General features: G+C 44.2%; 1 protein-coding gene across 1 annotated transcript; it reads left to right on the top strand.

Moving 5' to 3' along the window:
• Positions 1–34,326: 34,326 nt before the first annotated feature.
• On the top strand, positions 34,327–56,417 carry LOC130128670 (adhesion G protein-coupled receptor B1-like). The gene is made up of 31 exons (XM_056298348.1): positions 34,327–35,032; positions 36,319–36,468; positions 36,568–36,666; positions 37,069–37,233; positions 37,666–37,830; positions 39,141–39,305; positions 39,896–40,060; positions 40,180–40,281; positions 40,959–41,065; positions 41,189–41,383; positions 41,551–41,619; positions 43,012–43,120; positions 43,616–43,759; positions 44,537–44,606; positions 45,165–45,267; positions 45,843–45,886; positions 48,287–48,413; positions 52,338–52,441; positions 52,640–52,742; positions 52,868–53,018; positions 53,164–53,233; positions 53,351–53,417; positions 53,565–53,650; positions 53,867–54,038; positions 54,180–54,268; positions 54,392–54,438; positions 54,635–55,254; positions 55,391–55,426; positions 55,537–55,641; positions 55,901–55,951; positions 56,220–56,417. The coding sequence occupies exons 1-31, from the start codon at positions 34,327–34,329 to the stop codon at positions 56,415–56,417; spliced, it is 4,584 nt and encodes a 1,527-aa protein (XP_056154323.1).
• Positions 56,418–72,089: the final 15,672 nt, after the last annotated feature.

Raw genomic sequence — 72,089 nt, 5'->3', positions numbered from 1 at the left:
TGTCTAATTGTGCCAGGGATGTACAAGAGAAGTGCTGTTTCATTTTCTGTGATAAAAAATAAAACCTGTGAAAAGCAAATCTTGCGCCCCCACTTCCTGTTGAAAATGTCCAGAGTTTGCTCTGCTGGAATAAAAGGAAAGGTATAAACGCTGAGTTTCCTGTGTGGAAAATAACAGATTTATCCAGTGTTACTGAACACTGTGCTTTGTAATGTCTGCTCTGTCGTGTTTGTGAATGTGACTGCTTGTCCATGGGGTCTGTCATATTATTGTGCTTTTTTATTATTACCTTTTAACTTAAAGGTTCCCCATAGTCAATACTGCTCCAATTACACTTACTGCTGTAATGAGTTTTGTCCAAATTTGCAAATTTGCTGTGTTTTGGCATATTGGTCATGGAGCACAACCAAACACAACTGCTCCATATCACATGAGACTAACGACACAATACCCCGAGGACGTGTACTTGTGTGTGTTCGTGTGTGTGTGTGCGCGTGTGTGTGTGTGGGGGGGGGGCTCTCAGCCTGTTAGTACAGTCAGGAGGGTGGAGGGTGGAGGATGGAGCACCTCCTCGTTTGTGTGTGTGTGTGTGTGTGTGTGTGTGTGTGTTAAAATTTCTTCTCTCACAATAAACTTCAGTATGTCAACATTTTCCTACCGGCCACCATCAGCCCAACAATCAGTGATTGCCAGTAGCCCCCCCCCCCCCCGCATCGCCCATTTCAGTGAATGCAATCATGGAAGAGCTCGTTATGAAAAATAACACAAAGTGCTCTATGTGGGATTATTTTTGGTTCACTTCATGTAGGGCCTTCGGCATTAAACCGAAGGCCCTAAATGAAGTGATTGCCGTGTTTGCAAACAAGTTGTGCTAGCAAAACATTCCTACACTACCAATTTGCACGAGCATTAATGTGAAAATATAATTGTACCAAAATATTACATCCTGTAGGCTACTGGTCTTCAACCAAACAAAATAAATCACCTTGAGATCTTTGCTAAGCAATAAACTGTAAAGACAGGCTGAACAGCTGAATAACATAATTTGAAGGGGGAAAAAAAGTCCAATGGCGTCAGATGAAGCACGCCTCCACTTGCAGCCTCCACATAAACAAACAGATGGAGATAACATAACTATGCTATTAAATGAGCAGGGTGCACAACTGCACATACAGTTTTTGGTCTATTTCTCAAATATTGCTCAAATATTGCTTCCCAAATATTGCATTCAAGTTGATGTTGCTTTTCAGCACAAATCAATCGGACAGCAACCACTAAAGACGGTCTTAGTGGTCATTTAGTCACTGCTCTGCGTTGTAACACTCGCAGGAAATCAGAGCGACAAGCACGTGCATATGGCCCAACGCCACCTGCCAGTTCCTGTTCGCGCGCGCTTTGAATTGTGCTTTTCAGATTAATTATTTACCGAGTCGAATTCGCGAGCAGGCAGACCATTAAATTAGCAAATAAACGGACAAATATCATTCAAGAAAAGCCGCCCAATCCTAATATATACTGAGGAATTCAAACAAAATAGACACAAATCCAAATTATTACCAACACCCACCACATTTAGACAGTAAGCTAAATAATCTCTGCCATAGCAGAGGGCGATATGTCATAATAATAAATAATAACAAACTTTATTCATACCGCACCTTTCTAAATGTTACAAGGTGCCTGGTTTGGTGCTTTGGGTAACATCCACCTTAATCCTCTCAACCAAATCATCAGAATGAGCAGCAACATTGTTGGACAAGACCTAGAACCACTAAGCATCATGTACAGCAGACAGTCCAAAAGGAAAGGACTACAAATAGCCTCGGACACCACAACCAATACAGCCACCTGCCTGCAGGCCGCAGATACAGGTCACCCCCATTCAAGACCAAGTGTTGTTGCTACTTCCATTAGACTTGTGGCTTGACCTCATTTATTGATTTATTATTATTCATCTATGGACATTTTTAATCATACCTAACATATTAGTGGACATCTTAAATTGTTTTCAAGCTGCTCTTGTATGTTGTCTACTCTGTGTTTGTCGTCTGTCCGGCTATGTGTTGTCTATGCACTGACGCTTTTACACAAATGAAGTTCCTAACGGGGCGGCACGGCGGCACAGTGGTTAGAGTGGTCACCTCACAGCAAGAAGGTTCTGGGTCGATGCAAGACACGGTAGTCCAACCTTTGGGTCGTCCGGGGTCGTCCTCTGTGTGGAGTTTGTATGTCCTCCCTGTGTCTGTGTGGGTTTCCTGCGGGAGCTCTGGTTTCCTCCCACAGTCCAAAGACATGTAGGTCAGGTGAATCGGCCATACTAAATTGTACCTAGATGTGTGTGTGTGTGTGTGTGTGTGTGTGTGTGTGTGTGTGTGTGTGTGTGTGTGTGTATGCCGGCCCTGTGTGATGGCCTGGCAGCCTGTCCAGGGTGTCCTCCTGCCTGCCGCCCAATGACTGCTGGGATAGGCTCCAGCATCCCCACAACCCTGAGAGCAGGATAAGCGGTTCGGATAATGGATGGAATGGATGGAAGTTCCTAACGAATGAATAAAGTTGTTTGGACTTACGACTTGACTTGTACTTGCTCCAGCTAAATAGCATTTTGCATCATGACCTTAACCATACCAAACCCATACCTAAGCTTAGCCATCTGTAACACAGTACCTAAAAATAATAATTTCTAACCTTATACGTAAACTTAACCATCTCTAATCTAATAGTAATAAAGCGGATGATCTGAGCGGATGTCTTCAACAATAATCCTCATTCATCGACACATTGAAGATGGCGGCGTGAATTCACGTTTGCAGTGGCCTCACCCAGTACCGTCCATGCACTGTCTTTGTCCACGTCTGCATCTTAAGTTTTGTCTTCATTTGATAGCTGAGAGAGCTGGCACTGGATCGTATGGGAGAGCTTGGTCTGCTGCATCCTGTGGGCCCAGGAACCACGGCCCTGCCCGAACCTGCGCCCAAAGAGGTAACACCGAGGGTGGTCTGACTAGACAGGGAAGCAGGGCAGGCTATGCTAACTGCTAGCCCATGCAGACCGGCAGTTCTGATAACATCGAGGGCGGTCAGGCAGCAGCCTCGCCTAGCCTCGAGTGTGTTTTTAGAGTCGTCGTGTGGAGTGTGGGGAGGTGTGTCGAAGGTGTCTGGCTAGGAGAGCTAGCGTTAGATCGGCTGAGGGAGCCCAGTCTGCTGGGTCCGATGAGCCCAAGGACCACGGAGCTGCGCCCGAAGAGGAAGCAGCGAGGGCGGTCTGACTGGCTGTGGAATCGGGGCAGGCTAAGCTAACTGCTAGCCCATGCAGACCGGCAGTTCCGACAGTCATCCTGGCTGGCGTTTTTTCTCCTGGACAATGATTTTTCTGTTTAGTTTGGCTATATGTGTTGGTTTGGATATATGTGTTCTTGTAGTTCTTGTAGTTTTTGGATGTGTTTTTGTCTTTGTGTTGCACTGCTGTGGGATGGGGGGGAAATGTTTCATTTCATTTCGTGTGTGCAAGTATATGAAGTGAAATGACAAATAAACTGTTCCTGATTCCTGAAATGCATCATGTGCATGTCACAGAACGTGATGTCATGTAGTCAAGACATGCAAAGAAGTTGCATACAAATGTTTTGTCTGTAACAGTGTTGCTCCGCTCCGTTCAGGTTGTGCCAATTTGGCAGATTTCAGTTGAAAGCAACTTGGAGCACCTGCTATTTTTGGACTACTGATGGACAGAACGCAGTGTCATTTATTATATGCTTCTTTGGATGGGTAGCGGTTCCCAAACATGTTTTTTCAGACTTCATTTCACAATAGAAAAATTCAGCCCCCCACCAAACACCAAGTCCTCCATCAGTGACTTTCACATATCATATTTGATATGTGGACATTAAAGCTACGGTATATTTGTCACCAGATGCTTAAGTGGGTCAGTACTCACTGTTCACTGTACTGGCAGTCTTTGGTCTCAGGAATAATCAGGACTTCTTCTTGTGTATCGTCGCATCTCCTAACGCACAGTGCCGATGCCCCCTTCAATTTCTCTTGCAATTCACTCTCTCCAGCAAAAGTCATTGGATGTGTTCAAAATGGTGCACTAAATTGCAAAATGGGGAGCCATTTCAGACGCACCCAATGTGTTCTGTTGCGGTCCAAGCATTGGGTTTTAAATTTAGCTTTGTCTGTAATTTCAAGATTCAAGATTACTTCATTTGTCCTGAGGGAAATTTATCTTGGACATTAAGGCTGCCGCATAGAAATGCATACATTATAGTGCAGCAACAGAAATAAAGAGCATAGCACAGACAAGTGCAAACATAAAATGCATTCAAATACGTGCAGCACAGCCCCTTATTTCACACCCTTCTTATGTCCTGAGTTTAGGAGATTCGCTGATAGAGGGATAAAAACACGATTTATACAGCAGCACAGTTGACCTGGTCGCCTACAGAGCAGCACCATCGGAAGTGATCAACCATTTCCACGTATTACATGTTGATTAGTTGCTTTGTTGTTAAATTTTTCTTCCATTCTGATTGTTTTTCTCAATTGTCATCCACCACCCCTGTTATATGTCAGCGACCCCTTAGGAGGCACGACCCACACTTTGAGTGTCACTGATCTGTTGTGTGAAAAAACGGGTCTGTTTTTCTCCTTTTTCTCCTCAACACTTGCGCACTCAGTAGGCCAGAAGACCATTATGTCCCAGACCAGGTGGCATACCTGAGTCAAATGGATGAGCTGCTCGATGAGGCACATCTGGGCCTAATTCCCCTCTGTTTTTGTATAAGCCTCTCTTGGTCCGTGTGGCAGGGAAAGGAGACTGCTAATTCAGCAAGATGGTTTTCTGATGGCTGTCTAGAAATTATCTGCAAAGTGCAAACTGCATCTTAGTCTTCATCTTAATCCAGTTTTCAAAAGCTCATTGCAGTGCATTCAAAAGACAAAAATACAGAGAAATTTAAAAAAAAACATGGATAGTGTGGCGGTCTATTCCATTGCATACCAAGACGGGGATCGCCGGTTCGAATCACCGTGGGTGTGTGTCCTGGTCGCTGCACTAGCGCCTCCTCTGGTTGGTCGGGAAGCGTGTTCGGGAGAGGGGTAATAGCATGATCCTCCCACATACTACGTCCCCCCTGGTGAAACTCCTCACTGTCAGGTGAAAAGAAGCAGCTGGCGACTCCACATGTATCGGAGGAGACATGTGGCAGTCTGCAGCCCTCCCCGGATCAGCAGATGGGGTGGAGCAGTGACCGGGACAGCTCTGAAAGTAGGATAATTGGCCAAGTACAATTAGGGAGAAAAGTGGGGGGGGGTCCAAAAAAAAGCAGATTTTTGATATTTTTTTTTAATTAAGCTGCCAAGTTAAAAAAAATTGACAAAAAAGATTTAAGGATTGTGTCAGTGATTTAAGTAAGCTCTCCATCCTCCACATACATGACTGTCCCATTATCAGAACAGACAGTTTTGTGTCTCCCCGCTGGACTTCATCCCAGTAGTAAACATTGTAAGCAGTTGCAGGACATAGACTATTAAAGTGGTCTGGGGCCATTTAATTTGCCTGGTCTGGCCAAGTGCGATCAAGTAGTTAAATTGGGATAATAAGCACTTGTTTGTTTTCTTCACCATTTCCATCCCGACGCTCTGTTGTTTTGATGCTGTAACTGTCATTTTGGCCTTGGCATGTTGTCGTTTGTCATGTCATGCTAATATTAGTATCGGACAGAACACATTCTCTGAAATGTTTTTGCAAAAATAAGGCTATGTTGGTTTCAAAAATAATGTACAGACAAGTTAAATTGACTCCTCTTTGCAGGCAAATTCTGTTTTGCCTCCGGGAAAAGCAAGCATAATGACAAGGGGAACATTAAGGAGAGTAGCAGGCACTTGGTAACCAGAGGTTTTCTAGTCAGACAAGTCAAATGACTATAGCCTTAAACTTGCATCTCGACCATATTCTTCAATCTATGTTTCCCAAAGTGCTTAATAGGTTCAGGATGACTTTATTTCCACGGGTTAAAACATTGAAAAGAAAGAAGAAAAGAATCAAACTTGGCAATATGGACGAAAATCGTCACAAGTTGGATTAACCTCTTGTGTAATAGGAAGCAGCTTTATCTTCCTTTTCCATTGTCTAACCTCTGCACATTTGAAGGTCAGTAGTAATGTAGTGATTAATTAGCATTCATTTATTTACATATGTGGAATGTATTAAAAACAAATGTTAACCAAACTCAACATGTAGGAAAATGGTAGAGCAAATTGCATAAATGAAGAGAAACATAACTGAAAGTATTGAAAGTTGCATAAGTACTAGTACTCAGTGGCATTGGTTACATATATTGTGCTTGTTATTCATTTACTACATCCTGGAGAACCTGCAGGATGTGTGAAAATATCTTCCTTTCGTCACTCACGATACCCGACCAAAAAACCCAAAGCTGTTATATGGTACCCATCTAGTATTATCCATTTGCAACCTCCGGTTTGAAAGACGTAATTGGTTGACGTGATCAATTATCCTTTCAGCATATTAATGCTTATGATATAGCAAGTTTAATCCTCCAATGCACTGTGATGTGCCTTTGACTGATTGATGACTTCGCAGTTACATCCTTTGAAAAACATGAACAGCTTTCGTTTTGGTGAGTAGGGCAGCATCTATGCTCAAAACACTCTTGGAAAATTATGTTAACAGCACTTTGACCTCAATGTCTCTTATCAAACCATGTATTTAAGATAAGATGTACTTTTTTAGTCCCCTTAGGAAAATTCATCTTCTGCAACTCATCCCAACACAGACTGTATCTAGGAGCAGCGGGCAGCTGCAGCACCTGGGGACCAACTCCAGTTCTTCTTTCCATTGCCTTGGTCAGGGGCACAGACAGGAGTATTGACCCTAACATGCATGTCTTTCTTGATGGTGGGAGGAAACCCACGCAGACACGGGGAGGACATGCATACTCCACACAGAAAGGACCTGGGACAGCCTGGGGTTCAAACCCAGGACCTTCATGTTGTGAAGCAACAGTGCTAACCACTGGGCCACCATACTGCCAGTGCTTTCCATCCATCCATCCGTTATCCAAACCGATTGTCCTGCTCTCAGGGTTGCGGGGACGCTGGAGCCTATCTCAGCAGTCATCGGGCGGCAGGCGGGGAGACACCCTGCACAAGCCACCATGTCATGGTGGGGTTGTTTTGCTTTTGCCAACCTGCAAGCCATTTATTGTTCCTCGTTGTGACATATTAAATTAAAAGTACCTATATACATTCAAATAGGAATCTTTAAAAATGCCTTCAATGAGCCACAATTGAGTTTTCTCAGCTTTTTAAATCCAGTCATTTTTTACAAGCAACATAGTTACTCCTTTCAGCTGGGCATGTATGAAGCTTGAATGAGATCAGGTGGGGGGTTTTTTGGATCTCATGGGTGAACAGGAAGTGTAGGTTTATTGGGATATGGGAAGACAAGCCATTCTAAGTACAGGGGAATAAACTGGAAGAATGTCCCCAAGTAATGTGTCTATCTTTTTATTTCAGATGGGAAAAAAAAGTTTACACATGCTGTTCTTGAAAAGACAACACTGTATTTTCATATCATGGTACATTATCGTATATATATCCTTTAGAGAGGACAAGTTTTGAATTACAGTGCTTGCTTCTCTTTAAATATGATGGTTTTCTTTAAATATGATGGTTCTCTTTAAATATGATGCCTGTACAATGGAAGAGAAGGTGAGATAATTTATTGCCATTACATAGAACAGCATTTCCCAACAACCGGGCCATGGACTGGCACTGGGCCACAAAACATTTGCTACCAGAACACGAGGAAATGATAAGATTCTGCAAAAATAACTAAATAAAATAAAATAACCTGAATTATAAACATATAAACATATAATATTATAGGCTATTTGTGTGGTAACCCAGTCACCGAAGATGCACAAGCCAGTGCATTCTTACTGCCGGTCCTAAGCCTGGATACATGGCGGGGGGGGGGGGGGGGCGTTCTGTCAGGAAGGGCATCCGACGTAAAACCTTTGTCAAATCAAATATGCAGATCGTAAATCAGATTTCCATACTGGATTGGTCGGGGCCCAGGTTACCAATGACCGCCACCAGTACTGTTGGCCAGCAGGGTGCCGGTGGAAACTATCCTACTGTTGGGCGAAGAAGAAAGAGAGGGGAGAGGCATGTCCAGAGGCAGTGGGAGAGGAGGAAGGGTAGGAATGTGGAGGTGAGAGTCAGAACTTTGAATGTTGCCAGTATGACTGGTAAAGGGAGAGAACTGGCTGATATGATGGAGAGAAGGGAGGTAGATATACTGTGTGTGCAAGAGACCAGGTGGAAAGGGAGTTAGGTCAGGAACATCAGAGGTGGGTTCAATCTCTTCTACCATGGTGCAGATAGGAGGCAGAATGGGGTAGGGGTTCTTCTGAAGGAAGAACATGTCAAGAATGTGTTGGAGGTGAAGAGAGTGTCGGACAGAGTGATGAATATGAAGCTCGAAATCGAAGGTGTGATGATGAATGTTATCAGCACATATGCCCCGCAAGTTGGGTGTGAGATGAAAGAGAAAGACGAATTCTGGAGTGAGTTGGATGAAGTGGTAGAGAGGGTACCCAAGGAGAACAGAGTGGTGATTGGCGCTGACTTCAATGGGCATGTTGGTGAAGGGAATAGAAGTGATGAGGAGGTGATGAACAGGTATGGTGTCAAGGAGAGGAATTTGGAAGGACAGATGGTGGTGGATTTTGTGAAAAGGATGGCAATGGCTGTGGTGAATACATATTTCAAGAAGAGCGAGCAACACAGAGTGATGTATAAGAGTGGAGGAAAGTGCACACAGGTGGACTATATACAGTGCTGCTTGAAAGTATGTGAACCCCTTGAGCAGTTTAGATTTTTCTGTTGTTTTACCATGATTTTCTTATTCTATCATCACCAGTTTTTATGTATGAAATGTCAGATATATGTTTATCAGTTGCATGTACTTGTTTAGCGGGACTTGTTTAAGTAGCCTAAAAACTACATGAAACATGGAATTAGTGTATGTGCAAAAGTAAGTGAACCCCCAGCTGCATTGGTTAAGTCAAGCAGGTAACAGACTCGGGTGAAACACATTTGGGTGCTTAATTAATCATTTAAGCAGACCAATGAAATGAGACATCCTTGGGAAAAGGTTTGGCCTTCACTAATTAAAAGAGAGAGGAAACCAACCAAACCACTGTGGTCCCATACAAATCAACAATGCCGAGAGCAAAGGAGATATCCGAGGACATGAAGAAGAGGGTAGTGATAGCCCATCAGTCTGGGGAGGGATATAAGACCATCTCCAAAAGATTCCAGCTCCATCCATCCACTGTAAGACAAATAATTTACAAATGGACGGCCGTCAACATGACAGCAACTCTGCCTAGAAGTGGACGCCCATCAAAACTATCACCCCAGCTCGTCAGATCCGACTATGGCCGGACTCGATGAAGCAGCGATCATTGGCAACGCTGTCTTCGGGAGGGGGGCGGAGTCGGCTTGTGTTCGTCACGTGAATGCGTCTCTGTGTGTGTCGGAAAAACAGTGGTTCGGCTTGGATTCGCCTTGTCACGAAAGTGGGGAGGCGCTTTCCTTCGAGACTGCCGGCCGGAGAGACGCAGTTGGCGAACGCATGCAATACGAGGGTGGGTGTTTGAATTAAAATAGGGATCAATTGGCCACTGAATTGGGAGAAAAAAAGGGAAAAATCAGAAATAAATTTATTTTTAAAAAAAAACTATCACCCAGAAGCACCAGAAAAATAATAAATCAGGTAAAGGCCAACCCACACATCACCTCTAGAGAGTTGCAGACCTCTCTGATAGCATCTGGGACAAATGTGCATGCATCTACAATCAGACGGAAATTGAATAGCCATGACATTCATGGGAGGGTTGCTAGAAGGAAGCCTCTGCTCTCAAAAAAGAACAAAGCTGCCCATTTCAACTATGCCAGAGAGCACTTGGACAAACCAGAGACCTTCTGGAAGTCCATTCTCTGAACAGACGAGTCCAAAATAGAATTATTTGGTCACAATCAAAACCAACATGTTTGGAGAAAAGCCAACACTGCCTATAAAGAAAAGAACCTCCTCCCAACAGTGAAGCATGGTGGTGGAAATGTGAAGGTCTGGGGCTGCTTTCCTGCTTCTGGACCTGGACGACTCCATATTATCCAAGGAACCATGAATTCTCCGGCATATCAACAAATTCTTGACCAGAATCTCCTGCCATCAGTCAGGAAGTTGAAGCTGGGACGAAAATGGATCATGCAACAAGACAATTACCCAAAGCATTCCAGCAAAACTACAAAGGAATGGCTTCAGAGAAAGAGGATTCGTACTCTGGATTGGCCCAGTCAAAGTCCGGACCTTAATCCATTTGAAATGTTGTGGCGAGACCTGAAGAAGTTGGTACATACCAGATGTCCCTCCAACCTCTCTCAACTGGCTGAGTTCTGCAAGGAGGAGTGGGCAAAAATCCCCATAAGCAGATGCGAGAGACTGGTTAGTGGTTACAGAAGACGTTTGGTTGAAGTAATGGCTGCAAAAGGAGGAGCCACAAGCTACTAATACAAGGGTTCACATACTTTTGCACATGTTAAATTTTCAGTTTTTGTGAAATAAACCACCTTTGTTGAATTAAATAATGAAAATATATCTCTTTTTGTGTGTGTGTCCATTATTTGGAAGGTGTGCTTTACAAATAGGGATTTGGATGTATGTGTGATAAGCTTATTTTAATGTTTTTTACAAAAACAGTGACCATGTCTGGAGGGTTCACAAACTTTCAAGCAGCACTGTATCTTATGCAGGAAGCGTGACCTGAAAGAGATTGGAGACTGCAAGGTGGTCACAGGGGAGAATGTAGCTAGATAGCATCGGGTGGTGGTCTCTAGGATGGCTTTGGCGATCAAGAAGAGGGAGAGAGTGAAGGCAGTGCCAAGGATCAATTGGTGGAATTTGAAGAAGGAAGACTGTTGTGTGGAATTCAGGGCGGAGTTAAGACGGGCACTGGGAGGTAGTGAAACGTTGCCAGATGGCTGGGCAGCCACTGCAGAAATAGCAAGGGAGACAGCTAGGAAAGTACTTGTGGTGTCATCCGGAGAGAGGAAGGAAGACAATGAGACTTGGTGGTGAAATAAGGAAGTACGGGAAATTATAGAGGAAGAGGTTTGCAAAGAAGAAGTGGGATAGTCAGAGAGATGAGGAGAGTAGACAGGAGTACAAAGAGATGTGGCTTAAAGCAAAGAGGGAGGTGGTGAAAGCAAAGAAAAAGACGTATGGTGAGTTGTATGAGAGGTTGGACACTAAGGAAGGAGAAAAGGACTTGTACCAATTGGCTAGACAGAGAGAGTGAGCTGGGAAGGATCTGCAGCAGGTTAGGGCGAAGAAGGACAGAGATGGAAATGTGTTGACAAGCAAGGACAGTGTGTTGAGAAGGTGGAAGGAGTACTTTGAGGGGCTGATGAATGAAGATAATGAGAGAAGATTGGATGATGTGGGAATAGTGAATCAGGAAGTGCAGTGGATTGGCAAGAAGGTAGTGAGGGCAGCTATGAAGAGTGGAAAGGTGGTTGGTCCAGATGCCATACCTGTGGAGGCATGGAGGTGTTTAAGATAGATGGCAGTGGAGTTTTTAACTAGGTTGTTTAACACAATCTTGGAAAGTGAGAGGATGCCTGAGGAGTAGAGGTAAAGCATACTGGTACCGATTTTCAAGAATACGGGTGATGTGCAGAACTGTAGCAACTACAGAGGTATAAAGTTGATCAGCCACAGCATGAAGATATGGGAAAGAGTAGTGGAAGCAAGGTTAAGAGGAGAGGTGATGATTAGCAAGCAGCAGTATGGTTTCATACTACGAAAGAGCACTACAGACGCGATGTTTTCTTTGAGAATGTTGATGGAGAAGTGACAAAGGGAGTGACAAAGAAGGACAGGATTAAGAACGATTATATTAGAGGGACCGCTCAGGTTGGACGATTTGGAGACGAAGCGAGAGACAAGATTGAGAAGGCTTTGACATGTGTGGAGGAGAGATGCTGGGTTTATTGGGAGAAGGACGCTGAAGATGGAGCTGCCAGGGAAGAGGAAAAGAGGAAGGCCAAAGAGGAGGTTTATGGATGTGGTGAGAGAGGACATGCAGGTGGCTGGTGTGACAGAGGAAGATCCAGAGAACAGGAAGTGATGGAAACGGATGATCCGCTGAGGCAACCCCTAACAGAAGCAGCCAAAATTAGTAGTAGTAGCAGCAGCAGCAGCAGCAGCAGCAGTAGTAGTAGTAGCAGTAGTAGTAGCAGTAGCAGTAGTAGTAGTAGGCTATTTGTGCAGTAATTACATTGAACTTGGCAGGGTCTGTCTGTGTTGCGCCTTTCCCCACATTCCCTGTCACGCCCACAACAGGATGAGGATACTGACGTTGAACTTGAGTAACGTAACGCATGCGAGGTGATCAGTCCGTCATCACCCACTTACCCACATAATGTGCGTATTGCAGCTAGCAAACTAGCTAGCTACCATGAGTAAAAGACAAACGTCGCTTGAGAGTTTCTTCGAGAGAGGCAGTGGAGATAATAGGTCTAACGACAACGATAACGCAGAGACAGCAGAGTCCGAGACTGCAAAAAAGAAAGCTTCCTTCGAAAGGAAATACGACATGTAATACTTACGGTATGGCTTTATCGCGAGCGAGGACTCCCATCACATGACCATCTTGTTGCAGGGAAACAAGCCCGGGGCTCTCACTGAGTCAGTGATACTGGCGAGTTGCGGTGTTTTTAAAATGTTCATGCGAGGAAAATATGCGCTGTGTGCTGACATCCAAATTTTACTTAAATGCTATTGACTTATAAACTAACCTATATTCTGGTCGTGATCACACACACACACACACACACACACACACACACACACACACACACACACACACACACAAAGTCCACAAGAATATTGTCAATGTTAAATCGGCCCGCTGGGGACTCCTGATGTAGAATGTTGACTGCAACCTTGATGTGAAGACTTTGCCTGCCATCGCATTACCTGAAAATGCCATTATTGTGTGTGTGTGTGTGTGTGTGTGTGTGTGTGTGTGTGTGTATCTGTATATGTGTGAGTGTGAATGCCCAGTGGATACAATTAAACGGTACATTATGCAGCATCTAAAAGCTGTATACCAAATGTTATCCTCTTTGAAATCGGACCAATCTGCGCCATGCTACTTGTAATATTCATTAGATGGTGAGCCGAGAGTATAAAATGACCTTTGCCCTAGCCTGCATCTAAAAGCAAAGGCTTGTCGTATAAACTGATGCCAATCCCTGGATGCACATTAAATATGCATACTCGCACACCCACTCGCAGGCATACAAATTTGAAGTGTTTTTCTTCCTCTGATGAAGCTGAATGAACCGAATATTATCTGGACTGGCCTCCCCTCAAACACAGCATCTTAAATTTTTATCACCTTGCCATATTTTAAAATTAATTCCTCAAATGCAATGAAAAGGGAAACATTGACAATATTGATTTCCTGTTGCTTTTCCTGTTCACCTGCCTAATGATTAGAGTGATTCTGATTATTTGTTTGTGTGTGCGTGTGTGTTTGTTTGAGATATGTAAGCCCGAATCCATGTGAAGAAAATTCCAAAAGGCCACCCGTACACCTCACATCTCACAGAAATGCCCTTGGAAATGCCCTTGTGAAAACACCTGATAATGTACTTGTGACAATAAAAAACAATTAATGAGAATTGAACCCTTGAAGCAAACAAAAAAAGAAAGAAAGAACAGTTGCACTGAAAAATAGTACGGAAGAAAAGAAAAAGTGGGAAAGTGCTTTACTGCGTATATCTTGCAGTCCAATACAACACAGGCTCAGAAAAATGGATTTCCGGGCAGCCCAAATATGGGCAGTCGCTGATGAGGTGTGCAAGAGATGAGTCATCCATTGGACTCCCACACTCTCCAGCCTCACGTGTTCAAGAGACAGAGAGGGAGAGGAAAAAAAGAGAGATGGCAGAAGAATAAAGGAATAGATGCTTTGCACAAAAAAAAACGGGGGGGGGTGCTTTGCCAACCTGCAAACCAGCACACTGTGTGCTGTAAATGACAACCGGAGAGTGAATGCATAGACTGCAAATGGTGCAAAACAGCAGCACTGTCTGGTTCTTATGCGCCGGATTCTATGAGTGGAAGCCCTGCTTTTCTGCCGAGACCTCTGCACCTTGTGCCTACACTTATGAACCGCGCTGTCGTTGTTCTGCACATTCATATGAAAGCTGCCCACGCTGACTGACTCTTCTGTTTGGTATTCGTGTGTCAAACGTTTCGTTGCATTTGTTTGGAGAAATATTTGCACACAACTTCTTCGCCTGACTGCACATTTTCGCTTTTCTGAAATGGAGCAGCGACCACTCTCCGCAGCACTGACAATACTTTATGACAAAGCTCGTTCAAGGGCAAACCATACATGTATGATATGTGATTCTTGCAAGCTTGTTGCTTACTTATGTGACGCAAGCTTTCAGAGGTGTGTCTTCTGCTTAGGTGTTGTCAGAGCTGGAGGAAAACGAACTTGGAGGTTTGAGTGTGAGGTTTTGGTTTGCTGAATGCAACAGAATACAATACTTTATGTTTTATTACACAATTGTTACGTGGTGGTCATCGCGCAACACTTCATAAATACAACTACATGTATTTGCTCAAATGTTTCTGTTTGGATGCAAAGATCATAGGGTAACCTGTCACATCAATAATGATAATAATCATAATGATAATAATAATAATAATAAAGATAAATCGTTTTTGAGTTTTATTCTCATTCCAGCACTTTTATGGGGTGGGTGTCAAACTTTTCATGAGGTGGACTTCTGAATTTGAAGCCAAAGCATTGTACTGTAATTGGAGAAATGTAAAGCCTCTTTAAGCCAGAACAGTCCATGCAGTCCATTTCACAGCTCTGTCGCAGTGGACAGCTTGACGTACCAGCCCTCTCCTTGGACACTACTCTCCTGTCCCTTTTCTGACACTTTCTCTGGTGCTCATTGTCAGATATGAAGAGGCTGGCTTCCCTAATTAAAATCTTAAGTAAAGCTGCACATAAAGGCAGGCTATGGGGGGGGGGGCAATACTATTAACTATTAAGTGTCTTTATGCATGTCCAGTGATCCAGGTAAGGAAATCACAGAAAAATTGAATCAGTTCATCTGGACACAACGTTTCGGGATAAACGTTTCATCACTCATCTAAGTGACTTCTTCAGTCCCAACCAGTGGCGGATCTAGAGATTTTTTCCTGGGGTGGCAAAGGGGTGGCATGACGTTCAAGGAGGGGGGCAATGGACATTATTCTAAACGTATTATTTTTCAAAACTCGGATTTCATCGAATGTATTGTAACGTGCATGGATAAGTAGACACGCTGGCCGCTGGCTGGTGGATCTGACCCTTTAGTTGAGCGGTTAGCGATGTCTCCTGCGGTGCGGGCGATACGGGCTCGCTTACCAGCCGCAGCAGTTCCTGTGGTTGCGTTGTCCCCCGAATTCGCTACAGTATTTTGTTCTCTACTGTTTGAAATTAGTTTGGTGCGGGTCTCATGCATGTACATAAAATATACTTTAAAAACATATTATCTGATTTATAAATGGGGTGGCAACAGGGGTGGCAAGACTGTGTCCCAGAGGTGGCAGCTGCCACCCCTTGCCACCCCGTAGATCCGCGCCTGGTCCCAACTGACGGCAGGTATCAGCACCCTCATAAACAATACAGTGGCATAACGACTTGTACATCAGGGAAACTAAACAGACGCTGGCCGAGAGGATGGCACAGCACAGGAAAGCTAACACGTCAGGCCAGGACTCCGCAGTCTACACCCATCTACAGGCCAGTGGCCGCTCTTTCAAGGATGAGGATGTGCACATCCTTGATAGGCAGGAACTTTGGTTTGAACGGGGAGTCAAAGAGGCCATCTATGTGATGAGGGAACGACCATCCCTCATTGGGGGGGGGGGGGCTAAGAGTACATCTGCCACCATCTTACAATGCTGTGATTGCAACTATTCCCCAATCCTCTGTGAATAATAAACATGACCATTGTAACTCTAATTAATGATCACGGCAATATGCATATGAAACTCATCGTTGGCTTTGGTCATTTTGCAACTGTATCTTTATTTATTTATTTTTTATAAATTTATTTCTGATTTTTCCCTTTTTCTCCCAATTTAGTGGCCAATCGATCCCTATTTTAGTTGAAACTCCCACCCTCGTACCGCATGCGTTGGCCAACTGCATCTCTCCGGCCGGCCGTCTCGAAGCAGACGCGTCGCCAACAAGGCGAATCCAGGCCGAAGCACTGCTTTTTCCGACACACACAGAGACGCATTCATGTGACGAACACAAGCCGACTCCGCCCCCCTCCCGAAGACAGCGTTGCCAATTATTACTGCTTCACCGAGTCCGGCCATAGTCGGATCTGACGAGACCGGGGCGCGAACCCCGGTCCCCAGTGGGCAACTGCATCGACACAAAGCCGATGCTTAGACCGCTACACCACCGCGGACGCCGGCAACTGTATTGTTTATAAGGGTGGGGATACCTGCAGTCAGCTGAGACTGAAGAGGTCACTTAGATGAGTGATGAAACGTTTGTCTCAATAAACGTTGTATCAAGATGAACTGCTTTCTGCAATACTAGTAAGGTATACAATTATAACATGTTTTTATGCCGTCAACAATAGTAAGAATTCATAACATTGTAATGTTGCTATCAACTTTTGGCAGCAATCCTAACATGTTAGCTGCACTCTTCAGGTACCCAGATGGCTCGTGAGTCTTCCTGAAAAATACTAGTTTCAATATCTTATGTCATGTAGATGCTGCGCTAATGTCAACGAAATTAGGAATCAAAAGCAACTCATAATCTCAATATTCTGTTACATAACACCTTATAGTTGAGAGTTAAAGCTCCATCAACTTGGAGAAATATTGTGCATTGTTTGTTTAATTATCTTTTTTTAATTTCCACGAATTCATGTTACTTTAGCATTAATTTCTCTTGTGTAGATTGGACACGGGAAGTAGTTCCACCCCAGTTCCTCCTCCTCCTCAAACAGGCACCCCCGACCGACCAGAGGAGGCGCTAGTGCAGTGACCAGGACACATATACCCACATCCGGCTTCCCACCCGCAGACACGGCCAACTGTGTCTGTGGGGATGCCCGACCAAGCCGGAGGTAACACGGGGATTCGAACCGGCGATCCTCGTGTTGGTAGGTAACGGAATAGACTGCAACGCTACCTGGATGCCCAGTACTCTTTAGTTTAAGACCATCTTGTACTCTGTTCGCTTTACTCCTCACTGACACTAAAATTGTTCACTTTATCTTCTCATCTGTTTCCTAACATGGAAGGAAAACATTTCTTCCTTGCATCAATCAAAACTTATACAAGAATCTTTGTCACTTGCAATTTCTCTTCAAGTCAGCCGGGTTTTGTATCAGTGTCTAGATACTGACAAGTGCACCAGATTCATAATACCACTGATTCTGCAGGTATCACAAGATACATGTTCCCACCAGCTGTACCATTTGTCTCTGCAGGAAACCCATTGTGGAGAGGACTTTCTCTGGCATTTGTAATCTAATAAACCCCTGTGATTCATCACAGTGCAGGTCTTTACCTCTTTTTAGCTGTTATTAAATTCACGCTATCCACCCCTTCCACTTTTAATGAAGTTTGTCACTTTCACAGACATGAGGATGACCAAGGACTTTCTAGTATATGCTATGTTCTCGCAGCATGTTATTATTGTTAGTGGTGTTAATGAACAGCAGGGACATTTCCACTGGATTATGAAGGTTTTATATGTTTGGCAGCACCCTCAGCTTCCTGTTATGTAGCATACCGACACAAACACAATGTAGCATTGAGGCAGATTTTACAGAAAATAGTACATTGGATTTTATGGATTTACTTGAAACACTTAAGAAGAAAGTTTTTTGGGCCTGCGCCACTGATGTGAAAATGTTATTTCTTAAAAGGCATAAATGGCAAGTACATTTATTTCTTCTCTGAAGAAACAGTCAGGGGTTTCAAGTGGGAGCTGCTGGATACTGCATTAAAGAAAGCCAAATTTCTTACCTCAGCCTGAATGGGTGCATCTCAGGCCTTTATCAGAGGCTATTCTATAGTCTGAGGGCAACCCAGGCAGAAAAAAAAACATCTTGCTTTTTTCCTATTTCTACTCCTATTTTTATTCCTATTATTATTATTATTATTATTATTAACTTCGTTAAAAGCAGTGCTCGAATTGAGTGACCAGTTATGGGGGGTCCCCTATTTGCGGTTGGGGGGGGGTTGTTAAAACGCTAAAATTATGCTCTCTTTTGAAAGGTCTTTTGACTCAATGCAACCATTTTGTAAGTCTGGGAGGAGAGGTGAATGAATATCAGTGTATTTACTCTTCGATGTAAGACAGCAAAGAATTATGGACTTTTGAGTCACCTGCGACACACGAAAACCTCTCTCCTCGCTGTTGCGTCTAAATTGTCAGAACTCTCGGCACCATGGTTTTCCAACCTGTTTCTTTCACAATTAGAAGATTGCGCTGAATAAACCTAAGAAACACGGAAAATAATTCACTGCCATTGTAGAGAACAGTTGAATCGGAATGTTTATCAAAATGTAATAGCATTAAGTCAAAGAATATGCATGATAACACTATCATTGCATTTTATGCCTGTCTATATTGAACGGGAAAAAAGCGGGAACATGACGTTTTTTACAGCATAGTCGGAATAGTCTAGTAAGCATGTATAAATTACAGGAATATCCTTCTTTCATGGAGCATGTAAACAGATTATTCAAAATATGGCCTTATGCGAGAATAATAGACATTAATCAGAATATGGTGTGCATGTAGCCGTGGTCAGTAATATTGTCTAGCTAGTAGCTACCTGGCTAGTTAACTAGCTAGCTAATAACGTTATCGATAGATACCTCTAGTTTCTGATCACACAAATGCACAGCCAGCTGCAATAGATAATTAGTTTCTCGATTATTTCTTGTATCGTTAAATAGAATGTCTATGATAATGTTGGGCACACATGACACTAGCAGCATTAGCTAGCTAGCTAATGCGGTGCTGGAAGTTTCTGAACATTCTCTGACAATTAACGTTAGCATAATGTTATAGCCAACGTCAAAACAGCATCAGCTAGCTAGATAACGTTAAGTAGCTAGTTTAGAGCAACAACAAAAAAACACTGAGTAAGATCACAACTCTGTTCATTCGTAGTTAACATTGCAGCAATATCGGGGAGAAATAATTATTTTTACAATATGTGATACCAATACTTCCTTAAACTATTTACCATGACTTCTTTCACAATTCACATGTTTTGTTAGCTTACTTTAGTCGTTACCTGTAATTGTGGAGCGGGAGACAGAGCAGACGACTGTATCTGTAACCGCTCGTGACGTGACTGTGCTGCCTAGAAGGATTCTGATTGGTCAGCATTTGCGGTCCAAAGAGCCCGATCTGACTGTGACCACGCAGGCAGAACAGAGGTACGGGTGCAACATAAAGACAGGCATGGTTAACAGATTCACTGCTACATGCCAAATAAGAACCGCTACAATATGCCCCAAAAATAATCGATATTTATTGTCATTATTCTTATTACAACCATAATACTATGGGGGACCCCCAGAAGCTTAATTTTTCCTTTCTTATGGGAGGTCCTTTGTTCGTTATGGGAGGTCCAGATGCCCCCCCCCCCAATTCGAGCCCTGGTTAAAAGAAACACTCAACAGTAGGAAAAGTGCTCAACAAATAAGGAGCAAAATAATCCAGTGATTGCTTGTACTGTCTCATAAAGAATTTGCTTGAATCACTGGGTTATTATTATTATCATTATTATTATTTTCTTCCTATTATTATTTATACATTTTAATATTCTTCCTTGGCAGGATTACTATTTCTCAGTTAATCAATTAAATAGACAAATGTTTCCCAAACCTATTAAGACTACATTATATAGTAATTAAGCTCTGCTGAAGTCTCATGTATAGGCCTATTTACATTTGTGGGTAATTTAAGCAAGCCAACCAATAGACACCTTTTCGGGCAAAATAACTTTATATTAACCATTGGTAAGAGTACCAATGATTAATTTGATGTTATTTTGGCTTTTCTATCGAGAAGATTTGGATAACTGTTTGAAAAACATTCTGGCTTGCTTGCAAACTATTCAGTAACACTTTCTTTGAAGGGGTGTGCATACTGACATGACACCATCATAACCATGACATGACACCTGTCATGAACATGAAGGAGTTTTTATGAATGTTCATTGCTGTTGTCATTAATGACATTCGGTCAATTAGGTCATTTTTTATGCAAAATTGGCATTGTTTGAGATGTCTGTTTTCGAGCTACAAATGCGTGAAATATATCAAATTGAGTGTCTCGGTCCCACTCGAGTTGCTACAACAAAGACATCTCAAATAATGTCAACTTTGCATCAAAATGACATAACTTACTGAAGGACACTTCATGACAACAGTCACACATTCATAAAGACTCCTTCAATTTCATGACAGGTGTCATGTCATTGTTACGACAGCATCATGCCAGTCTTATGCACACCCCTTCAAATAAAGTGTGATCAGCTATTCTATTAATGTTAGCGTCCACGCTACTTAGCTAACTTTGGGCTACATTAATATTCATATAAAAGGAGCTCTCCTAGTTAACTTTTGGGCTTATGCTGTCAGCATCCTTCACATTAATCTTCATGCCCTGGTGCACACTTACCACTGTCTTTTTTTTCCAACCTTTTTGCTTTTTCCGCTACCAGACTACTCGTCTTCATTCTGATTTTGCACGTATAGAGAGGCTTCAAAACAAACTTCTGCGGGGCCCCTTTAGCGGAATTTGAGGACAGAGTTCGTTGCAATTTTGGGCCGTTGCTGTCATTGCTGTGGAGTCAAGTCAGTCAGCCTGTGGGGGGGCCCTAGAGTCTTGGGGGGCCCAAGCAATTACCTGCCCTGCCTGTCCGTACATATGTACGTTCTTCCTCTGGCCTTTATACGCTCTTCCATCTCACCCAAGGGCATCCGGGTGGCGTGGCAGTCTATTCCGTTGTCTGCCAACACGGGGTCGCCGGTTCGAAAACCCCGTGTTACCTCCAGCTTGGTCGGACGTCCCTACAGACACAATAGGCCGCGTCTGCAGGTGGGAAGCCGGATGTGGATATGTGTCCTGGTCGTTGCACTAGCGCCTCCTCTGGTCGGTCAGGGGCGCCTGTTCGAGGGGGAGGGGGAGCGGAATAGCATGATCCTCCCACATGCTACGCCCCCCTGGCGAAACTCCTCACTGTCAGGTGAAAAGAAGCGGCTGGCGACTCCACATGTATCGGAGGAGGCATGTGGTAGTCTGGAGCCCTCCCCGGATCGGCAGAGGGGGTGGAGCAGCGACCGGGACGGCTCGGAAGAGTGGGGTAATTGGCTGGATACAATTGGGGAGAAAAGGGGCGAGGGGAGGGGAGCACATTGATCACCCAAACAATTGCCCAACCACCTAGAATAGTGGACAGATAGTGTTTATGACTTGCTGACAAGCCCCTGTGGGCATTGATCAGAAGAACGAGACCCCTTCTCTATGTCTGTCCCGCTGATGGACTCATCGGACCTTTCGAGTCCATGTAACCCTTAAAACCAATATAGGTTAATGTGTTATTAACCTATGTAACTGTGGTATGTGGTAAGTGTGGTTACCACAGTAAGGCTTCAGTCAAGTTTACAGAAGCCATCTCAAATAAAACAAGACTATTAGCAGCAGTCACAACATTATGTTTACAGTTTGGGAAAAGCTGGACATGGTTAGCAGATTTGATTTCAGAAAAAATGTTCGATACTGGCCCCTGTCAAAGCCCGTCTCCTGTCTGTCTCTTGATAAGGCTTGAAAAATCCAGCTCGTGTTAGTTGCAGCTGTTCCCCGCTGAAGGCTTTGTGACCATTAAAGCAGGGATAAAGGGGAATGAGGAGCTGCACGGACGACAGATGAGGACAGCCGCACAGTAGCCGGCTTCACTGAGATAAGACGTAATAGGTGTCGAAATATAATTGGGAGAGACGATTTAAGATGCGTTTCCCTATCCGTCATCCTTTTTTAGCCTTTACGAGTATTTCCCTGACACAAACTTCTTTACCTTGCACATGGGAAAGCTGCACATTAGACAAAGCAAACTGTCCCCTTCTTTTTGAATCAACTAGCTGGTACAGGCAAATGTAACATATCCTATTTGGGTGACCTCTGCTTTTAGCAGGACCTTTATCTTGGAGAGAGACGGGGCAAAATGTACTCATGAGGGTTCCCAAGAATACACATGCGCCCATTAGGGTGCCAGAGAAAGACCGCTGTGTATTTCACCATGACACGTAATAACAGAGGAGTGTTTTCGTGCGAGAACAAGTAGGGATGTCAGAAAGGTGGGTCACCATACGTGAAACTAGAAAATGACGATAACTAGGTCAAACAGTCTGTCAGCATCTTTGAATGAAAGGGGCAATTTTTTTCAGCCCCTGTAATGATCAAGTGTGTTTTTCTTCCGACAGACCGGAGCGTTTTGTTTGATGAGGGGTGCTCACTGCTTGTTGCCATCATCAAACTCGGAAAAAGATGTCATCCGACTGACACTGACTGATGCTTTCGACTGAAATTGAAATATGCATCATTTCAAAATCCCTCAGAGATTTGTACCCTCGTGCCTACATATCACTATAAGGGCGTCATAGCAAAACTATGAATGCAAACAGGGGATGGGGTTCGCGTCCCGGTACTGTAATTGGAGGGGAGACTGGAGAACAGCAATCCGGGCATGGCATTGGAAATATTAAGACGGTTTCTCAAAACCCCCATTGCTTAGTCAGTATCGGTTCTTGTTTCGAGCACAGGTCTCTAATAACCCATTTTCCACAGGCTCAAAGCAACAGTTCATCAAGGTCTCTTAATGTCATCTACACATCATCCAGATGGTTGTAAATTCCCTCTGGCCTCTCTCCCCGCCTGCTGAGATACACGCGTATAAAAAGCCAAGGAGGTTAATTTTGCACAGGTGTTTCGGATGATCCGCTCCTGCGTCTCCTGGCCTCACAAAGAAATAAAGAAACCATGCCCGGCTTGCCACAAAGTCAAATAAAGCAGTCAGAGGGCTGCATCCTTAGGCATCAGGCTGCTGGCAAATACAAGCAAATGGCTACCATGCATTGTGGTGTTTATTTCACGACCCCCCCCCCCAGTCCCCCAGTGTAGCTTACTATATGTTGAGTATTGACCAACAGGATCGAGGAACTTAAAGCGGTGTAAAGCCCTGCAGGGATTATAATCATGACTGACGAGCACGAGGTGAGTTGTTGGTTTTGGGGACACACACATCAACACGTCCCAGTTTTCTCCACGAGCGGCAGCGGGGCTGCCCTACTTCTAATGTTTGCTTTTGAAAAGGATCAGATACACAGCAGCGTAAAAGGGAGAAAAAGCTACAAACGTGAACAAAGGAAAACCTAACAATGTGGCATGTTCTCCGTCTGTCTCCGTTAGGATGTCAGTCCAGGCTTTCTCTCTTCACTTAAATGCTAATTTATTTCCTGTAACTCCTCTCTCTCTCTCTCTCTCTACTAATCTCCCCCACCTCCCGTTTCTCTCTCTGTCTCTCGCTCACATAGGTCACAGAACAGGTCAATCATATTAAAGCTGTAGCAGGTGTGAAAATTAAATGGACATCTTGCAGGACAACTCTTTCCCAAATGGTTTCATAGCATCTGCAGGGCCTGCTGTATGTTACACACAAGAGGCTTCAACACAATGACACAGCAAACCAAGTTTTTGTGCATCTACGATGGCATGCACAGGTTGCTCTGCCAGCTGTTATACCATAGAAAAATACCGTCTATGTTTGTTAGCACTCAGCAATTCCCAGGTAAGATTACAAAGATCATTTTACTGGGAAATCTGCTGTCATTGGGTTTAGCATATACAGGGCAGTCTCCTCTCAGAACCTGAAAACAGCGCCCTCTAGAGTACAGATAGTCGCATAACTACAAATGCTAATTAAATGCTAATTATGGACGCCGATTTATGAACTCAAGGGACAGGCAGCCGAGTGCAATTCAAGTGCTGCACGTTCTAGAAAAAAACGGACGAAAAAAAAATCGAAATTTTGGAAAAAGGACTAGACGTTATGACAATGTGATATGCACTTATGGTGATCACCGTGGTGGTTGTATGAAGAGTCACACATAGTTTATTGCAGCTGTTGTCGGTGCACCGAATGCACCAAACAGAGCAGAGCATGAGCAACGCTTTGCCCCCCCAATCAGCCACAGTAGGACACACAAAGACTTTTCCCATCTCCTAATCCATGCGGCGACCCCCACACCCCTCTGTCAATTCAGCGTATCCTGGTTTAAGTAGTGTGATTCCGCGATTCGGGGATGTACCCTTCTTTGAGCGCGGCGGTGCTGAAACTCCCTGCCAGAGGGCTGTCCTGGCTTGCGTGGGATGGAGCGGAGGCGGCAGGTGCAGAGGTGCTGTGGTGATTTCTCAAAAACTTTCTCTCACACTCACTGATATGGACATTTTGTTTACATAACTGCCGGCAGCAACCCACGCCCTCCCCCTTACATGATCTGACAAACCAGAGCAGATTCACGGTTCGAGCCAACGTTCGTGGCAGATGGGGTTGCCCATTGTTTACCATTAGCGTTTTAATCATTATTTGTTTAATGTGTTTCTGTTCATTACGCCCACGATGACCGTCCTCCCTAAAAATCCCATTGTTTAGTTGTCAGAGAAACACGTTGCAAAATAGCTCACCATTGCAGTTAGCTTTCTGGAACAGGGCCCTGCTGTTTTCTCGGTACATTATTCGTGATATTTTTCCGTGAAGTGTTGTTTGAATCTTCGTATGCAGCTCACACGCCCTCTGTGTAATGCCCGTTAGGTCAGCAAGGGAAGGCTGGGCGGAGTCTCCCGTTTCACTGTTTGATCTTTTTTACTTCTTCGAGTAAGAAAGTTGAGCTCCGTTCAAATGAGCAAACTTTCGCAAACATTTTCCAAACGGTTTTTTTTCCCGTTTGCTTTGAGCTCACTGCGAAAATTGGCGAACACACAAAGAGGTAGCTGAGGAGGGAGGTAGTCGGCGAACAGCCACGGACGCTACGCGGTCGTCAGCGTTCATACATGTGGCGCCGGAGTGTCTGCGCCGCTCTGCAATTACACAGCCAAACCGCTAGATGGCGGTGGGGCTTCTATGCCACTCTGTTGAGTTTTTCTTAGCGGAAGACGTTGCTTCGTGCGCTTCAGACAATGGAGAGTGAATCGGAACAGATCATGTTGGAGTTGGAGCTAATAAATGTTGAACAACAGTTACTTCTACTGAAATTCGCGCAACGCATAAAAGCGATAAGACGTCGGAGGAGATGAAGTGTACGACCATTGAACCGACTGAGACAGCCTGAAGGGGAACTTTTTCCGTTCTTGTCCGGCCACTGAGACGGCCACTGAAGGAGCGGTCGGAAATGCGTAGGAGGAAACGCGATCTACAGAGCGGACCAATCACGTGTAGTTACATTTTTTTGGAGAGGCGCAGCTCAGGCCCCGGCGTAACCTCCGCGTGCCCTACGTTGGACCCCCGGCGTCGATTCTATGCAGAGGCATAAATCAGGCTTAAGGGCTGAATGTAAAATCGTCGTACGTTGGTACGACTTCAGTTACGTAGCCCTCTATTCTCCTTACATCTTTTGGTTTCCGGGTCAGTATGCTCGGTACCAAATCGACTACGTCTAACGTGTAGCGTCTGTAAAACCGTCGCTGCAAGCTAATACAATTGCCCCTTGTTCGCCGCCATATTTGTTTGCTGTTTGAGTCGAACAAACAAAAACGTTCAAATTTTAAAGCTCAAAGAAACATGTTCGCCCGGGAAGTTCCCCTCGCTTTGCCGAATTTGAACGCACCTGTGGTGAAAGCTGTTCTTGAAAAACAGGAGAAACCCTGTTGGGCCTACTGGCTCATCTGATTTGATTACGCAGACACTGGACATGGATCTGATACATCCATATAGAAAACCTTATCTGTGTTCTCTGGGGGAGGACGTCAATGGAATAATGAGTAAAGACGAACCTGGAAGTCCTCTATTATCCCGGGGAACGTAGAGATTTTGAAAGCGGCGTTTTCCCACAATGGACACGTAGCAAAGATTAAAAGGATAATGGATGTGCATCAGTGAATACATATTCACGAGCTTCGTCCCTTTCATGACAAAGATCTACATGTAATATGTGGGTTCTGTACATCAGAGACAGTCATGTTGATTCGTAAGACATGAGAGCGCATAACGTGGGCACGAGTCATGCTGAGCGCAACACGCATGGTGGCATGCGTCACATAACTTATTTTGTTGTTATACACAGGAAGTTGGCAGTAAGTGACACATTTTATTCTAAGGGTGGACACGTGTGTGAGACTGCTCATAATGCTGCTTCTCCCTGAGGGATATAGGAGGATGTCACCAGTGTCACAGCAAGCTACTGGTCTCTCTCGTTTGTTTGTTGTTTGTTTGTTTTTTCTGGTTTCCATAACAAACTAACTCAGGCGTGTCACATTCTCACATCATTTCTCGAATATCAGGTGGTAATTTGATATTTGAGAGGGTTTTTTTTGTAAACACTGCAGAAATAAACAGGGGCGTTGACATTTCTGCACCTTAATATATTACATATATATGGCAAAAGGAAGAGGTTTGAGTTTCGTTTTTAGAATGTAATGCTTATTCTTACAATGGTTGACAGCATAAATGTTCTCAAAGAATGTTGATGAGCTTCGCCCGGGTGGCGTGGCCGTCTATTCCGTTGCCTACCAACACAGGGATCTTCGGTTCGAATCCCCGTGTTACCGGGTCAGTATGCTCTGTACCAAATCGACTACGTCTAACGTGTAACATCTGTAAAACCGTGTATGGTCGGGCGTCTCTACAGACATAATTTGCCGCGTCTGCCGGTGGGAAGCCGGATGAGGGTATGTCCTGGTCGCTGCACTAGCGCCTCCTCTGGTTGGTCGAAGCGCCTGTTCAGGGGGGAGGGGGAACGGGGGGGTAGCATGATCCTCCCACGTGCTACGTCCCCCTGGTGAAACTCTTCACTGTCAGGTGAAAAGAAGCGGCTGGCGACTCCACATGTATGGGAGGAGGCATGTGGTAGTCTGTAGCCCTCCCTGGATCGGCAGAGGGGGTGGAGTAGCGACCGGGACGGCTCGAAAGTATGGGGTAGTTTTGTAGTATGACTCGTGACTCGACTTGGACTTGAGCACTGATGACTCGGACTTGAACTTGGACTCGACCATTGAATGCATTCGGACTCGGAAGTTGGAGATGAGGACTCGGACTTGTTAATTGATGAAGATTTTTTCTAGTTTGTTTTTTTTTTTAAATGCAACATGTACGCTTAACACTAATGCCGCCAGCCTTTTGTTCCTAACCATCCCTGATAGACAAATGTCTTTTGACTAGTCTTGTGAATGTATTGTATGCTATGGATCATACTTCTTTTATCGAATATATACTGTAGCCACCACTTGCTAATCTCACACTATCCACAGCTACCAATGTGTTTTGAAGCACATCCAATGTCCAGAATGTCAACGAAATTCAGACTGTTCTAAATTGTGTGTGTGTGTGTGTGTGTGTGTGTGTGTGTGTGTGTGTGTGTGTGTGTGTGTGTGTGTGTGTGTGTGTGTGTGTGTGTGCACATGCTTGCGAGTGCATTTGTTTGGCTATTGTGTCACAAAGTAAATAAACTGCCTTTGACGTGGTGACAGCTGTGTCAGTTTTGTTTAATGCAGAGCTTTTTTATTTGTGTGTCAGCTTTTTGACGGTGTCAGAGTGAAGCACTGGAGCCCATCTTGGAACTCGACTCAGACTCAACCTTGATGACTCGGACTCGGACTCAGATAATGGGGACTTGACTCGGACTCGAACACTGGGGACTCGAGACTGGACTCGGACTCGAGGTTTAGTGACTCGACTACAACACTGGAGTGGGGTAATTGGCCAGGTACAATTGGGGAGAAAAAGGGGGGGGATACAACAACAACAACAACAAAAAGAAAATTGATGAGCTTCATTCCTCGGTTGTCATAACAATCTCACAGACCGGATATTACAGCCCTCCACATTGTGGAGCTACTTGATGATGAGACTGCAGTAATGGTTTTTCTCAAACTGCAGACTTGAAAATATTTTTTATTATCTGTCACTGTGTCCACCTTTGTATTCCTGATATGAATGGATTTTGTCAAGGGGTCAGAGGGGCGAGGAAACACTTTCTTTTGTGTGTGTGTGTGTGGGGGGGGGTGTCAAAACGCCCTCTGGAGTCTCCAGGATGAATTGTTTTGGGTTTTTTGTTTTGGTCCCCCCCCCCCGTTTAGATCCTCTGGCCCAGTCCTCTGCCTCAGTGCTCCCCTTTAACCATGGAAGTATTGTTAGAGTCCATAGGTCGTTACACACTGAACACATTATAATACATGATGACACATATGACAACTTGCGACCCACAGAAGAAATGATTAAAAAAAACAACCAACCCTGCCCATATCTCTTCCTACCCGCAGGCTGCAACTACACGAAGCCTCTCGGTTGGACAAAACGAGCTGCCATCTTTTCTTTGCATGGGACTCCCCTCTGTCACCTGTTGGTGACAATATGGAAGAGGGACGATCACACATGTGCAGCTGTCTTTATTTACATAACGTTGAGTCACGGCGGTTTGGATAGGTTGTTTATTTCATTTCGTTCTAGACTGATCATCCACTTGAGTCTTACTTCACCCGCGGAGCGAGGGAAGCGCCGCGCCACCCAGATCTGCCTACACCTCCCTTCAGAGAGGGAGGGAGGACACCGACGACTGTGTGTGTGTGTGTGTGTGTGTTCCCTTTGCTGCGTTATACCACGCTATCTCGGTCTCCCCGCAACTTCTGACTACCGACTTTTTCGAAATAAATAAAAATGATGACGATGATCATCGTCATATCTTCATCACACAGTTGACAATGAACCTGTTAACACACATAAAGTAGTTGTTTCTGCGTTTGTGTGTTTAGCTCCCGGTGACGGTTTTGAAGGAAATCAGAAAGTGATCATGTCTGTCTTATTGTTGAACGCATCTCCCCTCCAGTATGACGCAGCTGTTGAGTTGAAATGTGTTCGGCTCAGTAACCTCAAACATGACCCAGCCACGCCTGTACACCTTCAAACAAGCATGTGTTCGTCGCACACAGACGGACCCATTAAACGTGTTGCTGTGGTCGTATATGCCAGTCAGTTATTTGTCCGTGCTGCCTATATGCACGTGCTCTGTGCAACGATCTGAACAGGGTAAAAACATCAGCGGTCGTGCTCTCGCACATGCGTCCTACGAACGCACGCCGGACTGCATATGATTGTTTACATGAGACAAATAACACGATTTCGTTGCTTTGGAGAATAAATCTTCTTTCCGGTGCCATGCCTGTGCGTTGATACCTGCGTAGTTAGTTTCGTTACATCGTCTTTCTCTGGCTCCCTCCCTGCACCCCTTCCCCTCCCATCCTCCTCCCATCCTCCTCCTCCTCCTCCTCCTCTGTCCACCGATACAGTCAGTCACCTCACACACGAGCACGCAGACACGCACACGCCTCTCCCCCACGCTCCTTGTGGTGTCTCACTCACTTCAGCGTGCGATCCACGCAGTGACTCCGACTCCGAGCAGGCGGGGCGGGGTGGGATATAAACCTCGGCGAGGAGGCCACAAGCTACACTGAGACTGGACCCACTTGCAGTGCAAAGACCACAAGCAAGACTCCGAAGCCGGGAGTAAAAGTACCAACGTTTTACACTGGAGGGGAGGAAGACGAGACGTCTTTTGCTTTCTGACACGGACGCTTCCTCGTTCGGAGCTCCGACTCGAGCAGTCCTCCGCTCAGCTATTCCGCACTTCCTCCGGATAGCAAGCCTAGAAAAGTTGGTAGTAAACTCTTTGGAGTTTGATCAGAGTCGATGTTATTTTCCATTCGCTTGTGAAAGTGGACTGCACTGAAACTTGGGATCGACCCGACTTGGTCGTGCTTGTTCTCGGCACACAGTTTGTTTGTTTTTTCTTTCTTCTTTAGTTTTCGTTTTGCTGCTGCTGTTTCCCTCCGCCGCCAAAGTTTCTGCGGGTTCAAAGACTTTGGGCGAGTTTTGGTCAAGATCGGTGACGGACTGAGAAGCAGCAACGACGCTCTCGCAGAACTTTGTCCTGGTAAGACGCCGGTTCGTGCAGGAATGTGTGTCCGTTAGCTCGCTCCGTCCTCGCCCTGGAAGCTGTGGACGTGGTTTCCCTTTGTGTCATGTGTAGACTGTGGCGTCCGTCTTGCTGTGCAGTACAGACCGCCTGCATGGTGCGGAAACACGACACGTTCGTCTATATAGGTGTCATCGGAAGCTACGCAGACTTTAGGGTGGTTAAGTGTAGTTTTGTTCCCTGTGTGTGTGTGTGTGTGTGTGCGTGTGTGTGTGTGTTTGCAGTAGAAGGTGGCAGTGTGTTAGTGACATAGTAATAGTGTGCGTTTGCTTAGAGCGGCGCCTCCAGTGAGGCTCCGCGTGTCTCTGTCCGTGGTGCTGAAAACTCTTGCTGCTTCCTGTCTCCGTTGCCTGCCCGGGTAACTGGTAACGGTGTGTTGTCTGTTGTTGTTTTTGCCATGCATTTTTGCTTTTGGTGAATGGAGACGATCTGATTTCACACTTGCACAAAGTTGATCTGCGGCAACAGGTTGAAAGGGGGGGGGGGTCTATCAAAGGTTCACGTATATCTGTGAAACGGGGCTTCGCTTCAGCAGTCCCATCGCAATATATATATATACATATTTAAGTCGCCTTTTTAAGATGCTGTCAGCTTCTGGTATTGCGAAACGCGTAAGGGATACAGCAAAAGTCAGTATTGGCTGGATTTCAATGCTTCGTTTAGGGATCTGATATAAAAGGACTCCCCAGCTTCACCTTAACCAGAGAGAAATGACAGAAAATATTTGATTGCTGAGTCTATGCTTACATTGTGTGCATCAGCTATCGACTGTAACCTACAGTTTTGTTTTCATATCAAGTAGTAATGCCTAATGCTCGGCTGCATAACTTGTCTGTGGAAGTGCACAGCAGTCAGTCACCATGAACCCAACCAACAGGCTCGTTATCACAGCAGCCTGATGCCCCGGGATGAACAGATGACTCCTCTGTTAATCTCACTTGTCGTCCAAACAACCTCTCTTTTACAAAGCAGGGCGTTGTCCATGACACTGTGAGTGCATAGAGGGTCTACAATTTAGTTATTTTGCCTAACTACTGCTGAATATTTTCTGAACAGAGTGTGTGAGACCGTCCCTTAAGTTCATGAAACGTTGCAGGGAAAGCGTGCCAGAAAGTTTTTTTTTAAGTTGTCATTTTCTTTTTCCCTTACTTCTTCCCTCTCAATCACTTCTTTCTTTTTGGGGATCGGTCGTACTGTTTGTGCAACAGCAACCTGTGCACATGCTTGCACATGTCATAGGAAAAGACAGCGTGAGCCGTTTTCGGCCAAGGGTGACACAGGGAGGTGACAGAAGTGGCCTCTCTTCAGTTTACCTCAGCAGTGGGGGTCAGCAGAACAGAGGTAACTGCAGCGGGATGAGAAGGTCAACAAATTGCAATCCCCCTTTCTGGGTCTTTCTCTCTCAGTCTTTCCCTCGCTCTGGTGTTCGCTCTCTCACATTGAAACAAATGCACACACATGCAGACATGCACAACATTTCTCTCTACAAACACACACACACACACACACACACACACACACATTACTCTCAGGGACCGATCACAGATGGTAAGTTGCAGCACTGCTGCATTTTCCCTACTTATTTTCCTCCGTGTAAGGTTCTACATATCGCACATGTCGGGGGAAATATGCTGCAACATACCTAAGTTTATAAAGCAGACAATGAGATCAAAAGAGAGCTTGTGTTAGCTAAGTCTCGATGGAAAGCATAAGACCAGCCAGTACCACACACAGGTGTGTTTTCACACGGTGTAAGTGCTGTGTCTTAACTTAAATCTGATCGTTAATCAGATTAACCAGATTCCAACTCCCTTGACCAATGATTGCAGGGGGCAGCATTTATGCAAACGCTGGCATCATATCTGTGATGACACTCCAGAACGATGCAGAGCAGCACGCTCAGAGCATATGACGTGTTTGTGTGTAAAAAAACCAGCCGTCTCCATAACGACCAACTGCCTCTTCTTTAGCCTGTTGGCTTTGCAGAAATGTTGTCAACACAGAAAGACAGAAGGGAGAGATGAAAGGTGCAGAAGGAGAGAGAGGGAGTATGTAGAAGAAGAGGAACAAATAGCCAGACTGTGAGAGAGAGAGAGAGAGAGAGAGAGAGAGAGAGAGAGAGAGAGAGAGAGAGAGAGAGAGAGAGAGAGAGAGAGAGAGAGAGAGAGAGCCTTCCCAGTTGACAGCCGGACCCTTTTGCTTTCTATGTGCGCTTAATCACAAGTCCATTCATGGAGCTTCCGGTTGTTGGGAGGCGGGGGAGAGACATCCACCTACACAAAGCCGCGGTCTTTACTCTGTCGCTCAGAAAGAGGAGAGAGGCAGGGAGGGGTAGAGACACAGATGTGAGGAAAGTAATTATGAGTTGTCTGCCTGAAAACTGCAAGCGATTTGCAGAGTGAGCACAGTTACAGGCGCAAATTTGTATTCCGCCGCTATCTCTCCTTACTGGTCTTTTAAGATCAGCCACGCAATTAACCTGCACTAATTAAATACCCCTATGAATTACCCTAAGCCTCCCTCATGGAGGACCACAGTATGTCTTTCTGATTTCTAATCGTTTCTCGTGTGTGTCCCTTTAGCTGAGAATAATCACGCTGGTTAGCTCTTCTGACACTAGCCATTAGCTAGCGAAAGACGGGGCTGCCTGGGGACACACGGAGAAAAGGAAGAACAGCCCTGCATGTGCAGGAAAGATGCCGGTGAGCAGCCATATTTCCTGCTCTTCTCGTCGCTCCAAGGAGAAGCTACAACCAAACACACCTCAGTTAGCTGCGCTGAGCCCAAAGACCTTGACTTTGATTCTGTCTGCTCTTTGTCTCAGATTAGGCAGAGTTAGTCGCACAAACAGCCGGACAGCTCGTCCTCTTCCATACTGGTGCACTCTGCATAGAGCATGTCAGCATTATGGCAACTCCTTGCTACGTGCACACCACGGGTCTGAGTATAACACGTGCACTTTCAGTAAAAAATAAACCAGCCTTGCAAATGCCTTTTAGCAACTCCCTAAATTTTAGAAATGCCATGTCTGTGGTTCAAAGAGAATGCATGCATGCACCTGCATCAATATGCATGCATGTGCAAAAACAGAGGAGTCTGTTTTCATCCATTTATTTGGTACATCACAAACCAATACGAAGTGCAATAAACATTGGCGAGGCAGCCAGCGGGAAGCCAGGGCATTGCAGATTACTTTGCTTTTGCCATGGCAACCGTGCCTCTCGTTGATCACTCACTTGAAGTGCACACTGTATAAGTAACAGAACTGATAAGCGTCCATGGTTCCCCATGGCAACGCTCCTGTGGACGTCAGACTGACGCACTTGGTTCGCAGTTTTCCAGTGTGTGGGAGGAAAGAGCAAGAGCGTGGAGATACCGTCCTGCTGTGAAGAACTGTAATTGTAGTGTCAGAACAATTATGTCTTGAACTCCAGTCCTTTTCGATCAGACAGGAAACTGCACTGAGTTGCATTGTAATTCCCACCAAAACCAAAACACTGAAGTGAGGGTGAGCTGTTTCATAATTAGGGGATCAGAGGTACGTTGCGGGTGGTGTCGAGTTAGGGTACATCTAGCGAGAATCGTGGTAAATGGTGCGTTTTGCCACAAATGCTGTGATTTTTCTGTGAGGCAGCATTTGCTGATAGCTGATATATTACTGATGGCATGGAACAAACACGTTGAATCACCTGCATTTTTCCTCTCTTGTCTTCACTCTGTCCCACAGCATGCAGGTATGACTATCTGCCTGTCTCACTAAAGCCTGTAACCCCGATCCAAAATCCTCAGAGAAGACCCAAAGCAGCTGAAGTGACATAGCAACAAAGTTTTTTTGAAAGAGCATTGAAAAAAAGTGGGCGAATAAGCCAGCAATAAAAACAAAAAGAAAAGAGTAAGTCCTCTGTCCAAGCCAACCAAATGGCGTGGTCATCTGGCCTATTCGGCCCCTGTGTGGCCCTCATCCTGCTCTTTTTTGGTTTGGCCTCCTGTACTCCATCTGGCCCGGCCTCCGCCACCTGCGCCACCCTGGAGCAGAGCCGCTTCTTCGGTGTGTTCACCTCCCCTGCCGCCCTGCCCTCCACGCCGTGCTCCTGGACCCTGCAGAACCCCGACCCACGCCGCTACACCGTCTACATGAAAATCACCAAGCCCACTGACACCTGCATACCTCGCCAGATCAGGACCTTCCAGTTCGACTCCTTCATCGAGACCTCCCACACCTACCTGGGCATGGAGAGCTTTGATGAGGTGGTCCGCTTGTGCGACGCTTCAACCACCATCACCTACCTGGAGTCAAGCAAGCAGTTCCTGCAGATCCGCAAGGTGGCCCCGATGAACGGCCTGGAGGTCGTGGAGCAGCAGACCGACGTCAGTACGTTCAAGGCCGAGTTTCTAGTCGTGGGGAAGAGGAACCCAAGCATGCCCGCCTGCCAGATGTTATGCCAGTGGCTGGAGAAGTGCCTTTCCAGCAGCACCCATGCCAACCCATGTGGAATCATGAACACCCCCTGCCAGTGCTGGGAGATCCCACAGAGGAAGCCAGGCAGCTGCTACAGAGGTGGTGTCTACGTTGAGAAATGCCTCCCCATCCCCAGAGACAACGGACGTGATGCTGAGCTCATCAGTAAGTAGGATACACATGCACAGATGTGTGGCATTTGTTTTGTTTTTGTTGTTTTTGCACAAACCTCTACAAAAAAAAACAGCAAGTGGACAAATAACCAGCGCAAAATGTGCAAGGTAAAGCAAAAAACAAAAACAAAAGGCAAGGCGGGGCTCATTAAATCATGTCACCTCAAAAAACAAACAGCTCCGTGTGAATCCCACCATGTGTTGTGTTGCTTTGTAGTGACATACACCAGGCTAGATGAGCTGAGTTGTTGCTGATGGGGATGTCATGTTCAGCAGGACCCCTGGAGCTTTAAAGGGCTGTCTCGAGCCCTCCTGCTTTTCATTAGGCCTGTGTGTGTGTGTGTGTGTGTGTGTGTTTGTGTGTGCATGCATGTGTGTGTGTGTCTGAAGAGCCATTGAGGGTAATGATCCAAGCACAGACAGAGGATGTGCCCTTCTGCAGCCCTGCCATAATGAAGAGTAAATCAGGGGTATCAGGTAAATATGTCTGCTCTCCTCCGGGCCTAAGTGGCAAGACGTCCTGGGCGGCACACCGCCCCACGGCCTCTCCATGTTGTTTGAGGTGGGCATGTTAGGTTAGCAAAACTTTAGAGGATAGGGTTTTCTCAGCAAATAACGGGGGGGGGGGGGGCTCAGTGAGGGATAGGGGTCCACAGAAAAGAGCACAAAGCCCTCACAGTCAACTGACGGCGGAAATCGAAAGCACCGCACTTGTGGTCGTCATGGAAACACACCGGCCGGGCTTACACACCGCTCTTCCCACGGCTCACACCGGGTCCTTGAAAGCAAACAAACACCATTTCAAATGGAGCGTCGTTCGACTTTAGCGCTTGCTGCTGCTCACAAAGCCGGCATCCTTGTCCACATCCTCTAGTTATTGTCATTTAGATAACGCAATGACTTCTCACTTCCTGCTCCGGCATGTAAAGTTTTCCCAAGAGCACCCTGGTTGAACTGTGCTCTTGAGTTTCTACTACTGAAAAGCAGACATTTAAACGATGTGGAAATGTGGACGTGCAGAGAGTCAGCCACATCATTGTCACAATAAAATAATATGTCCCTCTGTCAGCATTGGGAAGGGTGTCCTTCTCAGTGCGATGATAACACAAGATTATAGTCCAAAATCTGAGCTGGATTACACCAACCAGCAAAGTTGCTTTATATTTATGCCAAAATCTGTAAAATGCATGGGTTAAATGGCCGAAATGTTGCTATGCTCGCAATACAAATGTAATGAGAAGTGGTCATTCATCTCCTTTCCCAACCCCTTTCTTGCAGAGGGATGGAGCGGGTGGGGCCGTTGGTCAGAATGCAGCCAGGAGTGTGGCGGTGGAGTCCAGGTGCACAGCCGAGCATGTCAGCCAGAGGATGGCATATGTGAGGGCGTCGTTGAGGAAGGGCGGGCCTGCAACCTTCAGCCCTGCATTGGTGAGCCCAACCCGTCAGTCATTTGGTTTTGCAGCATTTGCCTCCAGGCGGCTTCCTCTTTGATATAAAGCAAATCATTAATTCTTCACACTCTTACAGGAAAAGTGCGCACCAGGAGTCAAGCCCTGCGTTCCATCATTGGCCTGAAGAGAGACAACACTGATGATACCAACACTGGAGCTGTTGCCACACAAACAGGTGAGACGATCCAGATGCACAAAAAAAAAAAAAGTTTTCAAGCTTTAAATTAGGATGGTGATGCAGTGAATGATGGCTGGGGTGTTGAATTTATTTTAACAGCAAATAGAAATATATTTTTTTAAAAAGTAAAAATTTTGTGTCAAAAAAAGTGAAAAATATTATAGATAGGAAAAGAATCTTTCTTCTGAAGACGATAAAAAGGGAAGTGGATAAAACGTCAGGATAATGGACAAAAAAGGTGAAGCGGGTGGCCGAAACGGAAAAGGTTAAAACAAGAAGAACTTCAGCGTGACAAAGCATCATCTGAACTTCTAATCGATGACAACAAAGTGGTTTAGATTTAGATTTAGAGATGCAACGAGCATTGGGCACTGACCCTGTAATCCGCACCCTTTGCAGTGGATGCCGTAACAGATGAGTGGTCTTCCTGGAGCGTGTGCACAGTCACCTGTGGCAGTGGCTGGCAGAGCCGCACCCGTCTCTGTGTCACCTCCTCCTACACCACCCAGTGTACTGGACCCCTCCGGGAGAACCGCCCCTGCAACAACACAGCTGTCTGCCCCGGTGAGTGGCTCACCCTGGGATTTGTTAATATTTGTGTGTGTGTGTGTGTGAGGAAGAGAGAGACAGTGAGGAAGCCAGGTAGTTCAGCTTCATAAATTCAGCTGTATCCAAGGGCTTATGTCTGTAGCATGGAGCACTGCCCCACCTAGTGAAGCAGTAGTGGAACTACACCCCGCCTGTTCTTGGCTCAGGAGTTGTCAGTGGTAATTCTTAACCTCTCTAGAGGAAGTTGAATAATTATAACACCCGCCCCACAACAAAGTCACAGTACCAGCTGCACTTTTGTTTATTCACAGACAGAGAAAGCACACTTCTTCATGAACAACACAATTTAAACCCCGCTGTATACCTCTGAAAAAAAAGTTTGTTTGTTTTTTTAATCTGTGATATTGGGCTATACAAATAAAATTGACTTGACTTGACTCTGTATAGTTGATGGTGCTTGGGATGAGTGGGCCCCCTGGAGCCTGTGTTCCTCCACCTGTGGTCGTGGCTACCGTGACCGCTCCCGCACCTGCAAGCAGCCCCAGCACGGAGGAGAGCCCTGCCAAGGTCCTGCCAAACAAACCAAGTTCTGCAACATTGCCGTCTGCCCAGGTCAGTCAACAGTCAATAGGAAATACTGGTGTGGCATGATTTGACGTGATACCTTTATAATATGTGATACCCTTAGACGAGATGAAATGACTCGCCAGTATAAAGAGAAAGGAGTGTGGTGCGTATCATGAAGCAGTACTATTTGTTCATTTCAGCTGAGCTCGTTAGTTAGTCTGTTAAGCCCCTCATACAAATCCATTACACTGACTGTGACTGACCTTGATTCTTCCCACCTGCTGACTCACAAACCTCACTGCCAATTAAACAGCTTAATGGCACCATCATAAAGAGCAGCACGGCTGGCAGGCTGACATTACATCTGACGCATCCGCAGCCGACAAATGCCTGAGGGTATTAGTCAGTCTTTTTACAATAGCTGTGACTCAGCCTCCACTCATGGCCAACCTCCATGTTCAGACCTTCAGTTTTCTGATTCTCTGCACCTACTTGTCTGGGGGGTGGGGGGACTCAGCTCATTTTCTAACGCGTGCTTCATAGGTATCGCTGATTAAAAAGTTTTGTCGTTATAAATTAAAACTAGTGCTTTGCTTGTCAAAAAGCTTAACTTCTTGGTCCGTCCCAATAAATTGTCTTGATGCAATTTCATACTGCTACCAGCAGATGGCTCTGAACTCCACAAGACGATGACTGTACGCCGGGCCATTGTGGACAGCCGTTGTTGAGAAATGACTGCACAGTTCAACTAAAATCAAAGAGCATTTGTTTAGTTTTTTTACACTAAACGTTTTGGCCTTTTAAGGTTAATGCTGAAAATTAAATCCGTTGATTAATCCTGCTTTGCTTTGCTGTTCTTCAAACTGATTTTACATGCTCCATCAATTACATCTTTTCAAAATTGAGATGTTCTATGGTAGCATATAGCACAAAGTAGTGTCTCTAGATGCTTAAATATACTGTCAAATCCCATTACAACAACGCCCTTTGTTATTAACAAACAAAATTTGGTGGAATTGAGAAACATCGCTAAAAAAAAGTTTTTATCCCCAGCTACTCATTGATGCATTAAGCCTAGGCTGTGATGGTGATGATGATGATGACGACGATGATGATGATGATGATGATGATGATGATGATGATTTTGCTTTAGTCCCAAAGTGACTAAAATGAACCTTTAGTGTTGCTTGAAGGGTGAAAAACCAATCTTTGACTTTATTTTTCAGTCAGACTCAGCCAAAGTAGGTCATATGAAATGTTAATACCATGAGTGAGTATGTCGGGTGATGCCTGCAGCCTGAAGGCTGATCTTGTCCCGGTGCTCTCCTTTTAACCACCTCGCTGCTCCTGTCTAGTGGATGGATTTTGGAACGAGTGGTCTGCTTGGAGTGAATGCTCTACCACCTGCTCCAACGGCACCAAGCAGAGGACCCGGGAGTGCAACGGACCATCCTATGGCGGCTCTGAGTGCTTTGGCAGCTGGAAGGAGACGGCCAACTGCTTCCTAAAAGAGTGCCCTGGTAAATAAAGATTCAAACTCTAATCTAAGTACTCTCCATCGGCGTTTCAAAAGGAGGTGAAATAGCAGCTGAGAATGATGTCCTTCAGAACTAATCAGAGGTCAAGACGACTTGCGGTATTTTGAAGCAAAATAACAAAAGTACATGATTTTCTATTTAAGCATTAAACGATCAGTTTTGATTATCATCCAATAATGATCTCTGGCATTGTCCGCTTAAAAGTCTCCACGCTGTCATATCCCAGAGTTTTACTGGTCATAAATTATTGCCAAAAAACACCAAAAAGGCGCATAGTTAATGATCGCCGTCGTTATTTACTGTTGGTCATGCCATTTATTTTCTAATCTGTTATTCAAGCAAAACGTATTGCCATTATAGGCAAGAGTGTAACTGCAGGTGAGATATAAATATGTCTAATTAAGCCCAATATGCATTATATCAGAGTTTTACACCTTTTTGCGTCGGTTACCAATAAACAGTGGTCATCAGAAATCTGTCCTACACTGTCCTGCAAACACTTACTGTTTGTCTTGCATTTGGACTGATTGCATCTGGCCTAATGGTGTGTATTTTTATGCTGTCACTTTTAGTTGATGGACGCTGGCAGCCATGGAGCTCCTGGGGTAGCTGCAGTAAGACTTGTGGAGGAGGCTCCCAGCAGAGACAGAGGTTTTGTGAAGGGCCCTCATTTGGTGGACTGCCTTGTCCCGGAGAGAAAGAAGAGCAGAGGCATTGCAATGAGAGGAGATGTCCAGGTGGGTGTGCCCAAGACATAGATAAGATCACCTGGCCCTAAGCTATGGCGCAACACCATGTCAGAGGGTTAGCGTTACATCATGATGCAGCACGTTGACAATCATTCGTTATCTTTTAGAGCCACATGAGATCTGTACCGAGGAGAACCATGGAGATGTTGTATGGAAGAGAACCCCTGCCGGAGATTCAGCTGCAGTCACCTGCCCCTCTGATGCCTCAGGTGCCGTGACCAAATTTAAGCATTCAAATTAACAAACCTTTAAGTCTGTTTTCAAATGTTTTTTAAACAGCCAGCATAGTTATAGTTACTGGGAGTATGAATTTTTGCATGTCCTCCTCAAATGCACAACTTCATCTGTCTTTCACAATGACTGTACACAACATTAATAGTGGTAAATAAAGAGAGGGGTAAACTATGATCATCATTCAGTGATCATCATTTGGCAACCAATGTGCAATATTTTCAGAGAAGCATCAATTTATGTATTTTCCCATTGAAATACACTGTTCAGTAGAGAATATAGATAATAGCTGATTCCTTCTGACTTACATCGGTTTGATAATATCTACCTTGATCTATACTATGAATTCATATAATGAAGATTCATATCAGCCTTAAAAAAAGATGGGCAAACTAAAATGTGCAAATGAAAATGTGGACAAACCGTATGTAGGTTCATTTACCCTCCACTACATCACTGACAAGAGGTGACAGTTGTTAGATAAGGAGATTTAGATACATCACCTGAGAGTTGAAAATGGACATTGTAAGTTGCTTCATCTTCTGGCCTTGAGTACTTCATGTCTGATTCATATATGCACACCCTGCACTTGTTTATAGCTATTCATTTACTGTTCATTACCACGCTAACCATGCAAAATCTCTCCCGTAAACAGGCTTGATCCTGCGCCGGTGCACCCTCGATGCTGTGGGTCTCGCCTTCTGGGAGAGCCCAACTCACATCAAGTGTGTCTCCAAGAACTATGAGACAATTCAGATGCTGGTAAGTCGGTGGTACCCTCGCCCACAAAAATCATTATCAGTTCTCCCATTGCCCAGTGGTTCACTCTAGCTAGAGAGTATAAAGGTTTTAGAAAGGCCCTTATCCACTCCCTCCTATCTGCAGAGTCGAGACTACGTTTCCAAGGCGCAGTCAAGGCAAGGGGTGGACGGGATCTCTGAGGTCATTTCACGCCTGAGGTTTTCTTCAGATGAGGGGACCAAGTACAGTGGGGACCTCCTGGCCATCATTGAAATCCTCAAGAACACCACTGTTCTTTACAAGGAGACCAGCCAGAGACTCAGCAACGCTGATGTAGAGGTAGGTTTGAAAAAAAATGGTCAAACTCTTGTAAGTTTGCAATTTTGAATAATTGCACAGTTTGAATAGCTTTTGAAGACTCAGATACTTTTCTAACCAAAAAGAATTTTTAATTGGGCTGCATTTGGTACCCCTTCACACCCCATCCTGTATCTGATGATTTACAGAACTCAGTCCAGACCATCAGCAACTTACTGAAGGAGGAACATCGTGACAAGTGGGAGGAGGCACAGCTGGTAAGTGATGAGTGTGTATGTGTGTGTGTGAGTGTGTGTGTGTGTGTGTGTGTGTGTGTGTGTGTGTGTGTGTGTGTGTGTGTGTGTGTGTGTGTGTGTGTGTGTGTGCCACTGTAGACAAGGAAGCCAGTGTGAATCTGAGTGGGGGAGAAAATAAGTCTGTTATACTAAAGTTCCTGCTATTTGATGAGTGTCTGTGGTTTAAATTGGGGGCGAAAGTTTGACAAGTTGGTGCGAGCAGGGTGTAAGTGTGAAAATCAGGGTGAATGTGCACAAGTGACTCCTCCACCTAATTAACACTCCCAAAAGCCCTTTTACTCATAGGATCAGATAGAGCAGATAGACAGAAGAGGAGAACATGTGTCACATGTCCACAGACAGTCTAATTATCTGACACCATCTCAGGCTGAAGAGTGTATAGACTTGTTGTTCAAACCACAATACTACATCCCATCAACTGATGATGCACATAAACTATTCTCAAAACAGATCATAGTACATATGTATTTGTCTTAGTTTTTGCTTTTCCAAACCTCTCCATATGATGTGCCTCTCATGCCAGTCATCTATATCCACCTATTTGGTATTGAATAGATAGATAGATAGATAGATAGATAGATAGATAGATAGATAGATAGATAGATAGATAGATAGATAGATAGATAGATAGATAGATAGATAGATAGATAGATAGATAGATAATGTACAGCATATATAAACATTATTAAGAATATAAAGGGTCAAAAATTTGTAGAATACCCAGATAGGTGTGAACTAATTGAAACTGGATGAATGACCACAACCAGAATGACTAGAGGACAAGTGAGAACTTCAAGGTGAAGGAGAGAGAGGGAGATATACAGTCATGGAGATTCACTACACCCACTCTCCAATCTGTGTGTCTCTATGCCAGCCCACAGACCAACAGCAGTTATAAAGGGACAGACAGTGCATTGCACAGATGCACACACCTTGCGCCCACATGCACTGCAGTTCTGCGTCAGACAGACGCAATCTAGTAAGCCCTCCCTTCTGCTGAGAAAAACCGAGAGGGCGAAAATATCAGCCTGTGAATCAACAGCCTGTCCATTTATGGCCCTAAGGAAGATCCAAGGCTTCATAGCAGCCAGTAGCACTATTTTTTTCTTCAGTAAGGAGTCCTTGGAACGAATAAAAACTGATAGCTGGACTGACGTAAAAATGATGAATGTTGATGTACAGAGGTTGTTCCCTCTCTGGATAAATGGCGGTCCGGCCTACCTGCTTAATGAAACTCAGTGTGTAAGGTACATATAATGTGACCCTTCTGTGGATTGATTTGACCCTTGCTTTTTTTATTCCCCACTTTCTTTCCATCTCTTCTTCCTCTCCTCTACCTGATTTCTCATCCAGATGGGCGCCAACGTCAAGGAGTTCTTGCGCCTCGTCGAAGACTTCGTGAACATGATCGGTATGCAGATGAGCGGCTTTCAGGACATTTACGAAGTCACCGAAAATTTAGGTGAGCCCTGATTCTCCTCTGCCAGCCATCCTCTGGTCATACCTGATCAAGTTAACCTGTCCTTACATATCCCCATGCCGCTGAGTGCACCAATCTAGAGCAAATGGACACAAGCTTGGAAAACCTCAAAGTACGAAAACAAGCAAAAACATGTGTGATAGACTTCATACAGTACACATATATTTAGCATGAGACACGGTTGGTCTTCATAGAAAGCTTATCAATCTGCAACGTACTGCAAAAACCACCCAGCAAACCTCACACTATGAATGGCTCTCTCTCACATAAGGCACCTTTTCTCCCCATGCTGTTCTGGTTTGGTAAAGGTGAAATTTTCACACAATTCAATCGCAAGCTACTCAGAGAGAGACACTTGCAACGCTTTGAATTCGAACCGCTCCATTTCTCAGTGATTCCCCAGCCAGGGACACGGACACTGCCAACATACTGTTCGCTAACTAGGCCATCTATCTCTCTAATCCCTGTCATTTCCAGTGCTGAGCATCCATAAGCGCCCCGCTAGTATGACCTCCAACTTCACCTTCCCTGTGAAGGGCTGGAGGGGCATGTTGGACTGGGTCAGGACCTCAGAGGAGAAGATCACTGTGTCCCGCAATGCTCTGTCCGTTGACCAGTCTGGTGAGACTCTCCACATACTCTGTCAGCTGTCACTCTTTTTGTTGTTTGTCTGCCTGCCGTAATGTACTTTTCTGCCTCTTTGTTGAACTCTCTGCGAAATAATTTGAAGCTGAAAGACCCCCTCAGCCTCTCCTTCTGAGATTAAACTTTTGATGGGGCCGTTTGGTCTGACTCGACATGGAGCTGCCTTTGCTTTGTTGGGTCAATATCTAAATAGGTTTGGCCCATGGGCATACTGGGTTCACACTGGAGTACTGCCGGGATCGAACAAATATCACCTCTTTTTGTTAAAGCTGAAATCCTTGACTTCCCTGATCTGTCCCTCGCTCTGGCAGTGAGAACTACAAACAAGGTGTAGCAGCCATTGTTGCTTGTGAACCTTCAGCTCAGCGATAAAACATTTCCCACCCTTGTAAAAATGGCATCCTCGGATCAAAGCTAACCTATCGTATAACAGTTTATGTTAAACTATATAGGAGTACCGTTGTACTGTAATATTGATCATAGAATTGGTCAAGCTGTCCAACAAAAGCATCGCCACATCATCGTCATGTTTCCGTCCTTTTTCCTGGTTGAGTAGGAACGTGTTTGCCGCTGCACCAGTATTCATCTAACCTGGTCAAAAATGTCAATAGCGGAATATAGTAGATCTATTAATGGAGAAAAATCTTGGATTTCAGCTTTAAGTCATACTACCATTGTTCCAATGAAGATGTGACAATCAACATTTGCAGTCTTATGGAGCTGAGACTAAAGGGCCTGTTTGTCCCTTTTCAGAGAGCACCACTGCATTTGTGGCTGGCATCGTTCTCTACAGGAACCTGGGGTCCATCCTGTCCTTCCACAGGTAACAGCTTCCCTTCAAGGCATGGCTTCACTTCGATAAGATATAAATGCGGCGCGGTATCTTCTGTATGCAGCTCAGGGAAAGTAGTTTCATCCCCATCCAAGCCCACAGAACCAGTTTTCTGCCATTATTTCATAGAAACAATGGTTAACCTTAAAGGTCCGATAAAATGACACTTAAGAGACCCGCGAACTTCTGCGATTTGACGAATATTCAAATGAAATGAAACGGTCAGGTGGGTTTTTGTTAGGGGAGGGGGTTTGATATGACTAACAGCCAATAACATCCGGTAAGAAAAACTAGGATACATTTTTCATTGCATGAAAGGCTGGTCTATTACTGCAACATGGCGCCCCCTGTTGACAGACAAGTCTCCCTACAATTAGTTTTTTTCATGACATGAGTTAAATAGGAATTTCACATATAAGATTATAACTTAATCGGTGTGCTCACGTATAGAACAACTTATGTGTTAGAGTGCATCTTTTATAACTTGACTAGACTGCCTGTCTAGACCGACCTCGCTGAATGCGTTCCCTCATCTTCTCTCATCTGCAGCAACAGCACACTCCTCAACTCCAAGGTGGTGACAGTGACCGTCAAGCCCAATCCGACTCTTCTGTCCTCTCCCGTTGAGATTGAGTTCCCCCACCTCCACAATGTAAGTTCCCAGTAGTTACCAGCCTAATCAAACTTTACAAAAAAATAAATGAAAATACCCCTGGCCCTGAGTGTTTGCTCACCGAAGTGCTCTGAATTTGACATTTGAATTTAAGTGTTGACATTTAGAGTGCCACTGTGACTTTTCTCTCTGGGCTTGCCGGCCAAAAGCCACCGCAACATCACAGGGGTGGTAACCACATGTTGAATGAATAATTATTTGCAACCGAGATTTTCTGTGTATGATGACTTGTTTGTCTGTGAATGTTCTCATTCATCCAGGTCATAGTTATCCAAAGGAATTGAATCAAGTGCAACTGGCCTTGGTTATATATAACCAAGGCCAGTTGCACTTGATTCAATTCCTTTGGATGATGACTTGTTGTTTTTAGCTTGGTCTATCTTTGACAACCGAAAGTTGTGAGATAAGTGTGGGCAGGTGTTGGTAACAAGCTGTTGCATCTCACATGTTTGCTGACGTGTGATGCAACCATGCTCTGGTATCAAGCTGAACCTCGTCATTTCCGCTTCTGTAAAGTTTACTCACACTGTCCGCTCTGTCTGATTTTCCCCCAGGGTACCATCAACGAGACCTGCATCTCCTGGGATGAGAGTGAAACGTAAGTGGCGACTAATATTGTTTTCTCCTTAAATGTGCGGAAACTCGTCTATCCTATCTTATTTTCTGTCCTGGCTGGCCTTGTCAGCTCATCTGGCGATAGCTTCTTTTTGTTGTTGTTGTTGTTATCTTCCTGCTTGCCTCCAAGGTCCTTTCCCTCATGTGATCCGTCGCTGCATATGAGCATTCAGCCCCGTGGCCATATACTCACCACAGAGAGAGAGCAAAAATGTCGCATCTATTTTTTTGTGTCAATCATTTCCGACAGAAAGGACAGAGCAACACCACAGCATGTTGACCCATCTCTCCCAGCCAGCAGCACCGAGCTATCTCAGCTGTCGGACGTACTTACTACATGACAGGCAGACTTTACAACTGACAACCTCAATAATTCTCAGACCAGCAGTGGTCTCCTCGTAGATTGACAGTTTGCTCTGATCTAGCAGTGCAGACAAACACATGAGCGGCGCTTCCAGCCTCATTACATACACAACACTAGCAGATTCATCTGCTGCTGTCTCTATGGGTCACACCGCAGCACATCAATCTAGAGACAATAGAAACTCACCTCCCTATCACCCTTCGCTGATGTTCATTTGTCACTGCAGAGGTTAATGGCTGTGGCAAGTGGGAGTTCTTAAAGATGCAATGGAATGAATTATGAAAATCTGCTGCTAGTGGCCTGGCCTGGATCAATCAGCCCCTGCCCCACTTTGACCTCCTGAAGTATACACAGGTGGACGATTAGCATTTAGATAGATTTGCACACCTGTGGAGTACAGATATTTAAAATCTATGAATAAAGTTTAAAAAAAATGCATTCAGCTTCCCCCTGCACATAGACAACCAGCACACCACATGCACACCACACACCTACCCACATGCAGTACTGCATCCATAATCACAAGCACCACCAGAGACAAGCAAAGGGAAAGCAAAAATGATTTGAGGGAGAGGGGGGGGGGCAGGAAGAAGAGAATGTAGAAAATGTGATTAAAGCATATTCTTTGAAAGGGGGGATGATATGCCTCCAGCCAAATTAGATTCATTTTGGACAGTGGATGTGATTAATGGCAAGATGGAGACAGTGGAAATGGCAGAGGGAGGAAGCTGCAGATACTGTTTGGGTCAATGTTTGTTTTCCAAAGGCCACACATGTTTGGTTTAGAAAGGACCTTCACCAGAGTGAGCGCTTCTTTCATCCACTACCACATCCACATCCTCTACCCAGGAACTTTAATATACAGATATATACAGATGGATAGAGGATTTTGCTGTATTTTGAGCCATGAAGGCATGATAAAGATGAAACATGGCGTGCAATGCTTACATATCCGAATCTAAAAACTCCTGCATCTCTTCACTGAGTAGGAATGAACCAGGGGTACTTCTCTTCATGCCTCACTGCACAACATGTAACCCATTTGAATGATGGGAAAAGTCAAACAGAGCCCTTCTCTGATATCTGCCATACTTTTCACCCCACAGCCCTCCATATGTGACCGTCTGTACCAGATTCATGTCGGGCAGAAGGGCAAGGGGGGTATTTTGTTGTCACTAGGCAGTTTTAGCTGCAGAACAGTTTCACATCTCACCTGCTCTGAGGATGTCGGGTGGTGTGAAACTCTCTTTCTGGTGGCATCTGCTGCAAATTACACACAGGATCAGATGGCTGTTATTTTACCTGTTGTGTCAGAGAGACCCAAGATGTTAGCAGAGTGCGGGCAAACAAACAGCTTCAAAAGTGAGCAGGCCAGTTGGAAGAGGGGCTATTGGATTGTTCAGTGTTATTTATATTTAAACAAAAATATGAATTGTTTTCAAATGCATCTGAAAGGTGTGATACGGGGTCATTCATATAATCTTTCGTGCATTTCAAATACATACAGCATTTTCCCTCACGTTGTGCACAGCACACTGAAAGACTTGCCAAACGCCTCATGTCTGGTGTGACTGAGGAAAGATTGCCTATAATGAGTAATGACGAAGATTATGCCAATTATGCAGTTTATGGTAGCATATCAGCATCAATCATGGCACGGATGGGTAGTAATTTCATAATAGGGATATCCTTCATCATACCTGGGCTGCATGCCACTCAGAATCTTAAATTGGCTAAAACTGTAAATATTCACTCTTGTTAACATAAAGGCTCCATGCATACGATTCAGTATCACGATTACTTAGATGTTTAATTCTCTAGTTAGCAAAAACCTCGTATGGCCCTGTGGAAATCAGAAGTGTTCAAAATTATTTTTATAGATTATTTTTTTTGCAAAGAAATTAAACATATATATCCCCCTTGGTAAACTGTATAGGTTCTAACGAGAGAGATTTGTCCGAGCTCACAAATCTCTGCTAACCAGCGGCTTTCTTTATTCCCCCCCTTGCTTCTTTGCAGGTCTTCTCTGCTCGGATCTTGGGCTGCTCGGAGCTGCAGGACTCTCTCCGTCGATTCATTCAGAACCAAATGCGTGTGTGACAGCCTCTCCACCTTCGCCATTTTAGCGCGGATCAACCCCGATTCGGTAAGTGTGCCGCACGATTTCCCCCTCGTTTTAATCCCAATTTCCCACCGTGTTTCGGTCTTTGCATTTGAACTGATTTCAACGTGTTACGCGGTCGATGTTTTCCGACGATTTCTCTCGCGCCACCTCCCCCTTTGTTTCCAAGTGCCGTAGACCAGAGGAAAAATCGTCTAGGGATTTTTTTTTCTTCCTATAGGCGAATAAATGTGCAACGTGTTGAGACTTAGGAATTGCGTGCAGATATTAAAACAAACGGAAACGTGAATGAGATGTTGTCGTGTTTTGGAAATGGATTTGTTCAGGCACAATCTGCCGTTCGTTCGTTTGCCGTCAGTAGAGCAACTGTTCTGCAGCGGTGGGAAATAGTCTGTGTCCCGTTGTTTGCTTTCACAGGTGAGCAAATGTTGCATTTTCAAACGTGTATTTAATCACTGGGCAATCGTTTGTCTGTGCAAGATTGCATGATTCGCCGGTCTTTTTCAATCAGTGCCTGAATGCATTCGTGAAACGGGAACGATAACGGAATATATGCACGTTGACTTTGCCCAGCCCGAAGTTGGCAGAGCGCACTGCGTGGTCTGCCCAGCCTGCTGGATTTGACCGTAACGCAGCGCTCCTCTTTCTTGCGCAAAGGCAATTGTGTAATTTTCGCCCGTAGATTCTGTGTATCTGAGGCGGTCGGTGTCTAGTTGCCCTGGTAACCGCTTCAACGCCTTCCCTGTGATTTCTGGGGACAGATCTTGAGGAAAACACAAGCACACGGTAACATACATATCCTCGTCTCCTCTCATTTCCCCATCACTGCTCCAAACAATCATCCGGATCAGAGAAAATGGTACAGTCTTGTATGGCCGAGCACACAGGACAACACACGCACGCCCCTGGCTCCATCGACTGAGCTCAGTAAGTTGATTAACGTCAGTGCGTGTTTACCTGTGTGCTCGTGCCATATTATCCACAGACAGCGCAATCACGCAGGGTTTGCGTTGGCGCATTCTGTCATTGAAAGTAAACTAGGATATTTTTTTTCTGCTATGGGTGCTGCCAGCCATCCAGCAAATGTGTGCTTGCTCTGTCCCTAGACCTGTTGTTGACGTCCTAGTTAGATTTAATTAGTCCAGGTATGGCTTGTGTGAACGGCGCCCCCTACATTGGTTATAGGATAAATACTCCCCTTCCACCCACACACACATACAAACACACAGACTCTCTCTCTCTCTCTCTCTCTCTCTCTCTCTCTCTCTCTCTCTCTCTCTCTCTCTCTCTCTCTCTCTCTCTCTCTCTCGACAGTGAGGATATAGCTGCGCCAATCATTTCGTCCGCCAATATCTCTGAATTCCCCATTACCACCACCCCGTCTCTGTTTTCCCCGCTCTCGCTCGCTCTCTCTCTCTCTCTCTCTCTCTCTCTCTCTCTCTCTCTCTCTCTCTCTCTCTCTCTCTCTCTCTCTCTCTCTCTCGCTCGCTCTCTCGCTTCTTCCTCCTCCCACCCCTTCAGCTGCAGCAGCGAGTCTCACTCTGAAAATGCCATAGAGACTGACCAATGAGACACAGACGTCTGGTCATGCATTGATAGTTCCTCCTCTCACCCTCTCCCCCTCCCCACCCCTCCATTCATCCATCCATCCTTTGATGTGTGCTGTGGACATTTTCAATACCGTCCGCCTGCCAGCTGTATGAACAAGACCAGTGAGAAGGAAGAGAGGGGGGAGGAGGAAGAGGAGGAGGAGAAGTGAAGACAGGGTGCAAAAAAAAAAAACACCCAGTCACTGCAGTGTTTTACCTCTTATTTGCTGTGTCTGATTCTTGGGTGCCTGCACCACTAAGGGAGTGTGTTGCACACATGACCGGCCAGTGGAAGCAGCCCACCTATTTAGTCTGGCTGATGCCCTTGACCAGTAGACCCTGACTGGTGTGGCATAATGTGGACACCTACTCCCAACACACAAAGGAAAACGTACACTGGTTAAAGGACTCCCTAGTGGGATTTTGTCCTCTCCTCGATATTTCTCCTCCCTCACTTGATCCTAGATTTGCTAAAATGAGAGAGCAGGATTCGGTCAAGGACAGGCGCAAGACATATCCTCATATTTGGGTCACACTAGCTGTCTGGATTTCTCTCAGTGGCCCATGGTGCAAGCGTCAACCCAGAAAGTGAGCTTGAGAGGCGAGGACAAAGAACATAACATATTACCAGCTTCAGCGAAGGTAAATTCAGATCGCTGGCCGCCCTGCTATCTGCCATCTGTTTTGGAGGGCCTCTGATGTTGTTGGATAGATTTAGAAACAAATTTGCCACACTAATTTGGTATTTGGCTGCCACAAGCCACACTTCACCAGCTGTGCTTTGATATCAGCAAGGACTATATGGAGCACAGTTCCAGATAGGGAGGAAAAATCCTTCAAGGCACAGCCTTCTTGTACCACGATGGCCTCCTAGACTATCCGTAATGTCAAACGTATTCGACAGCATAAACCATGTCTGCAAGTTACAGTTTATTGCCTCCATAAATCAAAGGCAAAAGAAGTTTCTTTTGACATAATTTTTTTCCTCAGCTCTGCAATCCACTTAGAGCCTTCTCACTGTGTTACAAGACGTTATTCGAATCTATCATCACACCATTCTTTGAATTTCGTCAGGCTCCGTGATGTTGGAGATTAATCAGAGGTGCTAAATTAACTCTAATCCTCACAAAAGCTAATAGAGAAGGTGCGAGATATGCAGAGGCCATGCTGGTAAGTGAGCCCTGCCAGTTAGCCGCTGGGAGTTTGTAGTTGTGCCAGCCGGTCGGCGGGGGGGGGGGGGGGGGCTTTGTGGAGATGTGACCCTTGCTAGTAGCAGTGCCCCACTGGCCCTCTGGGTAAATCCGCAGCAGCGAAAACAGGGTGGAGACATCCCCTTCTCTATGCCCGCCACTGGGGGTTCAGTGCCAGGGTTGTCTGAGACACAGGACAGTCGGCGCTGCTGGCAGTGGCAGGGCGCTAAGCTGCTGTCAGAGCTCAGTAGGGGTGGAGGAGGGGGTAGATTAATGCACAGGTGATAATGGCCCACCTGTCCACTCCTGCAGGGATGGGCAAAGAGTTGCATCTGGCTGACACAGACGCACTAACACATTCTCTTTCTCTCTCTCTCTCTCTCTCTCTCTCTCTCTCTCTCTCTCTCTCTCTCTTTATCTCGCTCGCTCTCTCTCTCTCTCTCACACACACACACACACACACACACATACATAAATACACACACAACGCAATTAAAAGCCGCAAACTTAAAGGGGGAAGAAGAATAGAGGCTTGAAATGGCTGTCAATGAGCAGAGGGTATTGCAACTGATACTCAGACTAATGGTTGCGACGATGTTAAAAGGGAACAACAGTCATACAGAGATGCCTGTGAGAATTACACACGCCTGACCCCCCTTCCATTGCTTAGTGGAGAGAGATATATGTTCTGTATCCTCCTCGCCTCATTTGCTGGTTCAAAAGCTCAATGGTGAAACGCCTTGACCTCGGCCATGTGTTTAGCTGGATGCTCCATCTTTCTGACATGTTCCCCTTGAGGTCACCTTGCCTCAGCCATGGCCTAATTGTGCCATTCAACTCTTTGCCCACAGGGAGCTGTCTGCTATTCCAGATAGTGCACAACCAGAGGACTTGAGAGACGGAGAGAGAGAGAGAGAGAGAGAGAGAGAGAGAGAGAGAGAGAGAGAGAGAGAGAGAGAGAGAGAGTGCACAACCAGAGGACTAGAGAGAGAGAGAGAGTGCATGTGTGTGTGTCTGTCTGTGTGTCTGTGTTTGTGTGTAAGGACTGGGGTGGGGTTTAGTGTCTATTTTTGTTTCTCTCGCCTATTTTTGTGTGTGGGTGTGGGTGGTTAGTAAGTAGAGTACATCTTTCTCTAAGAGGCATGTTTGGTCTTGTCTCCTCTCTGCAGATCATGGACAAGGCACTGCTTCCATCCGTGACTCTCATTGTTGGCTGTGGGGTCTCCTCGCTCACCCTGCTACTCCTCATCATCATCTACGTCTCTGTGTGGAAGTAAGTGCCCTTACAACCAGAGTCCAGCCACATTACCATCCAACTTTGTGTGCTGCACAGTTTGACTTTTATCTGCTCTCACTCACTCACTCACTCACTCACTCACTCACTCACTCACTCACTCACTCACTTAGTTGCTATCTCACTCACTCGTTCGCCCCACTCACTCTTTGCCTCTCTCTGTTGCCTTCTCTCCAGGTACATTCGCTCCGAGCGCTCCGTCATCCTAATCAACTTCTGCCTCTCCATTATATGCTCGAATGCCCTCATTCTCGTTGGACAGACTCAAGCTCGCAACAAGGTGAGGCGTCGCTCGAGTCCTCTTTTAAAGCCCTCCAAAATTGCTCTGCTGAGGGGACTTTGAGAGTAGAGACACTCGCTGACACAGTTTTTCCCTCCTCTCCCTTCTTCCTTGGTTTCCCTCAGGTGGTGTGCACTCTTGTAGCTGCCTTCCTCCACTTCTTCTTCCTCTCCTCTTTCTGCTGGGTGCTGACGGAAGCTTGGCAGTCCTACATGGCTGTCACAGGCCGTCTTCGCAACCGTATCATCCGCAAGCGCTTCCTGTGCTTGGGCTGGGGTAAGGGGTCCTGTCTTTGTGTCCATAATTCTCTTTTATAACCTGCCACTGATCTATCACTCAACTCCGTCGGTTCTTTTATCGCTTTTGTCTATTCGGAGTTTTAAGTCTGTTTTGTCCCTTCACACTCTTTTCCATCTCGTAGGGCTTCCAGCGTTGGTGGTGGCTGTTTCTGTGGGTTTCACCAAGGCTAAGGGATATGGCACCGTTAACTAGTAAGCCTAACCTCAACCTGCTGCTTTTAACACTTCTCTTTTCATTTTCCTCTAATCCTAAAAATACTATTTCCCTTTCTCCGGTACTGATGCTTCCTTCTGCTTTCTCTCTCCTAGCTGTTGGCTTTCTCTCGAGGGCGGCCTCCTCTACTCCTTTGTTGGTCCCGCTGCGGCCGTTGTTCTGGTGAGTGTTCCTTGATATCTCGGTTCATTGCATCACATAGTAATCAACACGTCTTGTTCGACAATACAGGATGCTGTGAGACAATATGCCCTAAATTGTTATTACACTTTATTGCAAGGTCTCAACCGCAGTCTTTCTCACAAACAGGTGAACATGGTCATTGGTATTCTGGTCTTCAACAAGCTGGTATCCAAGGACGGCATCACTGACGTGAAACTGAAGGAGAGAGCCGGGTAGGTCTTGATACACCGTATACGCCAGCAAACAGAGCTTATCGCCCTCATCAGTACCATTACTGGTATACTAAGGATGTGCCTTGATATCAAGATTGCACCGGGGGGCTAAAACATAACATGCTTCTTTCAGTAAAATGAAACAGTGGGGGGGGGGGTCTTTTTTTCTGTGCCCGAGTCTAACCCGGGCTTGCTGTTTCTACTTCCATCCTGCAGGGCGTCGCTGTGGAGCTCATGCGTGGTTCTGCCCCTGCTTGCCCTCACCTGGATGTCTGCTGTCCTGGCCATCACGGACCGCCGCTCTGCCCTCTTCCAGATCCTTTTCGCTGTTTTCGATTCCCTGGAAGGGTTCATCATTGTCATGGTCCACTGCATTTTGCGCAGAGAGGTAAGCAAAGGCTAAACTAATCTTAGGAAAGACAAATACAAAGAAAACTGAGATGAGAGCATTGTTGATTGTGTTTTGGGTTATTTGAGGTCTGTTTAGATTGCAGCCGGCAATCCCTTGATTTGTCCCTCCATCCATTAGGTTCAAGAGGCTGTTAAATGCAGAGTTGTTGATCGTAAGGATGACGGCAATGGAGATTCTGGCAGCTCTCTTCATAATGGCAACACCCAGCTTATGGTAGGTTTTCCAGCTTAGTGCTTTTAAAATGTCATGAGTGCCATTTGTATTTTAGCCCCAAATGAATATGTGCATACATTAAGCACTGACAGAACCATCTCTTTTTTTCTCTCCTTGCATAAACAGTCTGATTTTGAAAAGGATGGTGATTCCAGCAGACAAGGTGAGACCCTTTTTTTTTTCAAGGATTATTCCCCTTAACCATTTTTGTATTTAGAATTCACATTGTCTGAGACATGCATTTAAAAATCGACCTTGCATTGGAAAGAGCATATCTATTCACTCTTGTTTCAGACAGGATAGCAATGACCCTGTACAGTTTTTAACGCACTCACTTCTTCATTTTGCCTCCTTCGCAGGTATGAAGAGTTCATCTGAAGAGAAAATGCCCCCACCCCAGCTGCCCCTCCCCATGGGATCCAACTTCCACACTCTCCCATCCAACCCCAGCAAGAGTCACATGCAGGCCGTTCCCGAGTATTCAAGCCACACCCTCACCCTGAAGAGAGAGAAGAGTCGGCTGGCGGGGGGAGTCGACCCATCCTGCGGGAAACCCGTGTACGTCTGCGATGGAGAGATCTTCAAGCAGCTGGATGCCAACCTCGTTCGCAGTCAGGCCGAGGGCAGCATGTCCGATGGCAGCGGTTATGTCCTCATGCCAAACACCACCTCTACTTTGAGGTCCAAGCCCAAGGATGAGCCAGCAAAGTACAATATCAGTATGGAGATGCCACAGACCAGGCTGGTGCACCTTAGCGGGCCTTTTGCCGAACCCCAGGCAGCCTTTGCGGTCAAGTCACTTCCAGCTGATCAGGTCAGCGTGTCCTATTCAGAACGAGACTCACCCGTCCAGAATATCCACAACATGTCCAGCGAGTCCCACATCACCCACAGCAGCCTGGAGAACACCTTTGAGTCCATGAACTCCATGATGTCCAAGAGCGAGACCATTTCTACGCTGTCCATGAGCTCTCTGGAGGTGAGATCGCAGTCTAAGGTTGCAACTTTGCACATGTTATGTTGCTTTTATGCATTTTTATACACTGTTTACAGTAGACAATATTTGAAAATAATGAGATTTAATTTTTGCCCCCCCCCACTTTTTATTTTTTTAGAGACAGAAGTCCCGTTACGCTGAGTTAGATTTTGAGGTAAGTATCAGTTAGAATTTTCATTTCAACCAATTACAAATTGTCTTTAATTCCATGAAAGGGTGTGTAAGGATGGTTTTGACGGATTTCTCTTTCTTTGTATCATGCAGAAAATCATGCACACAAAGAAGCGCCACCAGAACATGTTCCAGGACCTGAACAGGAAGTTACATCTTGCTGAGAAAGACAGAGAATCCCCTGCTTCTGACTGCAAGGTAACTAGTACATCAATCATATCAACAGCCATCGTCCAGGAGATCAATTTAGGACAAATACAGCCCAAAAGAAGCCAAAAAAAAAAAGATAAGAAGAGAGCCTTTTCTAAGAAAACTTGTAGTCTTTGAGTAAGGCCATTGTTAGTGGTCTACCAAAGACCGAGACAAAACCAGGAACTGCTTTTATTTTTCTAAGTACGTTTGTCATTACCTTGAGGTGATTTAAACAAGGACATATTTCCTCCCTTCCTCCTTACAGTCTGTGAGATGGAGTGTGTCTTCAGGAGGAAGTGACAAAACGAACCACAGCGTGAGTGTTTATATATAACCTCACCATCTCAAATTTAGATGTTCAAGACACACCATCCAATGTGATATTTGGCTCAAGATGGGATATTGGGCTATACAAATAAAATTGACATGACTTGACTCACCCAAATTACAATATAACTTCATCATTACAAAGACACCTCTGAATCAGAATCAGCACAACTGATATTGAATTAATGAAATGAGGAACACAATTTTGTAAACAATCGTACCACCACTCAAGACCTGCTTTACGTATGCCTCTACAGGACAAACAGCAGCCCAACATAGAGAGGCCGTGGGATGGAGTCCGGGGAATGCAGCAGTCCCCCCCGGCGTGGGTGCGGAAAGACCTGGAGCCCCTGGCCGCCTCCCCACTGGAGCTGCACTCGGTGGAGTGGGAGAAGGCCGGCACCCCGATCCCACTGGTGGGGCAGGACATCATCGACCTGCAAACAGAGGTCTGAGGGGGAGGATGGGGGCTGCCGGCGAGCCGCCTGATTTCACCTTATTGGTTTAGGAGGAAAGAGAGGATCCTGTACGGATTAGCAGAAACCAAGGAGAGGGGAAGTGAGAAAGTAGGACCCAGAATCCATATCTTCAAATCCTCAGCCAAAGAAGGTAGAGATAAGAGAGATAGAGGAGAAGTTGAAGGGTCAAGGTGAGGGTATTGTTCCATATGATGTAGCTTCACAGTGGATTTAAAGCGTCGCTTGTGCGGCAAATTGTTGTAAAGGACAAAAAGGGTTAGTTGAGCGGTGAACGGTTTCCACAGACCAGGACCGGGCTATGGTTGCCTTCATGCTCAGAGGAGAGTTTCCTTTACCCTTCCACCTGGGTTCAAGAAGGTATGGTCGACATGTCTGTGCTTCGGTTTTTCCTTCAACTTACTTAAAAAAACAAAAACAAAAAAAAACATCAACAACATGTGAACTCCTCTCCTCTTGAGAGGATAAACTGGAACACTTGGCTGCTCCTGTTTATTTTGCAAAATTACCCTTCCAAGAACAAACAAGGCAAGAGTGCGAAAGGACCCCCCTTGATGCTTGAACCTGGACCCTGTGCTTTGGCAGATGGGCACATCCATGTTGATTTTGTATTGCGGTTGGTCAATTTTTTTTTTTTTTTTTGCTTGTTTATTAGTTTGTTTTGCTTGGGTGGTTGGTTGGTTGGTTGGTTGGTTGGTTGGTTGGTTGGTTTTACTACTTCACATCAAAAAATGCTTCTAAAGCTTGAAATTATACTTTTTCTTCCAAGAGACTACTAAGAGCGTGATGTCTGTACTGAAGTAAAGGGTTGACCATGCCTAAATGAACCGTGTGTTATTAGCATTATTATTATGCTATGTTGTTGCTGGAACAAGCATTGTTATTACTTGTGTACTGTTTTTTTTTTTATTTGGAAGTTTTTATTTTTCGTTCCCCTCGTGAAAATTGCTCATTGATTTTTTTCTTCTTTTTTTTTTTTGTCTTGTTATCACGGGATTTCCTTTGCCTTCCCTTCTCTTATTGATATTGTTACACTCCAAAAGCAATGACGCAGTGACTCTGTAATGTGTTGCGAGCCCATATGGACTGCAACGGTAAAAACACAATGAGTGGTGATGGAGGCGTTATAGGTTGGTCATCCAGCCCATTCTGGGTTTTGCCAGAATTTTGTTTGCATACCAAAACACCAGCACAAGGATGAACTTTCAGTCAGGAAGAGCAGTGCATTCTGGGAACTGCTTGGCTGGTACAAGAACGCAGGCTCTTCCAGATCGTGTGTGTGTGGATTGAAGGTCAACGAAACCTTTCATCATCGCCTTTTTGTTTCTCAGCCTTGCAGCGCTCTTGGACTTAAGGCGAGGCTCCTGTCGCTGGCATGACGGTGTCAGGTCCTGAAGACTTCAACACATATTTGTGTTTTCAACCATCAGTGTAAAATACTGCAATATGATGGGCGCTTGATGCTCAAGCAAGACTGATATCAGGATTTAGGCAGATTTTTTCTTACCGATGTTTCAAAATTTTTATATGTTCCTCATATTTACAGAGCATACAGATACTTTATGAGATTACTGTATAACAAATCTGTATTAGTTATTAAAGGATTTTATTCACTAGATTTGTTAGAGCAAGGCTTCATATTTGGAGCTCTGTATGTGACCAGTAGATAATTGTACTTCTGAAAAGCAGACATTATATAGAATGAATGATAACCTATAAATATAGGAATATTTATTTTTATTCGACGCCATATAGTGTGGACTGAACCTCATGCTGAGGTTGACAGCCCTACGTGGCTCATATTACCTGTAACAGTGTTTTTAATAATCTTGTCAGTAACTCAACTGTACTGCTGTATTGTATGTACAACCAATCCATTCCCCCGTCCCATTTAGTCCTCTTTGCTGCCCAAAGCCCAATCCATACCTCAAGTTATTTGTATTGAATGCCCAATTGTATCTTCTCGTCTCTCCTTTGTTTTGTTATTATTTTCTGTTCTTCCACCTTACGTGTACAGTTTTCAGAGCACAAACTGAATGTGACTTATTTCTAATAAAAGACACATCTATAATACATGACGTGGGTAGTTGCATTGATTCTTGTGTACTGAATGAATCATAGTGATGAAGTAAAACATATCCCTCATACCCGGCGAATAAGATTTAAAACTATAAAGTTTAAACAAAGCTATAACATGCTGTAAGATATACTATTGTGACCAAACCACAAAACAAGCTCAATTGTTTGTTGGTTTTTTTTTCCAAATCTTTTTATTGAGTTTTCTGCAGACATGACAAAATCGGTATAACAATTGCAGGATTTGGCAAGGTGTCTGCATTAGTAAAAACAAAGAAAGAAAACCACCCTCCCTCCCACCACCCCATGTTGATCATCACTACAAAAGAAAATACAATGAAGCGTAACGTGGGATGAGAGGATGAATAAATAAACAAATGTGATAAATGTGATTGACTGCAACAAACAACCAAATGACTAATTGACAAATGAAAATAAAATAGTAGTTGTAATAATGATAATAATAATAATAATTAAAGTAGATGAAATGGGCGGCACGGTGGCCCAGTGGTTAGCGCTGTCGCCTCACAGCAAGAAGGTCCTGGGTTCGAACCCCTGGGTTGTCCAACCATGGGGGTCTTCGCAGGTCATCCTCTGTGAGAAGTTTGCATGTTCTCCCTGTGTCTTCGGTGGGTTTTCTCATGGTGCTCCGGTTTCCCCCACCATCAAAAAGACATACATGTTGGGGTTGTGCTCCTGTCTGTGTCCCTGACCGAGGCATGGCAAGAAGAACTAGAGTTGGTCCCTGGGTGCTGCATGGCGGCTGCCCACTGCCCCTAGCTACAAAGCTAGGATGGGTTAAATGCAGAGCATAATTTCCCCATGGGGATTAATATAGTATATCAAAAAAAAATCAAATGGAAAAAGGTACATCGTAGAATAGACAATCAGTAAAGAGGATCATAGGAAAAGAATAGTGAGGGACCATCTCTCTCACCAGAAAGCTCTACTTGGGAAACACCATCAGCATCCAGAACAATAGTGAGGTCATTGATAAAGACTAGTGCCCATGGTGCCCAGTCAGCCAACACATTGGGATAGGAGAAGGGAACTCTGATTTCAAATCCACCTGCTGCCTTGTGGGTTGATGCCTCTTTAGGCAAAGGCTAGGAGAACGTAACTCTGAATTCAAATCCCCGGGCACAGTCTACCCAGCTGTCAGTACCCGGAAAGAATAAACCATGGTAGCTCTGCTCAGTCAACTCGGCAACGGTTCCAGCAACTGGCAGCTCTGTTGTCAACTCGGCAGCAGTTTTGGCAAAAAGCAACAGGATTCTTCTGCGGTCGTCTCAGCTACACTGTGCCACCGAACAACAGAAAATCTTGCCAAGGGACACTATAGAGCACCAAACAGTGCCATCATCTATGGTGAAGCCTCACATTTGAGGCTGCTAGGGTGCAGCCTCACATGTGCCTCTGACCAAGGCAATGGGAAGAAATAACTGGAGTTGGTCCCCGGGCGCTGCACGGCGGCTGCCCACTGCTCCTAGCTACACAGCTTGGATGGGTTAAATGCAGAGAGTAAATTTCATTTGTATGTATGTACAAAAGGACTAATAAAGAATATTCTATTCTATATTCTTTTTATTCTAGTTAAGAGAATAACTAGTTTTCTATTTTGTCTAGTATAGGATTTTGTTCTGTGTTTAAATTTCTTAGTTTTATATGTCTTTGTCTCTAATATCCGTCAATGCCAGGGGTCTTAAAATAATGTCAAACGTAAAGCTTTGTTCCTGTTGGCAAAAAAAACCACAAATCTGATTTTTGCTTTTTTCAAGAATGCCACTCAACTGATAAAGATACTAACTTTTGGAGATCACAATGGGGAAATGATGTATGGTTAACCCATGGATCGGAGTATTCAGCTGGGGTAACTTTATTAAAGAATAGATTTGCTGGGCATATTTTAGGTTGTGAAAGGGACACTTTGGGTCACTTTTGCTTAATGGTAATCTATCTAAACCAGATAACAGTATTTATAATCAACATATATGGATACAACTCATCTAGAGAAAATAACATGCTTTTTGAAAACCTGAAAGAGAAAATTAATCTTTGGTTAAAAAAATACCCTAGGGCATTACTTATATTAGAAGGGGATTTTAATGTAACTATCAACAATATGATGGACAGATAGCCACCTAGGAATTTTGGATCTTCTAACTCACATTTAAAACGTTTTATGGGAAATTTTGACATAGTAGATATTCAGAGAGAACACATTTCCTCAAAACCGTGAATACACCTGGTGTAATAAAGACCTCTCGCAACAGTCAATAATAGCTTTTTGGCTAATTTCTAGATGCCTGGCTGATGGGGACTTGTCTGTTACTATTAACTCCACTCCATTAACCGATCACAAAATTATATATTCTGTTTCCCTTACTTCTAACTCTTTTTCACCTCCTATGAAAGCCTCACTATGGAAACTCAACAACTCTACTCTCATGTTTGATCAGGTGCAGCATAAAATAAGGGAACTTATTAGCTTCTATTGGAGTGAAACTAGTGGCAAAAACTCCTACGGCTATTATCGGGAACTGCTTAAATTTGAGATGAGGAAATTTCTCAGGAAATTTAGAGGTGATCTGGTTAAGAAGAGAAGGACTATAGAAGGAAAAGTTATCTACCAGTTGGCATGTTTTTCTCAACAAGAGAATTTATCTGATGATGAGCATAAAGAATGTTTACAATTGCAAAATAAATGAGATGACATGTATAAAATTAAAGCAGAAGGAACATTTATTAGAGCTAGGAAAAGATGGATGGAGGAGGGGGAACAAAATTCCAGTTACTTCTTTAAACTTGAAAAACAGAAATTTTGATAATTCCACTATAGATGAATTACTAATAGATAATAATGTAGTTAATGACCCTAGAGGAATTGCTTCTTTCTGTGCCAATTTTTATAGCAATCTCTATAAGTCCCAATACTCTGAAGAAGCAGCCACAGCTTTTCTTGACTTAATCACTCAATGTAAAGTCTTACGCAAAGATGATAGGAATTCATGTGATTATACAATTGATGTTAAGGAAATTGAAAAAGTGATAGGATATCTGAAAAATAACAAATCACCTGGAAATGATGGCTTTACTGCCGAATTCTACAAAATGTTTGCTGAACAATTATCCCCCTTTTTGGTTAGAGTTTTTTTGAAATTTTACAAAAAGGAGCTCTCCCATCCACCATGACTCACTCAGAGGATCATTACTTTAATCCCAAAACCTAACAAAGACCCGTTATTGTTAGATAATTGTCGCCCCATCACGCTTCTCAATAATGATTATAAAATATTAGCCTTATTGTTAACTCAAAGATTAAAATATGTTTTAGATACTATAACAGATGAGACACAATCAGGATTCATGAGAAATCGACACATCACAAATAACATTAGATTGGTTCTAGATTTGTTAGATTATAACGACCTTATCGATAGTGATGGCCTCATTCTCTTTCTTGACTTATAAAGCCTTTGATTCTGTGGAACATGACTTCATTTATAAAGCCCTATCAACGTTTGGTTTCAGATACGTCTTTTGTAAAACTATCAAAACTCTTTATAATAACGCTAGAATCTCAATTAAGTTAAAATAAGGTCAAATGGGTCAACCTTTATCGTGGCGTTAGATAAGGTTGTCCCATCTGCCCTTATCTCTTTTTGATCGCTGCCCAACTTCTTGCCACTTATATTTCCAATAGTGATTTGCAGGGTGTAGTGGTTGCAGACAGGCAGGTCTTCATCAGCCAACTGACAGACGATGCAACCCTCTTCTTAAAAGATGCTGCTCAAATTCCTCATGCCTTGGACCTTGTTAAGAATTTTTCCAATGTTTCCGGTTTATGTTTAAATATGAACAAATGTGAATTAATGCCTAGCAAGACATGTGAAACGTCTTCTATATGTGGTATTCCAATTAAGAATCAAGTTACATATTTGGGTGTAAATATTACAAAAGATGAATCTGTAAGCTGTTCTTTGAATTTTGAGTCGATCATTGAAAAGTTTGTACTTTACTTTTTTGTACTTTTTACTTGTTATTACATTTTTAACGGCTGAATGAACTCAATAACCATGACTTTATTACAAAAACATAAAATAAACATCTCAATGTAACTGTCTCTGAGGCAGTTACAGGAGTCTCCCAGCTTTGTTCCCCTGTTTAAAGAAGCGTTGCTTGATTTTTCTCAATTGGCTCTCTACTATGTGTCATCAAAAGCTCATGTTCCAAAAGTAATAGAAGTCTTTATATTTATAAAGGGTGAGGGTAGGGTGGAGAGGTCTGTTACATCAAGTTTGAGGAGCTCACCTGCAATTTCTAAAAGCCTAGCCTTTTCAACCTTTCTCAGTTGCGAAATATAGGAGATGAACTGCCCTCGGGCAAGTTTTGAGAGCCTCCCACAGAGTGCCACTACCAACGTCTATCGTATCGTTAAATTCAATATAGGAACGAATCTGTGCGGCAACAAAGTCTTTTAAGTCACTATCCGAAAGCAAGTGAGAAGTGAATTTCCATAATATAGCGGGGGTTTACAAAGAGGGAAATTTATGTTAACCAATGTATTGGCGAGATCTGAGGTAGCTATAGGGTGGTATTTGCATGAACTGACAAGATATAGCATATTATTATCAAGCAAAAAATAAATCAATCCGCGAGAACATATGGTGCACATGGGAGATAAAGGAGGAAGCTTTACTTTGGGGTTTTTTTGTTTGTTTGTTTTTTTAATCTCCAAGGGTCTGAGATTCCTGATAGGGATGTATAGTACAACACTACACTGGCAGATTTGGATAGGGTGGCTTGTTTAGGGGATGATCTGTCTGTCAATGTACTGAATGGCGTACTCTACCTTTAAGGAGACCCAAGTGATAGAGATATTTAATCAGGGGAAGACAATTTATGTAACACATACACCGTTGACCTGATCAGTAAGAGTTGGAGTTAAAACCCGGTGCCCATGATTTGATTCCCGAAAACCTTATTAAAAGAATTAAGGTAAAGAAAGAAGTTACAAAATATAACATTGGCAACAAGAACTGGGGAAAGCACAGGTAAGTGAGCTTACTTTCAACATGGATAAAGCGAATATTCCGATGTTTGAGTACTTCAAAAAGTGATAGGATATCTGAAAAATAACAAATCACCTGGAAATGATGGCTTTACTGCCGAATTCTACAAAATGTTTGCTGAACAATTATCCCCCTTTTTGGTTAGAGTTTTTTTGAAATTTTACAAAAAGGAGCTCTCCCATCCACCATGACTCACTCAGAGGATCATTACTTTAATCCCAAAACCTAACAAAGACCCGTTATTGTTAGATAATTGTCGCCCCATCACGCTTCTCAATAATGATTATAAAATATTAGCCTTATTGTTAACTCAAAGATTAAAATATGTTTTAGATACTATAACAGATGAGACACAATCAGGATTCATGAGAAATCGACACATCACAAATAACATTAGATTGGTTCTAGATTTGTTAGATTATAACGACCTTATTGATAGTGATGGCCTCATTCTCTTTCTTGACTTATAAAGCCTTTGATTCTGTGGAACATGACTTCATTTATAAAGCCCTATCAACGTTTGGTTTCAGATACGTCTTTTGTAAAACTATCAAAACTCTTTATAATAACGCTAGAATCTCAATTAAGTTAAAATAAGGTCAAATGGGTCAACCTTTATCGTGGCGTTAGATAAGGTTGTCCCATCTGCCCTTATCTCTTTTTGATCGCTGCCCAACTTCTTGCCACTTATATTTCCAATAGTGATTTGCAGGGTGTAGTGGTTGCAGACAGGCAGGTCTTCATCAGCCAACTGACAGACGATGCAACCCTCTTCTTAAAAGATGCTGCTCAAATTCCTCATGCCTTGGACCTTGTTAAGAATTTTTCCAATGTTTCCGGTTTATGTTTAAATATGAACAAATGTGAATTAATGCCTAGCAAGACATGTGAAACGTCTTCTATATGTGGTATTCCAATTAAGAATCAAGTTACATATTTGGGTGTAAATATTACAAAAGATGAATCTGTAAGCTGTTCTTTGAATTTTGAGTCGATCATTGAAAAGTTTGTACTTTACTTTTTTGTACTTTTTACTTGTTATTACATTTTTAACGGCTGAATGAACTCAATAACCATGACTTTATTACAAAAACATAAAATAAACATCTCAATGTAACTGTCTCTGAGGCAGTTACAGGAGTCTCCCAGCTTTGTTCCCCTGTTTAAAGAAGCGTTGCTTGATTTTTCTCAATTGGCTCTCTACTATGTGTCATCAAAAGCTCATGTTCCAAAAGTAATAGAAGTCTTTATATTTATAAAGGGTGAGGGTAGGGTGGAGAGGTCTGTTACATCAAGTTTGAGGAGCTCACCTGCAATTTCTAAAAGCCTAGCCTTTTCAACCTTTCTCAGTTGCGAAATATAGGAGATGAACTGCCCTCGGGCAAGTTTTGAGAGCCTCCCACAGAGTGCCACTACCAACGTCTATCGTATCGTTAAATTCAATATAGGAACGAATCTGTGCGGCAACAAAGTCTTTTAAGTCACTATCCGGAAGCAAGTGAGAAGTGAATTTCCATAATATAGCGGGGGTTTACAAAGAGGGAAATTTATGTTAACCAATGTATTGGCGAGATCTGAGGTAGCTATAGGGTGGTATTTGCATGAACTGACAAGATATAGCATATTATTATCAAGCAAAAAATAAATCAATCCGCGAGAACATATGGTGCACATGGGAGATAAAGGAGGAAGCTTTACTTTGGGGTTTTTTTGTTTGTTTGTTTTTTTAATCTCCAAGGGTCTGAGATTCCTGATAGGGATGTATAGTACAACACTACACTGGCAGATTTGGATAGGGTGGCTTGTTTAGGGGATGATCTGTCTGTCAATGTACTGAATGGCGTACTCTACCTTTAAGGAGACCCAAGTGATAGAGATATTTAATCAGGGGAAGACAATTTATGTAACACATACACCGTTGACCTGATCAGTAAGAGTTGGAGTTAAAACCCGGTGCCCATGATTTGATTCCCGAAAACCTTATTAAAAGAATTAAGGTAAAGAAAGAAGTTACAAAATATAACATTGGCAACAAGGACTGGGGAAAGCACAGGTAAGTGAGCTTACTTTCAACATGGATAAAGCGAATATTCCGATGTTTGAGTACTTCAAAGATCCAGTATATCTGGCCCTGGGGGATGTAAAAGCAATGCTCTCCTGCGCTGCATAGTTGCAGCTCAGCAAAAAGTTCAAATGAAGTCAACCATCTTGTCCGTCTTGGGCCTAATGTAGCTGGAGCTTTGAAGCACTCAACTATTGGAATATTCGCTTTGTAAAATATTTTTTCCACCTTGTCTAATGCGGGAAATGCAACCGATTATGATGCAGCAGTGAAAGCTTTGAATGCTTATTTTGTACCGCGAGTTAATATAACTTTAGCGCGGCAGTCATTTCATACACTTAAACAGAAACAAGGAGCAATAGTGTAATAATTTGCAACTAGACTCAAGGCAAGCGGCTAGAGACTGTACATTTAACGCTAATGCCAACAATCAAATTCGTGACGCAGTAGTCGCACGGTGTTCATCAAGTTATGTCCGCCGCAAACTAATGGAAGAAGGACATGCTCTCACTCTCGCGCGTTGTAGATTGCAAAGACGGGAATGAAAGCGTGACTCGCATAGAGCAAAAACACAACAAAACAAAATTCAAAAGACTGCAATACCCACAGAGAAGCAAGTCAGAAAAACGTTGGTACAAATGTGGAAATGCAGATCACTTTGGCAAAGATCCGAAATGCCCAGCTAGAGGTCAGAAGTGCCACAAATCTAATGGTAACGATAATTTCTCTAAATATGTAGGACCAAGATTATAGGGAAACATCCATCCATCCATTATCCAAACCGCTTGTCCTGCTCTCAGGGTCGCGGGGATGCTGGAACCTATCCAAGCAGTCATTGGGCGGCAGGTGGGGAGACACCCTGGACAGGCCACCAGGCCATCACAAATAGTCAATACTGTGAAAGGGGAATCAGATCATACTTTTGTATTGAGTGATGACTCAATGTAAAATAGACTGGATGTTTGCCTGGGTGGAGTAAACTTAAAGATGCTTTTAGACTCTGGTGCAACCTGCAATAGAATTGATGAGAAAACCTGGAGGAAACTGAAGTCAGAACACATAAAATGTCCCTCCTGTCTCCTAGAGACATAGAGAAAATTTTATGCTTATACATGTAGCCAGCTGTTAGCAACAAAAGGAGCTATCAAATGTGAAAGAAAGATCAGAGATTCCAAAGAATATGCTAAGGTCATTGTCATCAAAGGAGATGGTGAGCCACTACTGGGGAAAGGATACAGCAGTAAAGCTGGGAGTATTGAGAATTGGCACAAGCAATGCAGCAGTTGTTGATCTGAAACATTCATTACAGGCACAGTACCCAGATGTGTTCCAGGGTGTGGGAAAACTAAAAACCAAGCAAGTCAGTCTGTACATCAGTCCTGACGTTCAGCCTGTAGTGCAGCCCTTAAGGTGGATACCGTTTAATCTGATGGAACCTGTAGAGAAAAAAAACAAAAGAACTGTTAGACATGGGCATCATTGAAACAGTGAATGGACCTACTCCATGGGTTAATCCAGTAGTAATCGTGCCAAAACACAACTCTGAAATTAGACTTTGTCTTGATATGCGTCAAGGAAACTGCTATCGTCAGGGAACGATACCCCATACCTACAGTAGATGAAATCCTGCAAGGCATGAATGGGTACATGGTATTCAGTAAACTGGATCACAAGTGGGGTTACCACCAACTGGAGTTGACACCATCATCACGCCAGATCACAACATTTACCATCCACAACGGAGTCTATAGATACAAACAGTTGTTCTTCGGAGTGTCTTCTGCCAGCAAGCAATATCAACACAAAATAGCTTCTGCACTAGCTGGAATAAAGGGAGTTGAAAACAATTCAGATGATGTCATCGTTCATGCACCAGACCAAAAAAACACATGATCAACGGCTACACGCTGTCATGAAACGTCTGCAGGAGTGTAGACTTACCTTGAATCACGCAAAATTTGAATTCAATATGGATCGCTTCATGGGAATTTTGCTTACAAACAAAGGCATTGGACCTACGGAAGAGAAAGAGCAATAGAGGAAGCCAGAGAGCCAGGAAATAACTCAGAAGTGAGAAGCTTTTTGGGTCTTGTTTGCTATAGCAGCAGATTCATTACACCATTTGCAACTCTGACAGAGCCATTAAGACACCTAACCAGAAAAGACACTAAATTTACCTTCGGTCCAGAGCAAAGAAACGCATTCAATGTACTCAAAGATGGACTGGTGAAAGCGGAACTCTAGCATACTTTGATAAAGGTGCTCCAACACAAGTGATTGCAGATGCAAGCCCAGTGGCACTAGGTGCTGTGTTCATACAACGCCAGCAGGGGGAGATGGTTCCTATTGGCTGTGTGAGCAGAAGTTTGAGCGATTGTGAAAGGAGATATTCTCAAAGGAGAGGGAGGCTCTAGCTCAGGTGTGGGCCTGTGAAAGACTTCACCCATATGTGTATGGCAGACAGTTCGATCTGGTCATTGACCACAAGCCTTTGGAGTCAATATACGGCTCACGATCTAAACCCTGTGCCCAAATAGAAAGCTGGATCTTGTGTTTACAGCCTTATGACTTCAAAGTTGTCCATGTGCTAGGAAAAACAAACATAGCTGATTCTTGTCACACCTGTTGGGGAAGACGGCTGTGAAAGAACAGCATGCACATGGATCAGATGAATATGTGCAATTTGTTGCCATGAATGACACCCCCAAAGCTCTGACCACAAGGGAGGTGGAAGAAGCATCAAAGACTGATCCAGAGTTGATTGAGGTGAGAAAAGCTATAGAAACTGGACATTTTGAAAAATGTATGGCATATGCACATGTAACTAATGAACTGTGTGTAATTGGCTATATTATCCTGTGAGGTACACATATCGTGCTAAATGTCTTACGACCAAGAGCACTCATATGAGCACATGGGGGACATTTAGGGATTGTAGGAACCAAACAACATCTCAGAAGCAAAGTATGGTGGCCAGGCATGGATAGGGCTGTAGAAAGACACTATAGAACATGTCATCGGTGTCAAATTACATCATGACTGGACACACCAGAACCATTAAGGCCGATGCCATTGCCAGATGGACCATGGCCAGATTTAGCCATAGACCTACTCGGACCTTCAAAATACTCAATTCTAGTTGTGGTACACTACTACAGCAGATATTATGAGTATGTCACGCTTACCTTCACAACAACTGAAAAAGTGATTGACAGTCTTAAGTCAATATTCAGTCGACAAGGATTGCCTGTCATATTGTAATCTGATAACGGGCCACAGATCAAATCAGATGAGTTAAGAAACTATTGTGCTCAAAATGGAATCACATACATGGAAACAATTCCAAAGTGGACTCAAGTTAATGGTGAAGTGGAGTGCCAGAATGCTTCAGTTATGAAATGCATTTGGATTGCAGTCAGATGGACTGGACTGGCAGGAAGAGCTTAGGCAATGTGTCACAGTGTACAGAAAAATTGGAAGATGGGAATGCTGGTTTGAACTCGTGGCAACAATCAGCTATAGACTTCCAGATGTCCTGCCACACAAGCTGAACACAGCAGACCTTTAACACCTCCTCTTAGGCCTCTGTGGCAGAGGAACCCACCTGAAAGACTGAAGGACTTTGTCCTTACTTAAATCACATGTTTTGATTGTAGAAAATTTGAAGTAGAAGAAGATTCCGGAGATTATTATTTTGGTTTTATTTGCAATTGGAAACTTTACTGAGTTGAGAAAATGTGGTTATAGGATAAGAGTTTATATTCAAGTAAAAGGGGGATGTCATGTACTGAATGGTGTACTCTGCCTTTAAGAGGAATGAGGGGTTAGAGATATATGTAACCAGGGGAAGACAATTTATGTAACACATACACAGTTGAGACAATATTAGCTGTGTCCCAATTCAGGGTCTGCATCCTTCGGAGGGTGCAGCCTTCGCGGTCTACGAAGCCGAATCTTCCGGAGGCTCCTCCGTATACCGCGTCAACGGTTGTTAAATGGGACGGTCTACCCTTCGGTGGATTTCCTGGTTGCGTCACCTTATCCTTACATCACGATTGCTCTTGGAAGTTACTACTGAAAAATTATGGAGCCAGAGCAGCCGCTTTTTTTTTTTAATTTACCTCATGCTTGAGGAAGAGGAGATACGCCACCGTCATAGCTGGCGGCTGATTTATATCCGGCTGAGAGACGACCGTGGAGAGGTAAACCTATTATTTTAACCTATGGTAATGTTATTATTAGATAGGTAGATGGATGATGTGGTGGACAGTGAAGACATGCACCCCCAAACAAACTCTGGGGACCGCCCTTGATGAGTCCCACTGGCAGCCAGAAGACACCAGGGTCTTTCTTGTGGCATTCCATCCAGCCCAGCAGCACCGCCAGGGACTCCTGCTCAGCTAATCGTGTTAATTATATGTAATTTTAAACATGTCATTTGTAAATAGCAATTTTTTTCTCTAATTTGTAAATAGTTGGAAATTTTGAGACTGTTGCTTAATTATTCATTATAATTAAAAAAAAGAATTAGTCCTTTGTTGCCCGTGAAATGTTTGTTAACCCTTTTATAAATGGTTGTACTTTAGTTGTAAATAGTAAAAAGAATAGATAACACATATAACAAAGTAACAATATTTGAATTTATAAAACATCCAACATTTTGCACAATAAACTTATTCATAACAATTAATACACACACAAAAAACAAAAATAAATCAACACCTCTCCATCATCCTCTCGAGCAGGGAGAAGAACCTCTCCATCCAAAGGCAGGGAGAAGAGCCTGTCCATCTAACGTCACATATTTTAACAGAAGTTTTGAGGTTTTAAGGTCCCCTGAAGTTTAACATATCTGGCGTTAGATGTTCAAATGAGTAGAAACCCAATACTTACATTTATAAGTGAAATCTTGCTTGGTGCTTTGACATTCGTCCACCGTCCATTGTTATTATTTTTATTTTATTTTTGTTTGTTTGGGGGGAACGCGCGGAGCAGCGGCGCGCAAAGAATCTTGGGATATGGAAGTCCGCGAAGGATAGTAGCAGTGCATCCTTCGAAAAGAGGGAAAAGAAGGCCGCATTTGTGGTCTACATCTGATGGAGCCTGCGAATTGGGACAGCCTTCGCGCAGCGCTATGATGTAATCGGCCGAAGAATGCACCCTCTGAAGGATGCAGACCCTGAATTGGGACACAGCAATTCTGTAAAAGAGTTGGCGTTCAAAACAAGTGTCTGTGATTTGATTCCGAAAACCTATTTAAAAGAATTAAGGTAAAGAAAGAAGTTACAAAACATAACACTGTCAAGACACATCTTGAAGTAAATTGAAATCTCCACCTATTTGACAATCACCTACACTCACTGGCCACTTTATTAGGTACACCTTGCTAGTACCGGGTTGGACCCCCTTTTGCCTTCAGAACTGCCTTAATCCTTCGTGGCATAGATTCAACAAGGTACTGGAAACATTCCTCAGAGAGTTTGGTCCATATTGACATGATAGCATCACGCAGTTGCTGCAGATTTGTCGGCTGCACATCCATGATGCGAATCTCCCTGTCCACCACATCCCAAAGGTGCTCTATTGGATTGAGATCTGGTGACTGTGGAGGCCATTTGAGTACAGTGAACTCATTGTCATGTTCAAGAAACCAGTCTGAGATGATTCGAGCTTTATGACATGGCGCGTTATCCTGCTGGAAGTAGCCATCAGAAGATGGGAACACTGTGGTCATAAAGGGATGGACATGGTCAGCAACAATACTCAGGTAGGCTGTGGCGTTGACACGATGCTCAATTGGTACTAAGGGGCCCAAAGTGTGCCAAGAAAATATCCCCCACACCATTACACCACCACCACCAGCCTGAACCGTTGATACAAGGCAGGATGGATCCATGCTTTCATGTTGTTGACGCCAAATTCTGACCCTACCATCCGAATGTCGCAGCAGAAATCGAGACTCATCAGACCAGGCAACGTTTTTCCAATCTTCTATTGTCCAATTTTGGTGAGCCTGTGCGAATTGTAGCCTCAGTTTCCTGTTCTTAGCTGACAGGAGTGGCACCCGGTGTGGTCTTCTGCTGCTGTAGCCCATCTGCCTCAAGGTTCGACGTGTTGTGCGTTCAGAGATGCTCTTCTGCATACCTCGGTTGTAATGAGTGGTTATTTGAGTTAATGTTGCCTTTCTATCAGCTCGAACCAGTCTGGCCATTCTCCTCTGACCTCTGGCATCAACGAGGCATTTTCGCCCACAGAACTGCCGCTCACTGGATATTTTCTCTTTTCCGGACCATTCTCTGTAAACCCAAGAGATGGTTGTGCATGAAAATCCCAGTAGATCAGCAGTTTCTGAAATACTCAGACCAGCCCGTCTGGCACCAACAACCATGCCACGTTCAAAGTCACTTAAATCACCTTTCTTTCCCATTCTGATGCTCGGTT

This window comes from Lampris incognitus, chromosome 18 (genome assembly GCF_029633865.1).
Source record: "Lampris incognitus isolate fLamInc1 chromosome 18, fLamInc1.hap2, whole genome shotgun sequence".
NCBI lineage: Eukaryota > Metazoa > Chordata > Actinopteri > Lampriformes > Lampridae > Lampris > Lampris incognitus.
Note: the sequence above shows the minus strand (reverse complement) of the source record. Positions and strands in the feature narration are given on the sequence as shown.

Bases quoted from the DNA above. Each gene is read 5' to 3' on its own strand.
- LOC130128670 (XM_056298348.1), top strand. From the start codon at position 34,327: ATGGCGTGGTCATCTGGCCTATTCGGCCCCTGTGTGGCCCTCATCCTG. The intron at 40,282-40,958 runs GTGCCGTGACCA...TCCCGTAAACAG, and splicing joins CTGCCCCTCTGATGCCTCAG to GCTTGATCCTGCGCCGGTGC. The intron at 48,414-52,337 runs GTAAGTGTGCCG...TCCTCTCTGCAG, and splicing joins CGCGGATCAACCCCGATTCG to ATCATGGACAAGGCACTGCT.